Raw genomic sequence first — 59,775 nt, forward strand, 5'->3', positions numbered from 1 at the left:
ACCGCCATCATCATCATTACCATTAACAATATAATTATCGTCAATCATCGTCACCATCATCACCACCAACTACCATCATCCCTTGCCATTGGCCTGCATATGCAAGCATTATCTTTTTTTGAAGTATGTTTTTGAGATATAATTCACAATCCACACAGTTCAGCCTTTTAAAGATATTCACAGGGTTGTATAACCATCACCACTAACTCTAGGAAATTTTCATCACCCCCCAAAGGAAACCTATGAGCAGTCATTCCCAATTTCCCTTCCCTCTGGCCCCTGCAACCACAGATATACTTTCTTCCTTTATGGATTTACCTGTCCCAGACATTTAATATAAATGTGTCCATAAAATACGTGACCTTTTGTGTCTGACTGCTTTCATTCAGCATGATGTTTTCCAGGTTCATTCATGTTGTAAGTGGTATCAGCACTTCATTCTTTTTCATGGCTGAATAACATTCCATTGTATGGATATACCATATTTTATCCATTCCTCCATTGATGGAAGCATCATCTCTTTTAATTTATTTTATTTTATTTATTTACTTATTTATTTCATTTTGAGATGGACTCTTGTTCTGTTGCCCAGGCTGGAGTGTGCAGTGGAGCAATCTTGGCTCACTGTAACCTCCGCTCCCAGGTTCAAACTATTCTTCAGCCTCAGCCTCCCAAGTAGCTGGGATTATAGTAACCTGCCACCACACCCAGCTAATTTTTGTATATATAGTAGAGACAGGGTTTCACCATGTTGGCCAGGTTGGTCTCAAGCTCCTGACCTAAAGTGATCCACCTGCCTGGGCCTCCCAAAGTGCTGGGATTACAGGCATGAGCCATTGCACCCGGCTGTGTCATCTCTCTTTTTTTTTTTTTGAGACAGAGTCTTGCTCTATCATCCAGGCTAGAGTGCAGTGGCACCATTTTGGCTCACTGCAACCTCTGCTTCCCGGGCTCAAGCCATTCTCCTGCCTCAGACTCCCGAGTAGCTGGGATTACAGGTATGCACCACTACACCCAGCTAATTTTTGTATTTTGAGTAGAGACAGGGTTTTGCCATGTTGGCCAGGCTGGTCTTGAACTCCAGACCTCATAATCCACCTGCCTCAGCCTCCCAAGGTGCTGGGATTACAGGCGTGAGCCACCGTGCCCAGTCCGCAACATCTTTTAATCCTCGCAATTATCCTGGAAGTGTGTGCTTTCAGAATTCTATTTTACAGATGAGGAAACTGAGGCCTAAAGAGCCAGGCTACACAGCATGCATGACCTTTATCCAGAGGGCAATGAGAACTCTGGAAGGACTCCCAGCAGGATGAGAACTGACCTTTGGAGTGCACCTCCAGTAAGGTGCCCCCTCCTAGGTAGGCTCTAGGCCTGTGCTGGCCAAGAAGGACAGAAGCTGCTAGTAGCTTGTGGCCACTAAACACCTGATATGTGGCCAGTGCAACTAAGGAAAAGAGTTGTTCATTTCATTTAAGTTCAATTCATTTAAACTTAAGGTGAAAAACTGAAGCAGTGTAAAATATTTTCCATTAAACACAACGTTGGCTGGGCGCGGTGGCTCATGCCTGTAATCCCAGCACTTTGGGAGGCCAAGGTGGGCAGATCACTTGAGGTCAGGAGTTCGAGACCAGCCTGACCAACATGGTGAAACCCCATCTCTACTAAAAATACAAAATTAGCTGGGCGTGGTGGCGTGCGTCTGTAATCCCAGCTACTAGGGAGGCTGAGGCAGGAGAATCATTTGAACCCGGGAGGTGGAGGTTGCAGTGAGCCGAGATTGCGCCATTACACTCCAGCCTGAGCAAAAAGAGCGAAACTCCATCTCACACACACACAAAAAGAAAACCAAAAAAAGAAAAACACACGCAACGTTGTTGCTCTGGCGCACTCCACAATACCCCTGAAAACTCAGCATGTTGCGATGTGCTTCATTTGTAAAATGCACACACTAGGTTTTGAAGACTTAGCATGACAAAAAATACAGTGTCTCATTAATAGTCCATATTAATTACACATTGAAATTATAATAGTTTGGACATATTGGGTTACATATTTATTTATTTTAGTTTATTTTATTTCATTTTTGAGACAGAGTCTCACTCTGTCGCCCAGGCTGGAGTGCAGTGGCAGTTGGCTCACTGCGACATACGTCTCTCGGGTTCAAGCAATTTTTATGCCTCAACCTACCGAGTAGCCGGGATTACAGGCATGCCCCACCATGCCTGGCTAATTTTCTGGTATTTTTAGTAGAGACCGGGTGTCACCATGTTGGCCAGGCTGGTCTTGAGCTCCTGGCTTCAAGTGATCCACCTGTCTCGGCCTCCCAAAATGTTGAGATTATAGGCATGAGTCACCATGCCCGGCCAAATGTTATTTAATTAAAGAAAGAAAAAAGAACAGGCATGCATGGACTGGAAAACACAAAGACTCCTCTCATTCAATCTGTAAGCAAGGCCTGTCAGCTCTACCTTCAAAATGTACCCAGGAGAGACCTGTCCCCTTTACGCCAGGGTTTCTCCGCCTGGGCACGGTTGGTATCTGGGGGCAGATCACTCTGGGTTGGGAGGCCCATCCTGTGCATTGCAGGATATGGAGCAGCATCCCTGGCCTCTACCCAGTAGATGCCAATAGTCCCTCTCTCCCAGCTGCGACAACTAAAAATGTCTCCAGACATTTGTCTAAATGTCCTGTGGAGGACACAATTGTCCCTGTTTGAGAACCACTGCTCCCTACCACAACCTTGATCTCTTGCCTAGGTTATCACCATAACCCCCCAGCTCACCGCCCACCTTCCACCCACCCTCGCCGCATTCACCCTCTTCTCTGTGCAGCAGTTGGGGGCAGGGATCACAGTATGGCTGCCGTCATTTTTGGAAAGAAAGCCAAAGTCATCACTGCAGCCCACACATCTCCCTTAAAAAAGTTACGCTTATTCAGCGCTAAAAAGAAATGAGCTATCAAGCCAAGAAAAGACATGGAAGAACCTTAAAAGCAGATTACTAAGCCAAAGAAGCCAGTCTGAAAAGGCTGCAGATTGCATGGTTCCAAGCATATGACATTCTGGAAAAGGCAAAACTATGGAGACAGTAAAAAACTCAGGGGTGGGATGACTAGCGGGAGCACAGAGGATTTGTAGGGCAGCGAGATTCCTCTGTAGAATACTACAGTATGGATCCATGTCATGATACAGTTGTCCAAACCCATAGTACATACAGCATCAAGAGTGCGCCCCAGTGTCAACTATGGACTCTGGGTGACACTGAGGTGTCCATGTAGGTTCATCGATTGTAATAAATGTGCCACTCTGGTAGACTGTAACAAGGAACCACTTTGGAGTGGCTCCACAGAGAGCGAGCGAGTCCATCCCCTCCTGTCCTGGGAAGGGCAGTGGCACCACCGCCTCGGGCAGCAGGAGCTGAGGGGACGTACCCTGCAAATGGCTCCCAGCACGGAACTCCAGTAATGGTACTGGACAGCCACACAATGGCATACCCTGCAGCCACCAAAAAAAAGGACAGATGCCACTGAATGGTATACTTTAACATTTTCATGTGAATTTTACCCCCGAGCAAAAAAAAAAGAATGGCATCCAAGCTCCCAGAGCTCTTGCCCTGCATCGTGCACAACTTTCGCTGGGGAAGCCGACCACCACGTGGTGAGGCCGCTCACGCAGCCCGAGCTTCCTGCCAACTGCCAGCAAAACTCTGCTAGCCCCGGCGCGAGCCATGGTGGAAGCCCATCTCTAGCACCCCTTCCTCAGAGGGGGATTGTGAGGGATCAATGAGGTGCAGTGCACAGGGCTTAGTGCAATGAGACCTTCAGGGAACGAGGCCCGGCTGACGGCTGACCACAACCTCATGCAACCTCATGAAACCTCATGAAGACGCAAAGCCAGAAGCCGCCCTCCTCAGCAGGGGCCACTGCTGCATTCCTCACCCGCAGAAAGGGGAAAGATAAGCTACTGTTGCTTAAGAAAAAAGGACAGAGGCAGGTCAAGGTGCGCCACAGTCAGGATGGCCTGTGCCAGCCGTGCACATCTGAGGAAACGAGATTAATCCGTGTGTCTGTGTGCACACATACCACACACGACACACTCCACATAAGCACACACCACACACCCCGTATACACACACCACATACACACATCCCACACACGCCATGCACATCCACACACCACACATACGCACCACACATACACACCTCATATGCACCCCACATACCCCACACATATACATACATCCCCCCAGCACACACATCCCACACACGTACACATGCAACACACACACCACACACACCTCCACATATATACCACACACCACACAACCCATGTACACGCTACACTAACACACGACACGCCAAACACCCCACATACACACCATACACACCCTACACACGCGCCACACCCCCACTACACACGCACATCACACACACACCACACACACCCACATTTGTTCTTACAGATTTATTAAAATCTCTGGAAGCAGAAACAGGTATAACAGTGGTTTTCTCTGGAATGGGGACCAGGTTTGGGGACAGGGACCGTTTGCTATGTACTCTTTTGTACCTGGTGAACGATGTGACTGTCTCACAGATTTTTAAAAATATGTAATGACTTTTTTTTTTTTTTTTAGACAGGGTCTCACTCTGTCACCCAGGCTGGAGTGCAGTGGCACGATCTCAGCTGACTGCAGCCTCCGCCTCCCAGGCTCAGATGATCCTCCCTCCTCAGCCTCCCAGGTAGGTGGGACCAGGTGTGAACCACCAAGATGACCTAAAGACTTCTTTTTTAATGCAAGCTATTAGAAGAAAACTCTGCCAGCCCCTCTCTACCCTGCTCTGGCCCTCAGGGACACCATGTCCTTCTCTCTGCCCTTTGTGGCCGAGCTGCCCCATGTCTGTCTGTCCCTGTCACCCTAGTTTTGGCTGTGACTTTCCAAGTGCTCCTTTCCTCGCCTCATCAGAATGCTTCCTTCTTCCGGAATCTCCTCCTACCCAAACCCTCCCTGTTCTCCTCCCAGCCTCTGCATGGCTGGGGCCACCATCTGCCAGGAACACAACACTGATTCCAGGACTCAGGATACATGGGGGTGAGGGAGAGAAAGAGGGTGTTGGACCCCCCTCACAGCCCCCATTTCAATGACCAGATAGGCTGCTGGAATTAAAAAATAGCCAACCTCAGGCCAGGCACAGTGGCTCATGCCTATAATCCCAGCACTTAGGGAGGCTGAGGTGCTCACCTGAGGTAGGGGGTTTGAGACCAGACTGGCCAACAGGGTGAAACCCCGTCTCTACTAAAAGTACAAAAAAAGTTAGCTGGGCATGGTGGCATGTGCCTGTAAACCCAGGTACTTGGGAGGCTGAGGCAGGGGAATCCCTTGAACCTGGGAGGTGGAGGTTGCAGTGAGCCGAGATTGCGCCACTGCACTCCAGCCTGGGCCACAGAGCGAGACTCCGTCTCAAAAAACAAAAAAAGAAAAAAAAAAAAGCCAACCTCGAACAGATTAAATGTAGAGTTACGATATGACCCAGCAACTCCACTGCTAGGTATACACCCAAGAGAACGGAAAACAAATGTCCATACAAACACCTGCGCAGCCATGTCCACAGGAGCACGAGAGCCCAGAGATAGAAGGAAACCAGGGACTGTCAGCAGACAGGCAGACGGAGAGGCAGGGCACGGTGGACCCACGCAACAGGACACATTCAGCCGCAGGAAGGAACACAGCACTGCCACCCGCCACCACTCGGGGACCTTGCAGCATATGAAAGGAGCCAGGCAGAAAAGGCCTCACGGTGTGGGATTCCGTTTGTACAAATGTCCCGGAGAGGGAAATCCTTAGAGGCAGTAAGTAGATTCATGTTGCAGGGGCTGCGGGAGAGGACGGACGCCGAGTGATTGCTTAACGGGTACAGAATTTCTGCTTGGGGGAGAGGATGAAAATGTTCTGAAATTTTGGCCGGGCGCAGTGGCTCATGCCTGTAATCCCAACACTTTGGGAGGCTGAGGCGGGTGGATCACCTGAGGTCAGGAGTTTGAGACCAGCCTGGCCAACAGGGTGAAACCCCGTCTCTACTAAAAATACAAAAATTAGCCGGGCACGGTGGCGGGCGCCTGTAATCCCAGCTACTTGAGAGGCTGAGGCAGAACTGCTTGAACCTGGGAGGAGGAGGTTGTAGTGAGCCGAGATCGCGCCATTGCACTCCAGCCTGGGTGACAACAGCGAGACTCTGTCTCAAAAAAAAAAAAAGAAAGAAAAGAAGAAAATGTTCTGAAATTAGATAGTGACTGCTGATAGCCATACCACCCCAAACGCGTCTGATCACATCTAAAATTAGAGAGTGATGATGGCTGCACAGCACTGAATACACTAAGAAGTACTACGTTGTTTTTCTGGTTTTTGTGTTTGTTTTCAGACAGGTCTTGCTCTGTCACGCAGGCTGGAGATGCAATCATGGCTCACTGCAGCCTCAACTTCCCAGGCTCAGGCAATCCCACCACTTCAGTCTCCTGAGTAGATGGAGGTACAGTCACGCACCACCACATCCAGCTAATTTTTTAATTTTTGTAGAGACATGGGTTTCCCTATGTTGCCCAGGCTGGTCTCAAACTCCTGGGCTCGAGCAATTCTCCCGCCTCGGCCTCCCAAAGTGTTAGGATTCCAGATGTGAGCCACCATGCCTGGCCAAGAGTACTAAGTTATACACTTTTAAAGGATGAATTATATGGCCTATGAATTACATCTCAATAAAGCTGTTAGAGAAAATAAAAGGAAACAGTCCAGTTGGGGCGCTAGTATAGCAAATGCAGGCAGGCATCCAGCACACACGAAGAGCTCCACCAGGCTGGGATCCTGGCTCTGCGTGTCCTCTCTGGACCCCCTGGCCTGATCCCTCCCGTGTGGAGGAGACACAGTGGGCCCAACTTCAGCAGGTGTGCATAAGGATTCAGCGAGTCAACACCTGGCATGGAGAAACTGCCCCACAGATGTTGGTTTTTGTCCCGTCCCTGTGCCCGACCTGGTGCCTGTGTCCCAGGCGGCAGTATTTGGGGGAGTCCTGGCCAGCTCTGCCCTATGGAGCTGCAGAAACCTGGCCGTGTCCCTCTGCCCACACCTCAGTTTCTTCCCCTGTCAAAGGAGGATGCAAACGGTCCCTACTTCACAGGCCATTAGGATAAAAAGAATTTGTGGCTGGACATGGCGGATCACACCTGTAATCTCAACACTTTCAGAGGCCAAGGCGGGAGGATCCCTTGAGGCTAGGAGTTCAAGACTAGCCTGGGTAGCAAAGCAAGTCTTGTCTCTATATAGGTTAAATTTAAAAAAATAAGAAGAAGAATTCATGTACAGCAGGGGTTCTGACCAAGGGGCTTTCTACATCTAGGGACATTTGTGCGCTGGCAGGTGCGGTGATAGTGTCTCTCCATGGCCTGGAGGCCACCCACCAGATGCTGCTCAATGTCCTGTAGTGCACAGGACGGCCCCCGAGAGAGTGAATCAGCGCCAGTGTGAACAGTGCCCAGCTGAAAAACTGCTGTGTGCAAAGCGCTCACGCTGAGGGCCGGGTGGTCTCCCCGGGAAGTGGTCACGTCTGCTGCCTGGCTAGCAGGGGGTTTGGCCGAGTGCGCCACTCACTCTGCTCGCAGCACTCAGCCGTGCAGGGGTCCAACAAGCATGGGAACAAACAAGGGAAGGAGATGCCTCTCCCTCTGCCCCAGCAGATCCCGGGGGCCCACCCGGCACCCCCCCCCCACCGCCAGCACCCCTGTCCCCAGCCCCACCCGGACACTCACAGGAGATGGCGAAGAGGGCCTTGACGCGCACTGTGTCGCAGGCGTCGCGGTCCAGCAGCCGCAGCAGCTTACGCAGGGCACCCAGGCCCAGCACCTGCTCCTGGATGGCTGCCACGTTCTGACTGCACGTGCCGATGAGCTGTGCCGCCCGCCACCGCAGCCCTGCAGCCCCCGCCTCCAGGTACCGGCCCACCAGCAGGTGCATGCCCGACAGCTGGCAGAAGTCTGTGCCACAGAGGGGAGCAGAGAGAGGCCAGATGTTAGGGACTGAACCGTGCCCCCCAAAATGCATGGGTTGATGTTCTGACCCCCAGTACCTTGGAATGTGACTGTTTTTGGAGATGGGATCTTTAAAGAGATCATTAAGGTAAAATGAGGTCCTTAGGGTGGGCCCTAATGCAATCTGACTGGCGTCCTGATAAGAAGAAGAGATGAGGACACAGACACCCACAGAGGGACAACATGGAGGGAGGACACAAAAAATGCCTTCTGCAAGCCAAGGAGAGGGGGACTCAGGAGAAACCAGCCCTGCCCACACCCTGATCTCAGACTTCTAGCCTCCAGAGCCGTGAGAAAATACATTTCTGTTTTTAAAGCCAGTAGTCTGTGGTGCTTGGCTAAGGTGGCCCTAAGCTGACCACTACAGCTGCTGAGGCCGGGAGAGCCAGGCCGGCTCCCACAGGGACGCAGCTCTCTCCAAACACCCAACCAGAGGTCCCCCCAAGGCTAGTACAACTCGATTCCATCAGCATTTGGGGCATTAGGGCCCCAGGCTCCAGACTACTAAATGCCAGGACTGATCCTGGTCTTTGTGACAATCTGAATGTCCCCAGGGTGAGCAAACCACAGCCCACCTCCTGTTTTTGTAAATAAAGTGGTATTGGAGAGCGTGGCAGTTCCTAAAAAAATGAAATACAGATTCCCCGTGACCCAGCAATTCCGCACCAAGGCACAGACCCAAAAGAACCAGAAGTAGGGACTCAGATACTTATATACTCAAGTTCATGGCAGCATCATTCATAAAAGACCCAAATGTCCTTAAAGGATAAAGGGATAAATAAAAACTGCTCTAGCCATACAACGGAGTATTACTCAGCCATAAAAAGGAATGAAGCAGCCGGGCATGGTGGCTCAAGCCTATAATCCCAGCACTTTGGGAGGCCAGGGTGGGCAGATCACTTGAGGCCAGGAGTTCGAGACCAGCCCGGGTAACATAGCAAAACAGGGTTTTTGCTATGTTATATACTAAAAATACAAAAATGCCAGGCCTGGCCAGGTGCGGTGGCTCATGACTGTAATCCCAACACTTTGGGAGGCCGAGGTGAGTGGATCACGAGGTCAGGAATTCAAGACCAGCCTGGCCAACATGGTGAAACCTCATCTCTACTAAAAATACAAAAATTAGCTGGGTATGGTGGTGGGCGCCTATAAGCCCAGCTACTCAGAAGGGCAAGGCAGGAGAATCGTTTGAACCCGGGAGGCACAGGTTGCAGTGAGCTGAGATCGCGCCGTTGCACTCTAGCCTGGGCAACAGGGTGAGACTCTGTCTCAGAAAAAAAAAAAAAAAAAATTTGCCAGGCCTGATGACATGCACCTGTAATCCCAGCTGTTTGGGAGGCTAAGGTATGAGAATCACTTAAACCCAGCAGGTGGAAGTTGCAGTGAGCTGAGATTGCACCACTGCACTCCAGCCTGGGAGACTGACTCAAAAAAAAAAAAAAAAAAAAAAAAGGAATAAAGCTCTGACACACGCCACAACATGGGCACGCCGCCTTTAGCACAATCAGCCAGACACAAAAGGTCACATGTTATAATCATCTATATGAAATGTCCAGAACAGGCAAATTCATACAGCCAAAACGCTGATTAGTGGTTGCCAGGGGACCGGGGGAGGGCCTGCCTAATGGGTGCTGGGTCTCCTTTGCAGGCAATGGAAAAGTTCTGGAAATAGAGGTGGTGTTGCACAACATTGTGAATTGACTGTAAGTGGTATAAACAGTCATATGGGAGGATGTTCCCCTCAGCCCACCTTCATCAGCACTGTGCATCTTCATTAAGACAGAGAAGATACACATATATATTTATATTTATATACACAGAGAGCGCACGAGGCCAGGGAGGAAGTGGTATCTTTGGCTTTCGTTCTCATTTGATTACTAATAAGGTGTAAAATTGCTGCTGCTGTGATGATTGGACACTCAGCACAGTGCTTAGCACACAGCAGCTGCTCAACAGATATTTCCTGAACAAGCAAAAAATGAATGAAAGAGCAAAGTCGTTAAAAGCCATCCTGCGGATTGGAGCAGGAGTTCTCTGCCCGGATAAGACGGGGAAACACTGGGGAAAAGTGGCGGCTGCACTGCGGGTCTTCCCGGGGTGCTGAATGCGCTCACAGAGGAGGGCTTCCCAAACTCCGTCCAGCCCCTGTCCAAAATGAAGACACCTGACTCCCAGGCCTGACACGTTACGTTTACCCAGTGCCTGGTGTTGTGCGGGCCTGGGGGTTTCTCTCGGCCCAGCCTGCGTACAAGAGGAAGTAATCAGGACCTGCCCAAACCAGACTGCCATGTAGCAGCATAGCCTGAACTATGAACCAAGGAAGTGACACCCCAAATCCACACCCTCAATTGCTGCACCACCCAACCCCTCCAGATGGAAGTGAGCTCTCCTCAAACCTTCTGTGAGCTCTGCTGCTTGGAGTAAAACAGCATTTACCTCCCCGTCTGCGAGGCCCACCCCAACGCTGTTTCCTGCGCCTGGCCCCTCACTCACTCTACTCTGCCTCAAGGGCCTGGCTGCTGTTCCTGAACACACCAGGCACACTCTGGCCTCAGGGCCTTTGCACTGGCTGTTCCTGCTGTCTGGAATGCTTTTCCCAGAGATCATCCCACAACTCTCACCTCACTTCAGGTCTCTGATCAAACGTCGCCCCGGGGAGGCCTTCTCTGCTACCCCACCCATGCCACTTTCCCTCTTGTACTCTGGGGAGTGGCAGTGGACACCCAGAGAACTAGGAGAGAAACAGCCATCTCAGAGCTGATCAGGGAAGTGGGGGACTCCACATGCCATGAGGGTGAGGCGGAGCCTTGCTCCTTATGGCAATGGAGGCGAACAGGCTGATGGTGAGAGGGCAGCAGGGAGGCTGACGGTGTGAGCCCCAAGAGTAGGGGCAAGAGCTGAGAGGCAGCAGGACATGTACAGAGGGGCAGGACGTCCTGGCGGGGGAAGCGGGCTACCTGCGGCATTGTCCATGTTCTCACACAGGTCGGCCAGCAGCTCCAGGGCCCCCTCTCGCTCTTGCTGGTCGGCCGCCTGCTCGGCCTCCCCAGCAGTGGGGGGCATGGGCTGTGACAGCACTCGGAGGCAGCTCTTCATCTGCTCCACCTCCTCCCGCTGGCCTCGGAAGGCAGCCGACATGGCCTCCTGCAGCCACTGACGCCTCTGGAGACCAAGGCGAGGAGGAAAGAAGGAGATCCATCAGTCATTCATTACAAAGGAACAGCCATTAATAAAGACAGCCAACAACTGAGGGCTGATGTTCCTTCAGTCAACAAATATCGTCTGGGAGCTGTGGCTCATCCCTGTAATCCCAGCACTTTGGGAGGCCGAGGTGGGTAGACTGCCTGAGCTCAGGAGTTTGAGACCAGCCTGGGCAACATGGTGAAACCCCGTCTCTACTAAAAATACAAAAATTAGCCAGGCCTGGTGGCGTGCACCTGTAATCCCAGCTACTCGGGAGGCTGCAGCAAAGGGAATCACTTGAACCTGAGAGACAGAGGTTGCAGTGAGCCAAGATCAGGCCACTGCACTCCAGCCTGGGCAACACAGTGAGACTATCTCGAAGAAAAAGGAGATGAGAGCTAATAAGTGACTGCTGGAATTTTTTGGGGTGAGGGAGGGGAGCAGAGGTCTCCTTAGTCACAGTTCTAAGTAAATTTGAGTGAGCTATTTAATGTTTCTGTGCCTGTTTCATGCCTCACTGTTGTAAAGGTTCAATGACATCATATATGTAAGTGGGTTAGCATAATGCTCTGTATACAGTAATTGTCTATTAAACATTATATATAATAGCTATCGCTATGAATCTGCAAAACAACTCTATGAGGTATATATCATTGTTATCCCCACTTCGCAGATGAGAAAGTTGAGTCACAGAAAGGTTGAGACTTACCCAAGGTCACACAGTCAGCAATTGGCAAAGCCTGAAATCAAACCCAAGCAGTCTAGGCTGGGCGTGCTGGCTCACATCTGTAATCTCAGCACTTTGGGAGGCCGAGGCAGGTGGATCACTTGATGCCAGGAGTTCGAGACCAGCCTGGCCAATGTAGTGAAACCCCTTCTCTACTAAAAATACGAAAATTAGCCAGGCATGGTGGCCCATGCCTCTAATCCCAGCTACTGGGGAGGCTGAGGCATGAGAATTGCTTGAACCGGGAAGTCAGAGGTTGCAGTGAGCCAAGACTGTGCCTCTGCACTCCAGCCGAGACTGTGTCCCCCAACCCCAACCCCGCCCCCACCAAAAAAAAAAAAAAAAAGCAGTCTGACTACAGAGCCTGTGCTCTTCATGAAAACACACTGCTGCCTTCAGAAGCACTGTCTGTATGCTGGGCACTGTGTGCAGCCCTACTTAAAGTAGCACCTCAGAACTACCCTATATGGTAGTTATTATTATTATCAATTTGTAAATGAAGAACTTGAGATTCAGAAAGATGAAGTAATATACCCAAGGTCACACAGCTGGAAATGCTGAATCCAGGTTAGTCTGGCTCTGGAGAGGATATGTCCCCTCAGACTCTCTTGAGATCTGACCTTCAGTCAACGATGACCCCATCTAGCACAAATTATAGCCCACAATGCCTCCACACCTGGTTTTCTGCCTCCCACCCAAGAAGACCCTAGTCTTCTTGTGACTCCCCAAGTCACACTTCCCAAGGCAACTCTATCTGTCCCCAGGCCCCTCACCCCAGCTTCTTGGGTCCCCATCCTTTACCTCCTCACTCATCGGTTCTGGAGGAGGGTCTGGCTCTTCAGAGCCCGCGGTGATGGCCATCTGCAGCAAGCCTTGGAGGTTGCGTGGGGGCCGGGAATTGCCCGAGCCCCCAGCCGAGGAGCCGCCGCCGCCGCCGCCGCCCCCTGAAGAGCAACCCTGGGAGGCCGGGGGCAGCGCCAGGGGCAGGCGGCTCCCCCTTGAGCCTTCGTCTGACATGGGCCGTTTGTGAAGAAGGGAAGAATGTGTTAGAGGGAGAAGGCGGTCACCGCTGAAGCAGCTCTGGCGTCCTGATGGGTCGATTCTTGAGGGTCTGCTGAGAAGGCGGCGTTTTAGGGGAGCTCGGCGACCCCCCATGACCCCAAACCACTCTGCCCCCAGCCCACTTAACCACAGCCCCTTTTCCTTCCTTCATACCCACAGGACCCTTCCCCAAAGTCATAAGCCTCTCCTTTCTCCCTAGCAACAGGCCCCACCCACTCGCCCTGGCAACAACCCCCCTTCCCCATCTCCACTGCGTGCGTCCCGTCTCCTAGCAACCTCACTGCCCCGCCTCCGTAGCAACAAGCCCGCCCTTTGGTCTCCTTAACAACAAGTCTTCTCCCTCCTCTCCGAAGAGGGGCGCCGGAATAAGGCGGATCTCACCTCCCCGGGTCCTCAAGCCGCCGCCGCTCCTACAGACAAAGTCGTCCGCACCTGACTCTGCTGGGCGCCGCCATCTTAACCGGAAATACGCACGGTTTCACCCGGAAGTGCCAGGCGTACCCACCCAACTTCGTGCCGTGGTTGCGGCTGAAGCTGCTCGCCCGACTCTTATCCCCTTCTCACCTGGCGGGATACTGCACTCGGCCCCGCCCCTCCCATCCGGGCCCCGCCTCCAAGCTGGGACGCCCCTTCGTGCGGGCCCCGCCCCTTCACGCTCAAGTAGCTGGTCAAAGCCCTGCCCCTGGCCCAGTTTTCGCACCTCAGCGAGTCCCGCCTCCGATACTTTTGCAAGCTCCACCCCTCTTCTAACGTGTGCCCCACCCCCAGGTCTGACCCCGCCCACCCTACGATTCCCGCCCCTGCTCTAGGCCTTCCAGACTCTCCCAGTTGGGCCCCGGCCCCTTTACAGGCCCCTCCCACTCATTGCTGTCAGTCATCCTTAGAGGGTTTGGGACCTCGCCCCAACTAATCTGACTTTCGCCTGCACCGGGGCCACCAACCCCATCTACAGGAGCCCTGGGGTCGCAACCGTAATGGCTGGCCTGTGAGCCTTATGCCCCCCGCAACCCCTCTCTCGGCCTCAGTTTCTCCATCTGTCAAATGGAGCTGCGGCGTGGATCCCTCTCATCACCCAGCCTCTCCCTCATGGACTCTTCCCCATGTCCTGCCAGGTGGAGAGGAGAGGATTCGTGAGGCCTAGAGCCGGAAAGCAAAGTGCCCCAGAGCCCAGCAAGATTCAGAGCGCCAGAGGAGCCAGCTTGGTGGGGAGGCCCGAGCCCTCTGTGCTCCAGAAGTGGGGTTTAGGCCTGGGCACGTGCTGGTGCGGGCCGATCTGCAGAGGTGTTGGCCCTGGGCTGGGCTTAAAGAAACTCCCGTGTTGATCCTGGATAGGAGGCGTTTTCCTCCAGGAAAAGGTTGTGCTCAACGCAAAACGGGCACACAGTCACAAACGTATCAATCACCTGCGGGGCGTGGTTGTGCAGGGGGATATTTTGGGCAGAAACAGGAAGACCAAACAGATAGGTTGTATGTGTATGTGTGTGTGTGTGTGTGTGTGTGTGTGTGTGTGTGTGGTGTTTCTAGCACTGTGCTGTGAGATGCATCTGGGCCTGTGGATGTGCTATTATATTAGTTTCCTATTGCTGCTGTTAACAAATTACTAAGAATGTGGTGGCTTAAAACAGCACACATTTATTATCTTGCAGTTATGGAAGGCAGAAATCCAAAATGGGTTTCACGGGGCTGAAATCAAACTGTCAGCAGGATTGCATCACTTCTGGAGGCTCTCGGGGAGAATGTTTTTCTTGCCTTTTCCAGCTTCTAGAGGCCACACTCATTATTTGACAGGTGGCCCCATCACCCCAAGTTCTGCTTCCACCTTCCCATCTCCATCACTGACTGCTCCTCCTGCCTCCTTCTCACAAATACTCTTGTGATTCCATCGAGCTCACCCAAATAACTGGGATAATCTCCCTATCTCAGTCACATGGGCAAAGTCCCTTCCGCCATGCAAGGTAACTTATGCACAGATCCTGGGAATTAGGACACGGACATCTATGTACAAGTCTATCAGTTTATAATACATGGCCGGGGGCAGTGGCTCAGGTCTATAATCTCAGTACTTTGGGAGGCCAAGGTGGGAGGATCACTTGAACCCAAGAGCTCGAGACCAGCCTGGGCAACATAGTGTGTCCCCAGCCCTACAAAAAAATACAAGAATTAGACATGTGTGATGGCACCTGCTTATATCACAGCTAGGCAGGAGGCTGAGGCAGGAGGATCACTTGAGCCCAGGAGGTCGAGGCTGCAGGGAACTATGACTGCCCTGAGGCAGGAGGATCACTTGAGCCCAGGAGGTCGAGGCTGCAGGGAACTATGACTGCCCTACTGCACCCCAGCCTAGGCAACAGGGGGAAGACCCTGTCTCAAAAAACAAAACAAAACAAAACAAAAAAAAAGAGGGTGATCATATAATTTTTCATCTATAGCAAGACACTTGAGAGCAAAAAGGGACTCATTAATAGTTACAGAACCAGGCCAGGTGTGGTAGCTCACTCCTGTAATCCCAGCACTTTGGGAAGCTGAGGTGGGCAAATCACAAGGTCAGGAGTTCGAGACCAGCCTGACCAACATGGTGAAACCCCATCTCTACTAAAAATACAAAAATTAGCCAGGCATGGTGGCGGGTGCCTGTAATCCCAGCTACTCGGGAGGCTGAGGCAGGAGAATCGCTTGAACCCAGGATGTGGAGGTTGTAGTGAGCTGAGATTGTGCCACTGCACTCCAGCCTGGGAGACAGAGCAAGATTCCGTCTCAAAAAAAAAAAAAAAAAGGCTACAGAACCAGCCTGGCCAACAGGGTGAAACTCCATCTCTACTAAAAATACAAAAAAAGCCGGACGCCTAAAATTGTACCCTGCTCAACAGGCCCCTCTTAACCCCCTTCCCTGCTGTAGTCACCTCCTCAGCACGGACATGATTATCTAACACACCATACATTTTGCCTATTGACCTTGTTGATCATCTGTTTCATCCACCAGCATGGAAGCTCCACAGGACAGGCCTTTTTGCTGATTTAGGTCACTGCCACGTTCTTACCAACAGGAACAGTGCCTGGCTGAGATTTGGCACTCATTAAAGATGTGTGGACTCAAGGTGTTGAATGGGGGACTGGGAAATCTCACAGGAGCCAATAGGCTCCTGTGTGCACTTTATTTTATTTTATTTTTGTTAGAGACAGGGCCTCACTCTGTTGCTCAGGCTGGAGTGCAGTGGTGCAAACGTAGCTCACTGCAGCCTCGAACTCACTGACTCAAGCCTCAGCCTCCCAAGTAGCTGGGACTACAGGCACATGCCACCATGCCCGGCTAATTTTTAAAAAAATTTTTGTAGGGATGGGGTCTCACTGTGTTGCCCAGGCTGATCTTCCCACCTCCGTCTCCCAAAGTATTGGGATTACAGGCATGAGCCACCTTGCCCAGCCCTGGGTGTGCTTTACAGGGGACTTGAGAATTAAATGGGTGTCTAACACTTGCGGGTACATGACATAGAGGGATCTACGGTTTATGCGGAAAGCTAATGGGGGCAGGCGGGTTACTCACAGGCAGAGCACACACTTGTGGACCTGCTACAGTGGGGATGTATGGGCTGTACTGGGGTCCACATGAAGATATAAAGGACCCTATGACGAGCACAGAGAATATATGGGGGTCTAAAAACATAACACAGGGAAACTGAGGGGGTTCTGGAAGCTTCTCTGTAAAGTAAAGAGAATCCTAAATCACTCTGGGCTGTGGGTAGATATGGGGCCTTGACATTGGTGGGGACACAGACTTACCCTTACCCTGAATGGGTGGCCTTAGGGGGCTGGGGAAACAGACATGAATTTTGGGTCAGCAACTCCAAGAATTCTTTCCCCTCTCTGTCTCTGTCTCCCTCCATATGTCCCCACCTCTCCCCAGCACGTGTCCCTCCACCTGTGTGTACCCCCTGGCCCTCTCTACAGCTCCATCTGCGCCCCCTCTCCCCCACCTCTCTGGTTGGTCTTCCTCTCTCTGTCTCTCTGAATCTCTGACTCTCTCCATCCCTCTGTCGGCTTCCAGCAGCTTTCTCTCCCTCTCCCTGTCTGTTTTCCCGGCTTGCCATTCCTTCCTTCTCTTCTGTCCCTGTCCATCTCTGCCCTTCCTCCCTCTCTGCCTCAGCCTGTCTCTGGTGGTCTCCATCCCTCTTGCGTCTCTGCCTGTCTCCCGTCTCTGTGTCAGCCAGCATCTCTCTTTGTGTATCTCCATCTCTGCCCCATCTGTTGGGTCCTCTCTCTCTCTCTCTCCATCCTTCCCTCCATCCTCTCTCCTGCATCCTCCCACCTCCTCTCCATCCCTCCAGCTGGAGGCCCGCCCCCTGCCCCCCCCTCGCTCCCCCTCCCCCCTCCGAAAGGGTTAACTTTGGGGAAGGGCCCGGAGTCCCCGGATGGTGATGTCAGCGTGCCGGAGAGAAAGGACGAGGTGGCGGGGGGAGGCGGAGAGGAGGAGGAGGCGGAGGAGAGAGGGCGCGTGGGGGGGCGGGGGGGACCTCGGCCTGCAGCATCCGCCGGCCCGCACCTCAGACCCCCCCGGCGGGGGGAGGCGCAGGAAGCGGGGGGCCGGCCAGAAACGGGCTGGGGAGGGGGGGCCCCGCAGCCCCCCTGGGCCATGCTGACTCCCGGGGCCTGACCCCCCCGGGCCAGCCCCCCCTCCCCAAGCTCCGCGGCCCGCCGACTGGGGGGGGCCAGCCCAGCCCCCTGGGGACCCCCGGAGAGGTGGGGGGCAGCCGGGGGGGCCGGGACGGAGCGGTCGCCGGCCCCCACCGGAGAGACGGGGCGACCGGCCGCAGGGGGGGCGGCCGGGGGACCGGTCGGGCCGGGACCAAGGGCACCATGTCGTCCGGGGCCAAGGAGGGAGGTGGGGGCTCTCCCGCCTACCACCTCCCCCACCCCCACCCCCACCCACCCCAGCACGCCCAATATGTGGGCCCCTATCGGCTGGAGAAGACGCTGGGCAAAGGACAGACAGGTGAGCCTAGCAGAAGGGGACACTTGGGGCGGGGAGCAGGGTGGAGGTGGCGGCAGAGGCGGGACTCAGGGTATTCAAATGGCAGGGGCTGGCTGCCCAGACCCCTGGGCCCCTCATAGAGAAGGGACTTGGGATTCAGACTCCTGGGTCCCTGGATGGAGGGGGTGGGGGGTGCAGACTCAGGTCCTGGAGGAGAGGGGCTGGGGGCCTGGACTCCTGGGTCTGAGGGAGGAGGGGCTGGGCACTGGACTCCTAGGTCTGAGGGAGGAGGGCCTGGGGGCCTGGACTCCTGGGTCTGAGGGAGGAGGGCCTGGGGGTCTGGACTCCTGGGTTTCAGGGAGGAGGGGCTGTGCTTGGACTCCGGAGTCTGAGGGAGGAGGGGCTGGTGGCCTGCACTCCTGGGTCTGAAGGAGAAGGGCTTGGGGGCCTGGACTCCAGGGTCTGAGGGAGGAGGGGCTGGGGGTCTGGACTTCTGGGTCTGAGGGAGGAGGGGACTAGGGTCCTGGACTTTTGGGTTTGAGGGAGGAGGGACTGCGGTCCTGGACTTTCAGGTCTGAGGGAGGAGGGCCTGGGGGCCTGGACTCCGGAGTATGAAGGAAGAGGGTCTGGGGTCTAGACTCCTGGGTCTAAGGGAGGAGGGGCAGGGGTGCTGAACTCCTGGGTCTGAAGGAGGAGGGGCTGGGGGCCTGGACTCCTGAGTCTGAGGGAGGAGGGCGGTCAGAACCTTGAGTGTTGGGACAGGGAGTTTGGGGCCCCAGTGCTCCAGTCCCCATAGGGGCAGAGGCTGGAGGGGCTCCAGGGCCAGGGAGGGGATGGAGGCGGCCTGCGGAGTGGGGCCGGGCTGGGACCTGAGGTTCTTGCTGCAGTACAGCTGCAGACTGGGGTGCAGTGCATCGATCCTGGGAAACCTCTTCCCTCCCCACTGTCCTCTGGCCTCCAGCTCTCCAGGCAGCAGGTTGGGGTGACAGGGGCCGTGGGGCCTAGGACATTCTCCCCTTCTCTGGCATGCTGGCTCAGAGTGGGAAACAGGATGGAGGGTGGGAAGGTGGGCTGCAGCAGGCGCGTCTCCTGGAGCGGCTGTGGAAAAGGCGTTCATCCTCTGCTGTTGCTGAACGCTGGCCACCGGCCGCGGCCTCCTTCCTGCCGGATGGATGGTGGGTGGAGGTGACATGGGAGCTGAACGCCCAGAGTCTCTATGAAGCTCAGGGCCAGAGCTGGCAGGAGTGGGGACCGACTGGGCCGTAACTGGGAGCTGAGACCCTAGGGAAAAGGAGAGGGTCAAAGCCCCAGATCCTGAGTGGTAAGAGTGTGAAGGTGTTGCTGACCTGAATTCCTGAGTTACAGGAGAAGAAGGGGTCAGACCTGGACTGGGTCTGAGGGAGGAGGGGCTGGGCCTGGAGTGCTGGGTCTGAAGGAAGAGGGGTTGGGGGCCTGGAGTGCTGGGTCTGAGGGAGGAGGAGGCTGGAGGTCTGGAGTGCTGGGTCTGAGGGAGGAGGGGCTGGGGGCCTGGAGTGCTGGGTCTGAAGGAGGAGGGGCTGGGGACCTGGAGTGCTGGGTCTGAGGGAGGAGGAACTGGGGGTCTGGAGTGCTGAGTCTAAGGGAGGAGAGGCTAGGGGTCTGGAGTGCTGGGTCTGAAGGAGGAGGGGATGGGCCTGGACTCCTGGGTCTGAGGGAGGAGGGGCTGGGGGCCTGGAGTGCTGGGTCTGAAGGAGGAGGGGCTGGGGACCTGGAGTGCTGGGTCTGAGGGAGGAGGAACTGGGGGTCTGGAGTGCTGAGTCTAAGGGAGGAGGGGCTAGGGGTCTGGAGTGCTGGGTCTGAGGGAGCAGGAGCTGGGCCTGGACTCCTGGGTCTGAAGGAGGAGGGGCTGGGGGCCTGGAGTGCTGGGTCTGAGGGAGGAGGGGCTGGGGGTCTGGAGTGCTGGGTCTGAGGGAGGAGGGGCTGGGGGCCTGGAGTGCTGGGTCTGAGGGAGGAGGGACTGGGGGTCTGGAGTGCTGGGTCTGAGGGAGGAGGGGCTGGGGACCTGGAGTGCTGGGTCTGAAGGAGGAGGGGATGGGCCTGGACTCCTGGGTCTGAGGGAGGAGGGGCTGGGGGTCTGGAGTGCTGGGTCTGAGGGAGGAGGGGCTGGGGGTCTGGAGTGCTGGGTCTGAGGGAGGAGGGTCTGGGGGCCTGGAGTGCTGGGTCTGAGGGAGGAGGGGCTGGGGGCCTGGAGTGCTGGGTCTGAGGGAGGAGGAGCTGGGCCTGTAGTGCTGGGTCTGAAGGAGGAGGGGCTGGGGACCTGGAGTGCTGGGTCTGAGGGAGGAGGGACTGGGGGTCTGGAGTGCTGGGTCTGAGGGAGGAGGGGCTGGGGACCTGGAGTGCTGGGTCTGAAGGAGGAGGGGATGGGCCTGGACTCCTGGGTCTGAGGGAGGAGGGGCTGGGGGTCTGGAGTGCTGGGTCTGAGGGAGGAGGGGCTGGGGGTCTGGAGTGCTGGGTCTGAGGGAGGAGGGGCTGGGGGCCTGGAGTGCTGGGTCTGAGGGAGGAGGGGCTGGGGACCTGGAGTGCTGGGTCTGAGGGAGGAGGGGCTGGGGACCTGGAGTGCTGGGTCTGAGGGAGGAGGGGATGGGCCTGGACTCCTGGGTCTGAGGGAGGAGGGGCTAGGGGCCTGGAGTGCTGGGTCTGAGGGAGGAGGGGGCTGGGGGTCTGGAGTGCTGGGTCTGAGGGAGGAGGGGCTGGGGGTCTGGAGTGCTGGGTCTGAGGGAGGAGGGGCTGGAGGCCTGGAGTGCTGGGTCTGAGGGAGGAAGGGGCTGGGGGTGCTGGATTCCTGGGTCTGAGGGAGGAGGGGCTGGGGTCTGGACTCCTGGGTCTGAGGGAGGATGGAATGGGGGCCTAGACTCCTGGGTCTGAGGGAGGAGGGGCTGGGGGTCTGGACGCCTGGGCCTGCAGCTTTAGGGGCTAGTCAGGGCTAGGTCTGTGGCTTTGGGGGCTCAGGTCCTGGAGTCGAGGGTCCTGAGGAGAGGTGTGGGCTAGGAGACCGGACATACCCTTGGTGTCTGTGTGCTGTCTGTTAGGGCTGCCATGAAGAGAAGACCCAGGAAGGCAGTTGAAGCTGGCGGTTCAGGAGAAGGTGGAGGGTGATCTGGGGAGGGGCAAATGTGAGACTATATTCACTGGGAGGGGATTCAGGAGGAGGTGGAGGGTGGTCTGGGGAGGGGCAAATGTGAGACTATATTCATTGGGAGTCATAGGGTCTCCAAAAGACTGAAAAGCAGAGAATACAAGGAAGTGATGGAGAGAGACAGAGAAAGTGGGGGTGCGGGGTCTTGGAGGAGACAGACTCGGGGAGACACGGTGAGGAAAGAATGCGTGGCAGGCGGGCTCCCCAGGACGGAGAGGGTGAGGGCCAGGGGTTGGCTGGCAGAGGAGAGGGGCACCTGGCTGGATGGACAGTCAGGAGGAACGGACTGGCAGGAGGGAGGGGAAGGGTGGTTTTGTGGGAGTGTGGGCTGTCAGCCCCAGGAGTTCAGGTCTGATGTGTTCAGGCCATTGTTAAACAGCCAGCCCAGGAGGAAGGAGCAAACAGGGTGGCCAAGGGGGGACATAGGCGCTGGGGACGAAGGGGACCCGGCGGAACACCCCACATTTTCACCCTGCTCCCCCAGGGCTGGTTAAACTCGGAGTCCACTGCATCACGGGTCAGAAGGTCGCCATCAAGATCGTGAACCGGGAGAAGCTGTCGGAGTCGGTGCTGATGAAGGTGTGTGCGCCTGATGCAGTGTGCCTGCGGGTTGGGGGGGCCTCCGGGGCTGAGGGCAGGGACGGGGCCGTGCTGACCTCTTTTCCCGTGTCCCCACCCCTCTTGACCCTCAGGTGGAGCGGGAGATCGCCATCCTGAAGCTCATCGAACACCCACATGTCCTTAAGCTCCACGACGTCTACGAGAACAAGAAATATTTGTAGGTATTTATAGACACCCAGCCCTAACCCATCCTCCCTCTCCAGGTTACCAGGGTGGGACTTCTCCAGAAACAGGGCCTAGGGGGGCCTGGGGGACCTGCAGCTCTCCAGGCTGGACCGCTGAAGGCCCAGTTCCTTGCCTGTTGCACAGGGAAGCCCCTGACACACAGGGAACCCCACTGTTGTCACGCTGTGTTGGGCCTGAGGCCAAGGGCAACCATCCTCCTACCGTGTCCCCAGCTCCAGCTCCTCGCCCTGTGGCACTGCATGGAATGCGCTCTGCTAGACAAGCAGGGTGCCCTCAACCAGACCCAATCTGCTATGGGCAGATGCCTCCTGTTTGTAAGGCAAGGGGCCTAGCAAAGCCCAAAGGATCTTCCCAAACCCCAACTCTGGAGCACTGGAGAGCCCCCCTCCTCCCCCGGCATAACTTCGGGTGCCGTGGCTGGACACCCCAACAATGGGCCGCCTTAGGAGGTCTGAGTCACTATCTCAAAGTCAATTACCCACCAGGAAGGATGGGGGTGGGGGTCCAGCTGTCCAGACTCCAGAGAATGGGCCTCTTTGTCCAAACTCTGGTGACCCAAAGGACAGCTGGGCTGGGAAGCCGGAGAGGGGACAGCCCTCGTGCTCCCCCCCGGCACCCAGTCCCCCGGATGAACTGACATCAGGTCCGTCGATGCTGGCGCAGGTTTCACCACACAGGAAGCTGTCTGCCCGGCGCTCATGGGACCTGCTCTCAGGCTTTCCCAGGTGTGGTGGTAGGGAGGGGCTATTGTCCGGACCGGTGCATGGTCGCTCCCACTCCACTCTTGGCGTAGGGAGGCAGGGCCATGGGAGTTTATGCTTCGGGCAGGAATCCCAGCCATCTAAGAGCTCATAGAAATTGAGCTTTTGGGGCCAGGCGCGGTGGCTCATGCCTGTAATCTCAACACTTTGGGAGGCCAAGATGGGCGGATTTCTTGAAGAGTTCGAGACCAGCCTGAGCAACATGGCAAAACCCCGTCTCTACAAAAAATACAAAAATTAGCTGAGTGTGGTGGTACACCTGTAGTCCTACCTACTTGGGAGGCTGAGGTGGGAGAATTGCTTGAACCTGGGAGGCAGAGGCTGCAGTGAGCCAAGATCGTGCCACTGCATTCCAGCATGGGCGACAGAGCAAGACTCTGTCTCAAAAAAAAAAAAAAAAACTCCAAACAACAACAACAACAAAAAAATGGTTGATGGAAACTGGAACCCCGTGTCCCAGAGGCTTATGGGAAGTGGGTTTTGGGGTTTTTTTGTTGTTTTGTTTTTTTGAGACAGAGTTTTGCTCTTGTTGCCCAGGCTGGAGTGCAATGGCTCGATCTCGGCTCACCACAACCTCCACCTCTTGGGTTCAAGTGATTCTCCTGCGTCAGCCTCCCGAGTGGCTGGGATTACAGGCACGCACCACCACGCCCAGCTAATTTTGTATTTTTAGTAGAGACGGGGTTTCACCATGTTGGTCAGGCTGGTCTCGAACTCCTGATCTCAAGTGATCCACCCACTTCGGCCTCCCAAAGTGCTGGGATTACAGGCATAAGCCACCACGTCTGGCCAGAAGTGGGGGTTTTTAACTTCTAGGCACTGATGGGAGTTGTCGTCTATTGCCTCACAGAAGCTGGCTTGGACTGGTGCAACCTTGCAATCGTTAATACTCGAAAATGAATTCAAATTTGAGTTTCCTCACCCCAGAGGGAATTAGAGGCTTGGCTTTCTAGGGGCTAATAGGAGTAGGGGTATCTTCACTTCCCAGGGTCCTATAAGAATTGGGATCTTTGACCTTCAGGTGCTAATAGAGTCGCCTTATCTCCTGAAACCATTATGAGTCAAAGTGTTGGTTCCCCTCTGAAGCTGACATGGGAGGCTCTACTGCCCAGGGCTAATGGGACTTGAGTTTGGTTTCCTAGAGGCTGGTGGAAACTGGAGTCACTTCCTCCCAGGGAGTGATGGGAACTGGAGTCTCTTCCTCCCAGGAATTGATGGGAACTGGAGTCTCTTCCTCCCAGGGACCCATGGGAATTGGAGTCTCTTTCTCCCAAGGATCATGGGAATTGGAGTTCTCTGCCACCAGGAGCCAGTAGAAGTGGGAGACCAGGCCCTTTGGTCCTCCACATGCCCCTTCCAGCCCTCTGCCCCCTCTATATCCTTTAGGTACCTGGTTCTGGAGCACGTCTCGGGGGGTGAGCTATTCGACTACCTGGTAAAGAAGGGGAGACTGACGCCCAAGGAGGCCCGAAAGTTCTTCCGCCAGATTGTGTCTGCGCTGGACTTCTGCCACAGCTACTCCATCTGGTGAGTGGGCAGCTTGAGGGGGAGGAGGGGCTGAGGGCTGCCCAGCAGACCGGCCCTTGGGGGCATGTGGAGGGCTGAGCAAAAGCCATGTGGTCGGCCCCCAAACCTTTATCCCATTGAGACATAACTCATACACCAGAAAATTCCTCCTTTTAGAGTGTGTAATTCAGTGGTTTTTGATATATTTGCAGTGGTATACATCTGCCACTGTGGAATTTTAGAACATTTTCTCACCCTGTACCCATTAAGTAAGCAGTCACTCCCCATTCCCCTCCTGCCCCCAGCCCCCGGCAACCTATGTTCTGTCTGTATGGATTTACCTATTCTAGACGTTTTATATAAATGGAATCATACGATACATGGCCCTTTTTGTATTGTTTTGTTTTGTTTTTGAGATGGAGTTTTGCTCTTGTTGCCCAGCAGGAGTGCAATGGTGTGATCTTGGCTCACTACAACCTCTGCCTCCCAGGTTCAATTGATTCTCCTGCCTCAGCCTCCGGAGTAGCTGGGATTACAGGTGCACACCACTACTCCTGGCTAATTTTGTATTTTTTTAGTGAAGTCGGGGTTTCACCATGTTGGCCAGGCTGGTCTCGAACTCTTGACCTCAGGTGATCTGCCCGCCTAGGCCTCCCAAAGTGCTAGGATTACAGGCGTGAGCCACTACTCCCGGCCTCTTTGCCCATCTTTAATTCAGTTATTTTTTAAAATTTGATTTAGTCTTTTTATTATTGATTTGTAACAATTTTTTATTCTAGGAACAAGAGATTACTCTAGGAACAAAATTATTCCTAAAAATTATTCTGTATGATGACAGCAAGAACGAGGGGGAAAATTTAACAAAGAAAAAAAGAATTGTTTATTCTAGACGCAAGTCTTTCATCAGTATACATTTTTAAATTATTTTCTCCAAGTCTGTGCCATGTTTTTACATTTTTATAACAGTCTTGTGAAAAGCAAAAGATTTTTCATTTTGATAAATTCCAGTTTGTTGATTTTTTTATTTTACACCTCATGCTTTTTCTTTTTCTTTTTTTTTTTTTTTTTTTTTTTGAGACAGAGTCTTGCTCTGTCACCCAGGCTGGAGTGCAGTGGCGCGATCTCGGCTCACTGCAAGCTCCGCCTCCCGGGTTCACGCCATTCTCCTGCCTCAGCCTCCCGAGTAGCTGGGACTACAGGCGCCCGCCACCACGCCCGGCTAATTTTTTGTATTTTTAGTAGAGACGGGGTTTCACCATGTTAGCCAGGATGGTCTCAATCTCCTGACCTCGTAATCCGTCCGCCTCGGCCTCCCAACGTGCTGGGATTACAGGCATGAGCCACCGCGCCCGGCCTACACCTCATGCTTTTTCTGTCCTATTTAAGAAACTTTTGCCCAACTCAAGGTCACTAAGGTCTTCTTGTATATCTTCTAGAAGTTGTATGGTTTTAGCTCTTGCATTTAGGTCTGGCATCCATTTCAAGTTAATTTTTGTATATGGTGTGAAGTAAGGGTTATTTATTTATTCATTTATTTTTAGTTTAGTTTAGTTATTGAGACAGGGTCTTGCTATGTTGCCCAGGCTTGTCTCAAACTCCTGGGCTCAAGGCATGAGCCACTGCGCCTGGCCTATGTGTCCACTTTTAAAGATTTTTTTTTTGGCTGGGCATGGTAGCACATGCCTGTAATCCCAGCACTTTGGGAGGCCAAGGCGGGCAGATCACCTGAGCTCAGGAGTTCGAGACCAGCCTGGGCAACAAAGTGAGATCCCCCCATCTCTCCAAAAAATAAAAATAATTAGCTGGATGTGGTGGCGTGTGCCTGTGGTCCCAGCTACTTGGGAAGCTGTGGTAGGAGGATTGCTTGAGCCCAGGAGGTTGAGGCTGCAGTGAGGCAACAGAGTGAGACCCTGTCTCAAAAAAAAAGAAAAGTTATTATTTTTTCCATTGAATTGACTTTAGCCTCCAAATCAGATATTAAATGTGCAACGTTTTTATAACTGTTAAGGTACAAAATGAATGCCTTCATCTTTTAGCCTCCTTCATTTGCGCATCTCTCTCACTAAGATGTGTTTTGGAGATGGGGTGGGGATCACGGTAGAGGGACTCAGACTTGGGGTAAAGCTTGTTGATAAAAAGGCCACCTACTTAAATTTTCGGTTTTTGTCTTTTTTTATTTTTTGAGACGGAGTCTCGCTGTCACCCAGGCTGGAGTGCAATGGCACGATCTCAGCTCACTGCAACCTCCACCTCCCAGGTTCGAGCGATTCTCCTGTCTCAACCTTCCGAGTACCCGGGACTACAGGCACCCGCCACCATGCCCGGCTAATTTTTTGTATTTTTAGTAGAGATGGGGTTTCACCATGTTGGCCAGGCTGGTCTCGAACTCCTGACCTCAGGTGATCCACCCACCTCGGCCTCCTGAAGTACTGGGATGACAGGCGTGAGCCACCATGCCCGGCCCTGTTTAAATTTTCCACACCTTCCCATTGACAAGATTGTCAAAACCCTGATATTGAAACCCTGGCCTCTAGGGGGAGATATTCAACGTATTTAACAAGTATGACCCAGTTAATGGCCAGGCCAAATGGAAACTGCAGAATCCTACACTCCCTCTCTCCCGAGACACCAACCCTTAAACCTTGAGGAGTTTGGTTCAGTGGTGGGAAGGTCCCAAGACAGGAACCAAGGATTTTAAGAACCAGCTGCATATCAGCTTTACCTCAAAATAGCTCACTTTGTACATATTCAAATACTTACAGATAAACTAATATGACATCTGGGATGTCCTACAAACTAATTTGGGTTGGGGAGGAGTATGTAAGGGACAGAGATGAGATCAGATTGGCCCTCAGCTGATCATGGATGAAGCTGGGCGATGGGTAAGTGAGGCTTCCTCTTACTTTCTCTCCAGTTTTGGGCACGTTTGTGATTGTCTATTATAAAAAGTTTCCAGGCCGGGCGCGGTGGCTCACGCCTGTAATCCCAGCATTTTGGGAGGCCGAGGCAGGTGGATTACCTGATGTGAAGAGTTCGAGACCAGCCTGGCCAACATGGTGAAACCCTGTCTCTACTGAAAATACAAAAATTAGCTGGGCGTGGTGGCTCATGCCTGTAATCCCAGCACTTCTTGAACCTGGGAGGTTGTGGTGAGCCGAGATCACGCCATTGCACTCCAGCCTAGGCAACAGAGCGAGACTTCGTCTCAAAAAAAATAAGAATACAAAAATTAGCTGGGTGTGGTGGCACATGCCTGCAATCCCAGCTACTCAGGAGGCTGAAACAGGAGAATCACTTGAACCCAGGATGCGGAGGTTGCAGTGAGCCGAGATCATGCCACTGCACTTCAGCCTGGGTGATAGAATGAGACTCCATCTCAATAAATAAATAAATAAATAAATAAATAAGGCTGGGCGCTGTGGTTCACACCTGTAATCCCAGCACTTTGAGAGGCCAAGGCGGGCGGATCACGAGGTCAGGAGCTCAAGACCAGCCTGGCCAGCATAATGAAACCCCATCTCTACTAAAAATACAAAAATTAGCCGGGCGTGGTGGTGCGGCCTGTAGTCCCAGCTACTCGGGAGGCTGAGGCAGGAGAATCACTTGGACCCAGGAGACAGAGGTTGCAGTGAGCCGAGATCATGCCACTGCAATCCAGCCTGGGAGACAGAACGAGATTCCATCTCAAAAATAATAATAATAATAATAAATACATACATACATACAATAAAAAATTAAAAATTTTTAAAAAGACCAAAATTAATGAATGATAATAAATGGTCTCTCATCTCCTAAAAATCCAAAAAGTATGCAGAAGTGTTCCACTGTGAGAGCCAGTCAGTGGGGCCTGGGCCTCCTGGGAGGAAGGAAGAGGCCTGAGTCCCACCTGGCTGTCTCAGCCACAGAGACCTAAAGCCCGAGAACCTGCTTTTGGATGAGAAAAACAACATCCGCATTGCAGACTTCGGCATGGCGTCCCTGCAGGTGGGGGACAGCCTCCTGGAGACCAGCTGCGGGTGAGTGGGGACTGGGCTCCCGAGACCCTGGGCAGGGGTTTAGAAGCTGGCTGGAGGCTCACATCAGCTCTCTCCCTCAGGTCCCCCCATTATGCGTGTCCAGAGGTGATTAAGGTGAGTGAGGGGCGGATAGAGGGGAAAGGGGTGGAGGCAGCAGTGAGGAGCGATGAAGTCACAACTGGCCTTCCCTTCCAGGGGGAAAAATATGATGGCCGCCGGGCAGACATGTGGAGCTGTGGAGTCATCCTCTTCGCCCTGCTCGTGGTAAGGCGCCCTCACCTCTCCTGTCATTTCTAGATCAATCCCACCTGGTGGGAGCATAGGACAGTACCTTCCATCCTCAGGTCATCTCCTGAATTTATTTATGAATTTTATTTATTTATTTATTTTGAGACAGAGTCTTGCCCTGTCACCTAGGCTGGAGTGCAGTGGCGTGATCTCAGCTCACTGCAACCTCTGCCTCGCAGCTTCAAGCAATTCTCCTGCCTCAGCCTCCCAAGTAGCTGGGATTGCAGGCGCCCACCACCACTTCCAGATAATTTTTGAATTTTTAGTAGAGACAGGGTTTCGCCATATTGGCCAGGCTGGTCTCCAACTCCTGACCTCAGGTGATCCACCCGCCTCTGCCTCCCAAAGTGCTGGGATTCCAGGTGTGAGCCACTGAACCCGGCCTATTTATTTATGTATTTTGAGACAGAGTCTTGCTCTGTTGCCCAGGCTGGAGTGCAGTGGTGCAGTCTTGGCTCACTGCAACCTACGCCTCCCGGGTTCAAGCTATTCTCCTGCCTCAGCTTCCCGATTAGCTGGGACTACAGGTACCTGCCACCACGCTTGGCTAATTTTTGTATCTTTAGTAGAGACGGGGTTTCACCATGTTGGCCAGGTTGGTTTCGAACTCCTGGCCTCAAGTGATCCACCCTCCTCGGCCTCCCGGAATGCTGGGATTACAAGTATGAGCCACCGTGCCCGGCAGCTGAATTTATTTTATTTTTATTTTTATTTTTATTTTTTGAGAGAGGATCTCTCTCTGTCGCCCAGGCTGGAGTGCAGTGGCGCCATCACAGCTCACTGCAGTCTCAATCTCCCAGGCTCAAGCAGTCCTCTCACCTCAGCCTCCCGAGCAGCTGGGATTATAGGCGCTTGCCAACACGCCCAGCTAATTTTTGTATTTTTCACAGAGACAGGGTTTCGCCTTGTTTCCCTGGTCGGTCTCAAACTCCTGGGCTCAAGTGATCTGCCCACCTCAGTCTCCCAAAGTGTTGCGATTACATGCGTGAGGCCACCGAACCCAGCCCATCTCTCAAATATTTCACTGGTAATGGGAAAGATACTACATTAACCAACAGACCAAGATCCTGGAGTTCCCCCACTCTGTGCGGAGCTAACCTTTTCATTCACAGAACTGTGGGTTAAAAAGATAAAAGAACTATGGGATAGTCTCCAGGAAGAACCCCAGAAAGAAACAAGTCATCCAGGAGCACCTGGAGGGCTTGATACAATGACTGTTTACCAGCTGATTCTAGGGCATTGCGATACTGTAATAACAAGTATAACCAGGCCGGGCGCGGAGGCTCACACCTGTAATCCCAGCACTTCAGGAGGCCGAGCGGAGGCAGATCACCTGGGGCCAGAAGTTTGAGACCAGCCTGGCCAACATGGTGAAACCCCATCTCTACTAGAAATACAAAAACTAGCCGGGCTTGGTGGCGCCTGCCTGTAGTCCCAGCTACTCAGGAGGCTGAGGCAGGAGAATCGCTTGAACCCAGGAGGTGGAGTTTGCAATGAGTTGAGATCGCGTCACTGCACTCCAGCCTGGGCAACAGAGTGAGACCCTATCTAAAAATATATATATATAGCCAGATCGTAGGCTATCAGCCCTGCTCCTACCACAGGGCCTTTCTGCCTGGGACACTCTGCTATCCATTAGCCTTGTTGCTCACCTAGTTCATATCTAGACTTCTTCAAGCTCTCTGCTCAGTTGTCACATTTCCAGGAAGCTTCCCCTGCCCCCGCTCTTCCCCCCGACTCCTGTAAGGTCAGACCCCCCTGTGGTAGGCTCCCTTCTTCCTGGTAACGATCAGAGTTGTCGCTATGCATTTTGTTGCCTAATTCGTTGAGTGGCATCTCCCTTCCTTTCTGTATCATCAACTCCCTGAGGTCAGGGCCGATGTCTGGGGCATTTGTCTTTGTGTGTTTTATTTCATTTTGCTGGCTTGCCTTTGCAAACCTAAAGTTGACACATGTAAGTCCCCAGTGAACACCTGTAGTGAGAATAAATCAGCAGTTGTCCGGGCGCAATGACTCACGCCAGTAATCCCAGCACTTTGGGAGGCCAAGGTGGGAGGATTGCTTGAGCCCAGGAGTTCAAGACCAGCCTGGGCAACATAGCAAGCAAGACCCCATCTCAAAAGAAAGTTAAGAAATTAGCCAGGCATGGCCAGGCGCGGTGGCCCACGCCTGTAATCACAGCACTTTGGGAGGCCGAGGCGGGCGGATCACGAGGTCAGGAGATCGAGACCATCCTGGCTAACGTGGTGAAACCCCGTCTCTACTAAAAATACAAAAAAATTAGCCGGGAGTGGTGGCGGGCGCCTGTAGTCCCAGCTACTCGGGAGGCTGAGGCAGGAGAATGGTGTGAACCCAGGAGGCGGAGCTTGCAGTGAGCCGAGATCATGCCACTGCACTCCAGCCTGGGTGACAGAGCGAGACTCCATCTCAAAAAAAAAGAAAAAAAAAATTAGCCAGGCATGGTAGCACATGCCTGTAGTCCCAGTTACTCAGGAGGCTGAGGTGGGAAGATTGCTTGAGCCCTGGAGGTCAAGGCTTTAGTGAGCCATGATCATGCCACCAAACTCCAGCCTGGATGACAGAGTGACACCTCGTCTCAAAAATAAATAAATAAATAAATAATAAGTGGAAAAGAAAAAGAATACATAAGTTTTTTTGTTTGTTTGTTTGTTTGTTTTTGAGACGGATTCTTGCTCTGTCACACATGATGGAGTGTAGTGGCGCCATCTCGGCTCACTGCAACCTCCACCTCCTGGATTCAAGCGATTCTCCTGCCTCAGCCTCCCAAGTAGCAGGGACTACAGGCATGTGCCACCACGCCTGGCTAATTTTTGTATTTTTAGTAGACATGGGGTTTCACCATTTTGGCCAGGCTGGTCTCGAACTCGACCTCCGCCCGCCTCTTCCTCCCAGAGTGCTGGGATTACAGGTGCGAGCCACCGCGCCCAGCCATAAGCAGTTTTTTTAATGTCAGACACTGTTCCGATCATGTTATTTCACACAATTCCCTCAGCAGTCCCAGAGAGGGGAAGTGACTGGCCCACGGGCATGCAGCTGATAAGCCACAGGCCTGGGGTCAGTCCTTGGTCTCTTAACCACCAGGCTACATAACGGATACTAAGGGCAATGAGGCCAGCTCCAAGCTGCCTTCCTGGGGCTCACCACTCCATGGGGAGAGCAGCCGAGGTGCTCTGGAGACCAGCTAAGAATGTTCAGAACTCAGCCCTTCTTCACTTGGTGGCTAAAAAGCCTGGTTCTGGAGCCCATCCAGCCGAGTTCCAATCCCTGCTCCCTCTCCCTGAGCTAGCCAGTCACCTTCCCTCAGTGTCCTCATCTGCACCATGGGAATACACATCATACCTATCATTGTAAGGGTTTTGTTTTCATTTTTATTTTATTTATTTATTTTTTCATTTTGAGATGGAGTTTCGCTCTTGTCGCCCAGGCTGGAGTGCAATGGTGCGATCTTGGCTCACTGAAACCTCCGCCTCCCAGGTTCAAGATTCTCCTGCCTCAGCCTCCCAAGTAGCTGGGACTACAGGCACCTGCCACCACGCCTGGCTAATTTTTTTGTATTTTTAGTAGAGATGGGGTTTCTCCATGTTGGCCGGGCTGGTCTCGAACTCCTGACCTCAGGTGATCCACCCGCCTCAGCTTCCCAGAGTTCTGGGATTACAGGCGTGAGCCACTGCCCCCAGCCCACTGTGAGGGTTTAAATTAAATGCTGCACGTGAAGCCCCTGGCACAATGCTTGATGATTATTATTAGTAGTTTATTCTTTTTTTTTGTTTCTTCTTTTTTTTTTTTTTTTTTGAGATGAAGTCTTATTCTTGCTCTGTAGCCCAGGCTGGAGTGCAATGGCTTGATCTTGTTCACAGCAACCTCCACCTCCTGGGTTCAAGTTATTTCTGGCTAATTTTTGTATTTTTAGTAGAGATGGGGTTTCACCATGTTGGCCAGGCTGGTCTTGAACTCCTGACCTCAAGTGATCTGCCCACCTCAGCCCTCCAAAGTGCTGGGATTACAGGCATGAGCCACCGCACCTGGCCTAGTAGTTTATTCTTGTTCCAATAGTTCCTCATCATTTGCAGATTCCATATTTGCAAATTTGCCTACCTGTCAAAATGTATCTGTAACCCAAAATAGCCCTGGAGGTGCTTTCACAGTCATTGGCAGACATGCCCAGAGCAGGGGAAACCTGAGCCGCCCACCCAAGGTGCAGGTTCCCAGCTGAGGTCAAACAAAGTGACCCTGTTTCAGCTCTCATCCTGTAAACAATCCCCCTTTCACCACCTATTTTGTGCCACCTATTTTGTGTTTTTCACATTTTTGTGTTGTTGGTGGCAATTTCGTTGTTTAAAATGGCCATGAAGCCAAGTGCTTCTGAAGTGCCGTCTGGTGTTCCTAAGCGCGGGAGGCTGTGATGTCCCTTCTGGAGAAAGCCCCTCTGATGGGCGTGCTTTGTTCAGGAATGACTTGTAGTGCTGCTGGCCGTGAGTTCCGCGTCAATGACACAGTACAGATGAAAGGTGTCTTTAAGCTGGGTGCGGTGGCTCACGCCTGTAATCCCAGCACTTTAGGAGGCTGAGGCGGGCAGATCACGAAGTCAGGAGTTCGAGACCAGCCTGGCCAATCAGGAGGCTGAGGCAGGAGAATCGCTTGAACCCGGGAGGCGGAGGTTGCAGTGAGCCGAGGTCGTGCCACTGCACTCCGGGCTACAGTGCTAGACTCCGTCTCAATAAAAAAAGAAAAGTGTCTTTAAACAGAAACACATACAAACAAGGTTATGTAATGACTGGTTGACAAAAATGTGACGAGAGGGTCAAAGGAAGCTTACTAACTATAGTTCCTCCAGTAGCCGTGACTCGTTCACTAGTTGAGAGTTTGCAGTGACTTTATAGAACAGAACTCTCAAGAATAACAAGAATCAACTGTATTGTTGTTATAATTTGTTTTGGTTTTTTTTTTTTTTTTTTTGGTTTTTTTTTTTTTTTGAGATGGAGACTTTCTCTGTCGCCTAGGATGGAGTGCAGTGGTGTGATCTCGGCTCACTGCAGCCTCCGCCTCCTGGGTTCAAGTAATTCTCCTGCCTCAGCCACCCGAGTAGCTGGGATTACAGGCGCCCGCCACTTTGCCCGGCTAAATTTTGTGTTTTTAGTAGAGATGGGGTTTCACCACGTTGGCCAGGCTGGTGTCAAACTACTGAACTCAAGTGATCCTCGCCCCTTGGCCTCCCAAAGTGCTAGGATTACAGATGTCAGCCACCGTGCCCAGCCTGTTGTTATAATATTTAATCCATACCGTACCCTTCCTGGCAGGATCATTATGTCCGTTTCACAGAGGAGAGGAAACTGAGGCTCTGTGCTTGAGCATCAGGCAACCAGAAATCAAACCCAGGCTTCCGCACCCTAAGATCGGCATTCAGAGGTGCCTTCTCTGTATCTCCCCATTCTCCGTCCACAGGCCTCAGATACCAGGGGCAACTGGGAGCTTGCAACACCCGGAAAAGCCCTCAAAGGCTCACACCATCACCTCCCATGAGTCTTTGTCCATGGGGGGTCACCTTGGCTCCCCTCCAACCCTTGCCCTGGTGATCGGAAGCATTCCCTCCCGTCCCGTATGATACGTTCGCTTGTTTGTTTCCTGTCCCCTCTGGAATGCAACTTCTCTTCTCATTCCACCACCTTTGCTGATGACTTGAGTGTCGAGTGTGTGTCAGGCAGTGTCCCAGGCCAACTCCAGGAGGGCAGGGATGCGATTTTGTCCCCTGCTTCATGGCTGGTGGCTACGTCAGAATGCAGGATGTGGTGGGGTCTATGGTCAACGCCTCACAGCAGCCAGCCTGTAACAGTCCTGACTGTGGGCCCGGCACTGTCATGTACTAGGTCAGTTCATTCTGATGCAGTCCGTGAGGTGGGTGCTGTGATGACCCATTGCCATTTTCAGAGCAGTGACTTGCCTGAGGTCATGCAGGTATAAGCCCCAGAGCAAGGATTCAAAGCAAGGCAGGGGACCAGGTGCGGTGGCTTACACCTGTAATCCCAGCACTTTGGGAGGCTGAGGCGGGCAGATCACCTGAGGTCAGGACTTCAAGACCAGCCTGGCCAACGTGGTGAAACCCCATCTCTGCTAAAAATACAAAAATTAGGCTGGGTGTGATGGCTCACGCCTGTAATCCCAGCACTTTGGGAGGCTGAGGCAGGTGGATCACTTGAGGTTGGGCATTCGAGACCAGCCTGGCCAACATGGTGAAACCCCGTCTCTATTAAAAATACAAAAATTAGCCAGGCGTAGTGGCATATGCCTGTAATCCCAGCTACTCGGGAGGTTGAGGCAGGAGGATCGCTTGAACCTGGGAGAGGCAGAGGTTGCAGTCAGCCAAGAACACCTCATTGCACATCAGCCTGGGCGACAAGAACGAAACTCCATCTCAAAAAAGAAAGAAAGAAAGAAAGAAAGAAAAAGAAAAGAAAAGAAAAGGTGTCAGCAGGGCCCTGCTTCCTCTGGAGGCTCTAGGGAAGGATCCTTCCTTGCCTCTCCTAGCTTCTGGTGTCCTTGGCATTCCTTCAGTTGCAGCTGTATCACTCCCATCTCTGCCTCCATCATCACATGACTGTTCTCTGTGTCTGCGTCCTCCTCTCCTCTTATAAGGACACCAGTCATTGATTTAGGGCTCAGCCTCATTCAGGTCTCTGCTCCCATTGCACCTCCTGGGAGAAGCCTCACTCAGTCGCTCGTCATTGTATAGCTATTTGTTTGGAGCTGTGCAAGGGCAGAGGCCTGTTTTGTTCACTGCTGGATCCCTGACCTGTAACGGATGCTCACCTTTTGTTGAATGAGTGAATGAGAGACAACCGTTTCGAAACTGCTGTGGGGGGAAAGCTGTCTAAAAGGAACAGCCTCCACGCTGCAATTCTAGCTTCGTAAGCGGGGCTCCAAGCTGCTCCTTGCCAAGTGCCTGCTGTGCCACGGACGAGCTAGGGGCCTTGGGCAAATTGCTGAGCCTCTCTCTGCCTCAGTTTCCCAGCCCGTAAGGTGGAGATCACCGTAGTTCCCCACCTCCAGTGCTTGTGGTGAGGGTGAAATGTGCTAATGAGGGGTCCTGGTTATCTCTTGCCCAGGGGGCTCTGCCCTTTGATGACGACAACCTCCGTCAGCTGCTGGAGAAGGTGAAACGGGGCGTCTTCCACATGCCCCACTTCATTCCTCCAGACTGCCAGAGCCTCCTGAGGGGAATGATCGAAGTGGAGCCCGAAAAAAGGCTCAGTGTGAGTTGTGGGGGGGACCGGCGGAGGGGGGAACAGTGGCCGATGAAGACAGAACCCCCTAGAAAAGTCATGGGGATGGGTTTCCAGAACCTGCTCGTCAGTCCCCAGGGTGACTGGGATCGCCAGCTGAGCGGCAGCCCAAGGTCCGGCACAGCTGCCGCTCCAAACTGGGGAGGAGGCTACGCAAGATTGGGGCGGGGAGCTCCAGGCAGCGGGAGGGCGCAGGAATAAGGAGACGAACAGGATGCCACTGCGCATGCGGCAAAGTAATGCGGCCGGTCCGGGGTACACGGAGACCGCGCGTGCGCGGGGCGATGCACTCAGTCGCCACTAGAGGGCGATGTAATATGTCATCCTGCCCCCGGTGGGGTGGGCGGGGAGATGATCAGGGACCCCAAAACCACCCCAGTCTTTCATTGCGCGCCTACATGTGCCTACGACCTCACTTCTGCTTCTCTACGACTCACCACCCTCACAGCTGGAGCAAATTCAGAAACATCCTTGGTACCTGTGAGTATGGGGTAACTGGACTCTTGGGTCCCTGGCGGAAATAGGGGAGGGGCCAAAGCAGTAGAAGCGGCTGGGAGGGGTGGGATGCCAGGGTTCCTGAGAGGCAACGGGCTAGGGACTCGGACTTATGGGTCCTGGGGGAAGAGGACACAGCTAGAGAAGGAGTCTAGGGGTCAGAGGCAGGAGGGGCTAAGCTAGGAGTCCAGGACTCCCAGGTTTGAGAGAAAAAGGGACTGGGGGCCTGGACTCCTGGATCCGAGGGAGGAGGGGCTGGGGGCCTGGACTTCTGGGTCTGAAGAAGGAGGGGCCGGGGGCCTGGACCCCTCGGTCGGAGGGAAAAGGGGCTGGAGGTCTGGACTCCTGGGTCTGAGATGGGGGGCGAGGTCTGGGGCGTCTGGATTCCTGGGTATGAGAGAGAAGGGGCCGGGGCCTGGACTCGGATTTCGGGGTCCGGGATCCTTGAGTCTAGAATGAAGAATGCTGAATCTCAGAAGCCCGGTTCCCAATAATGTTTCTCCACTTCCCCAGAGGCGGGAAACACGAGCCAGACCCGTGCCTGGAGCCAGCCCCTGGCCGCCGGGTAGCCATGCGGAGCCTGCCATCCAACGGAGAGCTGGACCCCGACGTCCTAGAGAGCATGGCATCACTAGGCTGCTTCAGGGACCGCGAGAGGCTGCATCGCGAGCTGCGCAGTGAGGAGTAAGACCCCAAGACCCCTGCACCCGTGTACCCACGTGGGGCGAGCTGCAGCAGCTCCCTGCGCACATGCAGAGTGCTGGGCGAGGCACCTTGGCCTCTCATGGGGCATGGTTTGAAGCTCCCGCCTGGGAGTGATGGAACCAGCGGAGAAAACGGCCCAGAAACACGCTGAGAAAGTATTAATAGATGCTGCGACATAGTACTTACATATACATAGTACTTACAAATAGTTCTTGCCTGGATGTTAGGTGTTACAATGTTATTATAATTGAGTGAAACACAGCTGAGATGTACCCTAAACCAGAGAAACTGACCATACTGATACCTAGAAAAAATGGAACCATGGGCAGAAATACAGGGAGCAGAGGAGACCTCCTCTGAGCATTGATGTTGGACCTCAGCCCTCTGCTACCTCTTTCCACCTTTCCCACCCCCTGCCTTAGGGAGAACCAAGAAAAGATGATATATTATCTGCTTTTGGATCGGAAGGAGCGGTATCCCAGCTGTGAGGACCAGGACCTGCCTCCCCGGAATGATGTTGGTGAGAAGGCAGGGCTAGGAGACCAGACACCTGGGTCTCGAGATTGGAAGAGGCTGGCCACGGGAACCCCAGATTCCCAAGGAAAGAAGGGGCTGCAGGCTCTGAGCTTCCAGCTTTAGACTGCTTGACTTGCTCTTTGACATTTATCAAAACCCCTCTCCACTCTAGGCCTGTTTCCCCATGTGTGCAGTTTCTGAGGCAGTTGTACACAGCTGGGTGAAACCATCTCTTGATTGGATTGAAACTGTTGTCCCTCAGACCCTCCCCGGAAGCGTGTGGATTCCCCCATGCTGAGCCGTCACGGGAAGCGGCGACCAGAGCGGAAGTCCATGGAAGTCCTGAGCATCACCGATGCCGGGGGTGGTGGCTCCCCTGTACCCACCCGACGGGCCTTGGAGATGGCCCAGCACAGCCAGAGGTGGGAGCCCCTGTCCCTCCAGGAGGATCCACAATCCCTGGGTCTAGGAGTTCAAGATTCTAACCCCAGCTCTACCTCAAATGTGCTGTGTCCTTGGGACAATTCACCTCCCCTCTCTGGGCCTCATTTCCTCACCTGGAAGGACTGTAGAAGTGAGGGAACATCTGTGGTTTTTGAAACCCTCCCATCTGATTTTTTTTTTTTTTTTTAATCTATCCTGGAAACAGATCCCGTAGCGTCAGTGGAGCCTCCACGGGTCTGTCCTCCAGCCCTCTAAGCAGCCCAAGGGTAAGGCCAGGTCCCCAGCGGGATTTAAGAAGGAGAAAGGGGTGGAGACATGGAGCAAAGATTGAGTAGCAGAAACTACAATTCCTGTGCAGTCTTGAGACTTGTTCTTTGTCCCTGGAGGGCCAAAGACCCAAGGCCTCCAAAGTATTTTGGTCCATTGGCCATTTCTACCTCCTTAGGATTGCATGCCTGAAGAGATTTTACAAAAGTTAGTTGAGTGCCTGCTGTGTACTAGTCTCTGCACCGGCTGGGTTTTCAGCCCACAGCATGATAGAAAGTCTTTGCTATCCTTGCACTGGGGCCTGGGAAGGAGGATACTTGGACTACAAGTTGCAGCACGCACCGGGCCAGCGTCCGTGAGTGTGCGTGTGAGTGGGGCTCCTAGAGCCTCCTGGGAGTTGTAGTCCACTCGCTCATCTCAGTCTCCTGTCCTCTGCAGAGTCCGGTCTTTTCCTTTTCACCGGAGCCGGGGGCTGGAGATGAGGCTCGAGGCGGGGGCTCCCCGACTTCCAAAACGCAGACGCTGCCTTCTCGGGGCCCCAGGGGTGGGGGCGCCGGGGAGCAGCCCCCGCCCCCCAGTGCCCGCTCCACACCCCTGCCCGGCCCCCCAGGCTCCCCGCGCTCCTCTGGCGGGACCCCCTTGCACTCGCCTCTGCACACGCCCCGGGCCAGTCCCACCGGGACCCCGGGGACAACACCACCCCCCAGCCCCGGCGGTGGCGTCGGGGGAGCCGCCTGGAGGAGTCGTCTCAACTCCATCCGCAACAGCTTCCTGGGCTCCCCTCGCTTTCACCGGCGCAAGATGCAGGGTATGGGGGCATGAACTGCCGAGTCCTAATGTGGGGAGAGGGCTAGGGGCTAAAAATCTGGTCCCAGGGATGTCCGTCTGGTGTGTCTAGAGAGGAAGGGACTGGGGGCCTGGATTCCCACGTTCTAGAGAAGAGGGGGTTTGAAGCAGAGGTGCACCTGTTGGGGAGAGAGATGGGGCCTCTAGCTCTGGAGGAGGACCCCGATTGAAGGGCACGCGCCTTTGGGGCTCTGGATTACCTCCCATTGGCCCGTGGTTTGTGAGCCCCGCCCAGGAGGGATGGCTTGGCCGAGGCTGCAACCCAAGGCTCTGGAACCCTGGGAGGGGGCGAGTGCAGGCCTGTGTGCTGGCAACTGGGACGATGCACAGGTGTTGACCACGTTCTCTGCCTTCCCCCTACCAGTCCCTACCGCTGAGGAGATGTCCAGCTTGACGCCAGAGTCCTCCCCGGAGTGAGTCTCACAGGGAAGGAAAGAGTGGGGATGCAGGGGATTCATGCCCTCGGCGCCTTCCTAACCCTCCTCCAACCACCCCCTCCCACTCAGGCTGGCAAAACGCTCCTGGTTCGGGAACTTCATCTCCTTGGACAAAGAAGAACAAATATTCCTCGTGCTAAAGGACAAACCTCTCAGCAGCATCAAAGCAGACATCGTCCATGCCTTTCTGTCGGTGAGGGGCCTGGGTGCCCATCGAGCCTGGCCCCCGCAGAACTACAAGTCCCAGCAGCCCCTGGGGTAACCACCTTAGTATAGGCCTGGCTTCCTCCTGGGGCTCATGGGATTTGTAGTTTTATGGCCAGAGTTGGTTAGAAGTCGGTAGGCAGGAAAGATTTATCGTGGCCAGAGGCCTGGAATTGGGGAGATAGGATCCTGAATTGCAATGTCCTCAAGGATTGGTGAGTTCCCATTCCCCTACTGCGAGGTTTGAAACTAGCCGAAGAAACTTCCCAGGCAATGTTAAGGCTGCCCCATTGCTGGTCTGTGGTTTTATGCCTAGGGGCCGATGGGACTTAGAGTTTCTGTGACAGATATGGCTATGGGAAGCATTTGTAAAGGGAGCAAGGAGTGTTTCATGTGGTCTTGGAGTCTGAGGCTGTCACCTAGCTATCAGAGTCCTCATGATGTTAGGGGGATGTCCAACCATTCCTCCCTTACTCGCTGATAGGATAGAGAAAGCTACAAGTCCTTGCAGGCAGTGGGGCCTCCCAATGCATTTCCTGTCCTTCTTTCCCTCCAGTGGCTCATGGGACTTGTAGTTTCTTGGCCAGAGCTGGTCGTGGGGCTGGGTATCCGTTCCCTGGGCTCACCCCTTCCTGTGTTCCTACCTCGCTCAGATCCCCAGCCTGAGTCACAGCGTGCTGTCACAGACCAGCTTCAGGGCCGAGTACAAGGCCAGTGGCGGCCCCTCCGTCTTCCAAAAGCCCGTCCGCTTCCAGGTGGACATCAGCTCCTCTGAGGGTCCAGAGCCCTCCCCGCGACGGGACGGCAGCGGAGGTGGTGGCATCTACTCCGTCACCTTCACTCTCATCTCGGGTGAGTCTCTTGGCTAGGCTGCCTGCAGCCCAGTGCTGGGACTGTTCACGACAGCTGAGATAGTGTAGGGGCCCAGGAGTGCAGCAGCAGGAGGAGGAAATGGTGTTCAGCTGGTGCTGACTCTCTGTGCTCCTCCTGCCCACACAGACTGCCCCACAAGCCCATCCTCTATTTCCCCACTCTCATCAGCATTTCCCTGGCATTTACAGTGTAAATAATGAATGCATTATCTCCTTGAAGCTTCCAAGCAGCCTACTGAGGTGTTAGTAATCACCCATTTTACAGAGGAGAAAACTGAGTCATAGGGAGGTCAATGGACTTGGCCAGAGTCACACAATACACTGTCGCAGAGCTGCAGCCCAACCCAGGCCTCCCAACTTCAGAGGAGAGAGCCCAGCTCTTCCTATTACTTTAAGATGGTAGAGCCAAAGGGTGAAGACACAGCACACTGCTGTCTAATATCAGTCTGCCCAGAGCAGACATCACCAACTGATGGCAGTGCTTATTCCTGCTAAGCTCAGTGGCAGCCTCAGGAACTTTAACTCCAGGCAGCCATGACCAGTTGAGACTTGGCACAAGAAAGGAAAACCACTAAAATACCTTGCTTCCAGTTCTGCTTTCTGTTCGGTCCCTCCGTCCTGATAGTGAGCGTTTGGATAGGGAGGGATATCGCCGATCTCTTTGTCACCAATATTAATATGTCACAGGTGGGAGAGGGGCTTGCCCCAAGGATTTCTAAACCAAACGGCTGTGGAACTGTGGGTGTTCCGTCACCAAAACCAATTATGACTCTTTATTTTTCTGTCCCCCTTAAAGACTAACATGAAGGCTGGGCACGGTGGCTCACGCCTGTAATCCCAGCACTTTGGGAGGCCAAGGCGAGCAGGTCAGAAGTTCAAGACCAGCCTGGCCAACATGGTGAAACCCGTCTCTACTAAAAATACCAAAATAAGCCTGGCGTGGTGGTGGGCTCCTGTAATCCCAGCTACTCAGGAGGCTGAGGCAGGAGAATCGCTTGAACTCAGGAGGCAGAGGTTGCAGTGAGCCAAGATTGTGCCACTGCACTCCAGCCTGAGCGACAGAGCGAGACTCTGTCTCAAAAAAAAAAAAAAAAAAAAGGCTAATATGCAGACCTTTCTCAATTTTAAGACTTTTTCTGAGGCCAGGCATGATGGCTGACTCCTGTAATCCCAGAACTTTGGGAAGCCAAGGTGGGAGGATTGCTTGAGCCCAGGAGTTTGAGACCAGCCTGGGCAACATAATGGACCTCATCTCTACAAAACAAACAAAAAAATTTATTTATATATATATATATATATACACACACACACACACACACACACACACAAAATTAAAAAAAAAAAAAAGCCCAGCACGGTGGCATGCACCTGTAGTCCCAGCTACTCCAGAGTGACGTGGGAGGATCACCTGATTCCAGGAGGTTGAGGCTGCAGTGAGCCGTGATCACGCCACTGCACTCCAGCCTGAGTGACAGAATGAGACCTTGTCTCAAAAGAAAAAAGAAAAAGAAAAGACTTTCTCCGATTTATTTTTCTTTTTTGTTGTTGTTGTTGTTTGGTTTTTTTTTTTGAGACAGAGTCTTGCTCTGTCGTCCAGGCTGGAGTGCAATGGCGTGATCTGGGTTCACTGCAACCTCTGCCTCCTGGGTTCGAGAGATTCTCTTAGCCTCCCGAGTAGCTGGGATTACAGGCATGCGTCACCATGCCCAGCTAATTTTTGTATTTTTAGTAGAGACAGGGTTTTGCCATGTTGGCCAGGCTGGTCTCGAACTCCTGAGCAACCTCAAGTGATCTGCCCACATCGGCATTCCAGAGTGTTGGGATTACAGGCATGAGCCCCTGTGCCTGGCTCCAACTTATTTTTCTTACATTTCTGGTCCTTCATGGCCTCCGCTAGAAACTAACAGCAAGCAATAGTATCTATTTGAATAGAAACCAACACCTGTTATTTTAAGTTGAAGGTATGTGAGTTTGACCATGATCCTTAAATAGCAGCACAGACCCATTTGCAAACCGTGGATTGATGTGGCCCCAGCGGAGCAGGGGAGACGGAGATGCAGGGGGAGTGTTGTGTGCTTGGTGGAGGGACTGGGTTCTGCAGGCTGGGACGGCCTTCCCGGTCCTGGACCCCCAGTCAGTGTTTTTCTGCCCGCCTGTGCCTCCAGGTCCCAGCCGTCGGTTCAAGCGAGTGGTGGAGACCATCCAGGCACAGCTCCTGAGCACTCATGACCAGCCCTCCGTTCAGGCCCTGGCAGGTGGGTGGTGGGGCCGTGGGTGGCGGGGGCCGTGGGTGGCGGGGGGCGTGGGTGGCGGGGGGTGTGGGTGGCGGGGGCCGTGGGTGGCGGGGGGCGTGGGTGGCGGGGGCCGTGGGTGGCGGGGGGCGTGGGTGGCGGGGGGCGTGGGTGGCGGGGGCCGTGGGTGGCGGGGGCGGTGGGTGGCGGGCAGAGGTCCAGCATGAGCAGGTGCTCTGGGGTTTGGTTTGCAGAGGACGCCCAGCTGGTGGGCTCCTTCACCATTGTCGTAGCTGAGGTCTTATCTGCAGAGTTGTGAGCAGGTTCCCCGAGAGGCTGGGGCCTGAGGAGGGTCTCCCTAGCAACCTGAGGACTGGCTCCCAGGAGTCCCTAAGAAGATGACAGGCTCTGTGTTGGGGGTCAGGGAACATCCTGCCAACAGAGGTTCTGGACCTCTGTCCAGGAGGACGGTGACCCACCGTCCTGGTTTGCTTGGGACTGAAGGGTGTTTCTGGGATGCAGGGCTTTGAGTCTAAACCCAGGACAAATTGGTCACCATCTTTGCAGGTCTCACAAGTCACCTCACCCTGGGGCTAGGGCCTAATGGTCCCTAGCAACCAGAATTCTAAGCTGAGTTCATGGGAATGTGCAAGATCTTGCTCTGGGGAATCCGCCCTTCCCGGGCTCCCAGTCCTGGTCATCAAAGACTCAAATTCTCTAGCAATCAGGAGAGCAGAGGGTTTGTTGCAAAGGTGTCTTAGTTCATTCAGGCTACTATAAGAAAATACCATACACTGGGCAACTTACAAATAACAGAAATTTATTGCTGACAATTCTGGAGGCTGGGAAGTCCAAGATCAAGCTGCCAGCAGCGTTGGTGCCTGGTGAGAGCTGCTTCCTGGGTCACAGACAGCACGTTGGTGCTGTGTCTTCACATGGCAGAAGGGGCAAGGGAACTCTCTGGGGCCTCTTTCCTAAGGACACTAATCCCATTCATGAAGGCCCCACCCTCATGACCTCATCACCTCCTAACATAACCTCCTAATACCATCACCTTGGGATTGGGTTTCTGCACATGAATTTGGGAGGATGCAGTGTTCAGTAGAGAGCATAAGGGGCACTTGCCCAAGCAACCAGAGGTAGCCAGAATTCTCAAGGGAAGAGAGCGCCTGCCCTGGAAATCAGCCCTCATTCCTGAGACACAGGGTCACAGGGGACACAGTGAAACAGGGTACTGGGCCCCATTGCAGGGCACGTGGACAGCCGTCTGCTCTGAGGGGAGTCAGGCAGCATCAGCCCCACAGGACCCATGCCCCTTCCTGGACCCCTGGACCCCATTGAAAGGAAACAGCCCAGCGTTGGGCCAGGAGCCAGGGCAGCTTTGGCCTTGTCACCAGAAACTCTGAGTCCCAGGGTCAGGTCTTTTGCTCTGGAGCCGTGGTTCTCAACTAGGGGAGCTGGTTTCACCCCGTGTTTGTTTTCTATGGCCGCCATCAACAAATGACACAGCCTTGGTGGCTGAAACAACACAAGTGATTTTCGTACAGTCCTGGAGGTCAGAAGTCCCACATGGTCTCTGCAGGCTAACAGGGTGCCTGGAGGGCTGCACCTGGAGGCTCTCTGGCAGAGACTGTTTCCTTGTGTGTTCCAGTTCCTAGGCGCTCTGGTTAAGGCCCGTTCCTCCATCTTCAAAGCCAGTGACGCCATATATCCCTCTGGCTGACCTTAGCTGGGAAAAGGTGACTCAGTGGGACCTGCACAGATACTCCAAGATAATCCCCCAACTCGTGGTCCCTCACCTTCCCCACAGCACAGGATCTCTTCTGCTGCATCAAGAAACATAGTCACAAGTTCTCGGTATTTGCATGTGGACATCTTTGGAGGGGGCCGTTATTCAGCCTAGCACAACCCCCTAGGGACATTTAGTAATGTCTGGAGACATTTTTCCTCCCCTCAACTGGGGAAAACAGGGGGATGCCAATGGCCTCTTGTAGGTGGAGGCCAGGGATGCTGCAAAACACCCAATTCACAGAACAGCCCCCCACGACCGCTGGGTCCCAAGTGGCAGTCGTGCTGAGGTGCAGAAACCCTCTTTTCTCATGGTTGCTAGGGGCAACCGGAAAGCAGATTAGGTCCACTGGACCCTGTTGCCAAGGAAAGCTGGCCTCAGCAACCAGGGGTCTCAACACGGGCACACCCTCGAAGATGTAGGACTGACAGGCACCCCGGGGGGCTCAGCCACCGTCTCATAAAGGAGAATGGAGTGGGGGGTGCAGGCCTCCGAGTCACCGTGGTTGCTGTGACAAGCCCCCCAGTTTTGTTTTTTTTTTTTTGAGACAGAATCTCGCTCTGGCGGCCAGGCTGGAGTGCAGTGGCGCGATCTCAGCTCACTGCAACTTCCACCTCCCGGGTTTCAAATGATTCTCCCGCCTCAGCCTCTCGAGTAGCTGGGATTACAGGTGCGTGCCACCACACCCGGCTAATTTTTGTATTGTTAGTAGAGATGGGGTTTCACCATGTTGGCCAGGCTGGTCTCAAACTCCTGACCTCAAGTGATCTGCCTGCCTCGGCCTCCCAAAATGCTGGGATTACAGGCATGAGCCACTGCGCCCGGCCCACTCAGTTTCTCTTAAAAGAAAAACGAGGTCTCTGCCACGGGACCTCAGGTAACATCCTAGGCCCCATGGAAATTGCTGGAGACCACCCAGCAACCAGTGTTTCCACCTCAGTCCCCAAGAGGAGGTGGCCTCAGGACCCAGGAGAGAGTGACCTGAGTCAGGCTGGCCCAGCATGAGGGGCCTGAGACACCCCCCCTCCACCAGTAGGCTCCCTTGAGCCCAGTTCCATGGAACATTTCTCCCTAACAACCAGGGTAGGAGAGAGTCGGGGGGGCCCTCTTGCTGTGAACGTTGAGCACCGTCCTGGCAGGCTGTTTCCTAGCGAACAGTATCATAACCAGAATCTGAGAGTCTCCTAAAGTCAGGCCCGGCCCAGGCCCCCTTGGACTAACCTGGCCCCAGGGTTGCAGGGGGCATAGGGTGCAGCCCCCGTCCTAGGGGAGCCAGGCCTTGTCACTTGGGGTGTGTCCTCCAAGTAACCAATTCAAGGCCAGGTGGTGGACGGACTGGGCCTTATCAGGGATTGGAGCTAGAGCCTCGGGGTTACTGAGACCGACTGATGAGGAGACTCTGCCCCCATCCCCTGGTAATGGGAACCCCAACCCTGGGCTGCGGAACCCACGAAAAACCTCTTCCTCCCTTGCAGACGAGAAGAACGGGGCCCAGACCCGGCCTGCTGGTGCCCCACCCCGAAGCCTGCAGCCCCCACCTGGCCGCCCAGACCCAGAGCTGAGCAGCTCTCCCCGCCGAGGCCCCCCCAAGGACAAGAAGCTCCTGGCCACCAACGGGACCCCTCTGCCCTGACCCCACGGGGCCGGGGAGGGAGGGGACCCCCCCTCCACCCCCCTTCCCTGCCCCCCAACTGTGAATCTGTAAATAAGGCCCAAGGAACATGTCGGGAGGGGGGTGGACACAAAAACCGGCCTTGCCCTGCAGGGATGGGGCTCCGCAGGCCGTGCCCAACTGGGGGTGGTTCTAGGGGAACAGGGGGCGGGGGAGCTGTTTCTATTTTATTTATTGATTAATTTATTATTTTATTTATTGATCAATCTCTCTGCGGGGTGGGGTGGGGGAGGGTCGGGAGCTGGTTGGGGTGGCTTAGCAGATCCGGACAGGGCCCTCTGTCCCTGTGTCATCCCCAGCCCCCTCTTCCCGGGCCCCTCCTCCCCTGGTCCTCCCCCCACGACCTTCTGTACGGATTTGCTCTCCGGAAGGAATTCTGGTTTCGCGTGATCCTGCCTGCGTCCGTGTCTCTGATTCCGCCGGCGGCAAAAAAAAAAAAAAAAAAAAAGATAATAATAATAAATAGCCTTGATCAGGGACAGCTGGCTGGCCTTGGCCTCTCGATTCCTGGGTGCCCAGTTGCAGGGGCAGGGCCCGAAGGCGGGAACGGGGATGCCGGCTGCCACCAGCTGTTCAGAGGCCCTCCGCGCCGGCACACAGGTCCTCTGGCTACAGGTCAGTCAGCGGCAGCCCCAGCTGGTTGGAGAGATCCCCAGCGGCTCATCTTGCTGGGTGCGGGGCACTGGGATTGGCCCCATCTTTCCTGCTTCACTGGTGAGGGCAAGGCCCGGGTCAGGGTGCCTGCTACAGCTGGACCGGCAGGGAGATGGGGGAGGCTGGCGGGGGGCTGAGGCTGGGCCACGGCTGAACACACAGGGTGCAGCTCTCCAGGGCGGAGAAGTCAACGGCGAAGAGACCGAAGAGCGCGAACAGCAGCATGGCCACGACCCACTCGCAGGCCGCAGAGACGCTACGCAGCGAGCAGGCGTGGAGGACGATCACTGCCCCAGGGTCAAGGGCCACACTGCTACCGTGACAGACGCGGAGCCCGGCCTGGTCTCTGTGCCGCCTCGCGCTGGGCGGAGGCCGTCTCTGGGTGTCCCCATCCTCAGCTCTCCCCTTCCCCCGTAGCTCCTCACAGACGGGGCCTCGCCTTGGTCTCCGATGCTCTCCAGCCGGTCTCCATCTCAAGCTGCTTGCACATGCTTTCCTTTGCGTGCACCCCCGTTACTGTTGCATTCCTAATATCCCGAAATGTTTCCGTCTCCCTTCCCTGACCCAGGGAAGGGCCTGGTTGCCTCCCTACTTGTCCAGGACATCCAGCTGCCATTGCTCCTGCCTGTAAACATGCATGGTTTCCTAAATACGCCTCCCTCCCTGCCGCCAGCCTCGGACTGTGTTTTGCAACTTTCTCCTGAACATCCACCCCGCTACCCATGGCCTACAGGCCCTTCCTGCTCACTCCCAGAGCCTAATCTCTTCCCTGTAAAATCTGTTTCTCTGAGTGTCCCCTCCTCCACGACAACTCCACCATCCACTCATGTGCCCCAGCAGACACTCCCCCGGCCCTCTCTTCATCCTTCTTGGACAGCTGGTCACCCCAAGTCTTGTCCTATCTGCCTTACCCATCTCTCTCCAGCCCTCTCCTCATGTCTTGTGCCTTTCTCTCCTGGTCTGTCCCGTCCCTCCTCTGGTTCTCGCACCCCACTAGCTCCTTAAGACCTTTTTCTGCTCTGCCAGCCCCTGCAGACTCCAGGCTCCAGCCTAGTAGAGACAGCTCTTGTTTTCTGGAACTTCTCTCACTGGAGCTGCTTACCACCTCACCCCTCCCAGACAGCTTATTCCATTCATTCAGGGATTTCTAAGGGGGCTGAGAAGTGGTGGCTCACGCCTACAATCCCAGCACTTTGGGAGGCCAAGGTGGGAGGATTGCCTGAGGCTAGGAGTTCGATACCAGTCTGGGCAACAGAGCGAGACCTGGTCTTTTTTTTTTTAAACAGAGTCTCACTGTGTCCCAGGCTGGAATGCAGTGGCGTGATCTCGGCTCACTGCAACCTCTGCCTCCCAGGTTCAAGCGATTCTTGTGCCTCAGCCTCCTGAGCAGCTGGGACTACAGGCGTGTGCCACCACACCTGGCTAATTTTTGTATTTTTAGTAGAGATAGAGTTTCACCGTGTTGGCCAGACAGGTCTTGAACTCCTGATCTCATGTCATCCGCCCTCCTCAGTCTCCCAAAGCGCTGGGATTATGGGCGTGAGCCACAATGCCTGACCGTAAACTTCCTATGGCTCTCTATCACCCCCAGGCAGAAACCCAAGCCTCTGATCCCTTATTTTAGAGAATCCTCAGCCCTGGCCCTGCCAGCAGCCTCACTCCTCCCTCGGCTGGTCTTTCTGCTCGGTGTGTGTACCTGCAGTGTGCCCTCAACCTCCCAGCCCACGAGCAGCTCCTTCTGCAAGGCCAGGCTCAGAATCCGGCCAGGCTCAAGCCCGTCTTTACAGACGTCCATCCCTTAATGACACTCAGCTAGCTGTCTTTATGGTTCCCTCCCCCACCTACCCCACCCAAGAGACTACTGAGTCCCACAGAATGAAGGCCCCTGTGGCTAAACTGATCATCAGGGCTAGTTCAGAAGATCTGGGGCTGGATCTGATCACCATCAGGGCCCCTGCAAAGGAGACCTGATGGTCTCATACCCCAAGTCACTATAGGCCGGGCTGAGGGGCCAGCCCTCTCAACTATTTTGTGAAGATACACTTTGTCACTCCAGGAAATACAATCACTATTTCCATTTTGCTGAGAAAATTTCCAAGAAACGGATGCACTTAATACAACCAACACAGGGCCTTAGCTGGTTTCTCTGTACTCTCTTCTGAATGCCTGCACACTCTGGGCCTCCCCACAAATGAGAAAGACCCCCCAAGGCTGGGTTTTCAGCCCCTCCTTTCTCTCACTCTACACTCTACCTATCAGAATTAATCACTGTAGGCTGGGCACAGTGGCCCACACCTGTAATCCCAGCATTTTGGGAGGCCGAGGCGGGCAGATCACCTGAGGTCAGGAGTTCGAGACCAGCCTGCCCAGCATGGTGAAACCCCATCTCTACTAAAAACACAAAAATTAGCCAGGTGTGGTGGTGCATGCCTGTAGTCCCAGCTACTTGGGAGGCTGAGGCACAAGAATTGCTTGAAACTGGGAGGTGGGGGTTGCAGTGAGCCAAGATCATGCCACTGCACTACAGCCTGGGTGACAGAGTGAGACTCCATCTCAAAAAATAATAATAACAAAATAATAATAATAATAGGTCGGGTGTGGTGGCTCATGCCTGTAATCCCAGAACTTTGGGAGGCCAAGGCAGGTGGATCATGAGGTCAGGAGTTCGAGACCAGCCTGGCCAATATGATGAAACCCCGTCTCTACTAAAAATACAAAAGGCCAGGCACGGTGGCTCACGCCTGTAATCCCAGCACTTTGGGAGGCCAAAGTGGGCGCATCACAAGGTCAAGAGATCGAGACCATCCTGGCTAACATGGTGAAACCCTGTCCCTACTAAAAATACAAAAAATTAGTTGGGCATGGTGGCTGGTGCCTGTAGTCCCAGCTACTCGGGAGGCTGAGGCAGGAGAGTGGCGTGAACCCGGGAGGCGGAGCTTGCAGTGAGCCGAGATCGCGCCACTGCACTCCAGCCTGGGCAACAGAGCAAGACTCTGTCTCAAAAATAAATAAATAAAAATAATCATGATGATAAAAGCAAATCCATTTTATGGATATGGAAACTGAAGCCTCAGAGAGTGACCTGACCCATCTAGAAGTACGCTGTGCTGGTGGAAAGTGCCTGGGTTCTGGGGATGGCTCAGAAATAAGTTGGAATTGAGTCCAGCGTCACGTGGTGTGCTAGTAAATGTTTAACAACTGGCTCTGGTTGGTGGCATCTGCCAATTACAGTGGTATAAATACTCCCATGATGGCTATTTCAAGCTACTCACATGATATCACAGGACATGGAGTTCGGACGAGCAGTTCACAGAATGCCTCTCAGAGCCTGCGCAAGCCACCTGCAGCCTATCACCAGCTCCACTGCAGAACCTCACACGCATCCTGGCCGAAAGACTTTTCCTGTCTGAACCCGTCTTCACTCGTAACCACCACCATGATTCCTGGCACAGAGCAGGTGCCCTCAAGGGACTGTTCTTAGTATATCATTCTTCCAGCGTCTATTGGTCACTCGCTATGTGCCAGGCACAGATCTAAGCACCGTATGCCTATTATCCTATCCACTCCACAACCCTGAGGTCAGCCCTGTCGTTATCCACATTTGAGGGATGACGAAACCATTGACACCGAGAAGTAACAGCCCGCGGAAGCTTCCCCCAGCTGCTGTGTGGAGGACAGGGGCTTCCAACCTGGGCAACCTGACCCCGAAGTCGGCATTCTCGACGACAAAGCCATAATCCTGTGCAAAGAGTGAGGCCCAGAGAAAGGAAAAGACGTCCCCAGTGACAGACAGCCAGGCAGGAAGACCAACTCCAGTGAAGAGCCACCTCCAAGCCCTACCCCGGATACAAGAAGGATACTGGCCACAATGAGGATGGTGCAGACGCTGCAGAGGCCCAGGCGGAGGGGCCCAATCCAGGCAGCCCCGGGCTGGGGCAGCCTCTTCAGCCTCCACAGGAGGAGCTGCAGCCAGAAGTAGACGTTACCCAAGATGAAGGCAAGGAAAGCCCCTGCCAAGTGCGTAGGCCGCTGGTTCTTTTCCTGGGAGGAGAAGAGAGAAGTTGGGAGGGAGACTCTGGGAAGGAGGGTAAGGGGCACCAGAGGGGCCAGGGCCCTTCACCAATGCAGTAGACAGTGGTCACCAACTTTCCATACCCAGTGATGGGCTTATTAAGCACATCAGCTATTGTCAGCTCCACGAGAGCAGGCATTGAAATCTGTTGTTCACTGCTGTGGCCTCAATTCCTAGAACAGTGATGGGCACATAGTAGATGCTCAGTAAATATGAGTGGGATAAATCTTGCATTCTCAAGGCGGGGGACAGACATTTCCCCAAAAATTGGTCTTACAGGTGAAAAATTCTTAAATATTACAATTGTATGTGACTCATGGATACATAGCACATATTCCATTAAAATTTTAAAATACTTAAAATTTCGGCCTGGTGCGGTGGCTCACATCTGTAATCCCAGCTCTTTGGAAGGTGAAGCAGGCAGATCACTTTGAGCTCAGGAGTTCAAGACCCACCTGAGCAACATGGCAAAACCTCGTCTCTACAAAAAATACAAATATTGCCGGGCATAGTGGCTCACACCTGTAATCTCAGCACTTTGGGAGGCCAAGGCGGGTAGATCACTTGAGGTCAGGAGTTCGAGACCAGCCTGGCCAACATGGTGAAACCCTGTCTCTACTAAAAATACAAAAAATTAGCTAGGCGTGGTGGCGGGCACCTGTAATCCCAGCTACTTGGGAGGCTGAGGCAGGAGAATCACTTGAACCCAGGAGGCAGAGGTTGCAGTGAGCCAAGATCGCACCATTGCACTCCAGCCTGGGCAACAAGAGTGAGACTCCATCTCAAGAAAAAAAAAATACAAATATTAGCCGGTCATGGTGGCTCAGGCCTGTAATCCCAGCTACTCAGGAGGCTGAGGCTGGAGGATTACTTAAGCCCAGGAAGCAGAGGTTGTAGTGAGCTGAGATGGCACCATTGCACACCAGCCTGGGCAACGGAGCAAGATCCCATCTCAAAAATAAATAAACAAATAATAAATAAATAAAATAAATACTTAAAATTTCATGGGAAGAGGGGATAACCAGGGGGAAATGTCTAAAAATATTGCTTAGAGGAGCAAGATAATAATAATAGGTTGAGGGCTGGGCACAGTGGCTCATGCCTGTAATCCCAACACTTAGGGAGGCCAAGGTGGGCAGATCACTTGAGGTCAGGAGTTTGAGACCAGCGTGGCCAACATGGTGAAACCTTATCTCTACTAAAAATGCAAAAAGTAGCCGGGCGTGGTGGTGAGCGCCTGTAATCCCAGCTACTCTGGAAGCTGAAGTTAGGAGAATCACTTGAACCCGGGAGATGGAGGTTGCAGTAAGCCAAGATCTCACCACTGCACTCCAGCCTGGGCCACAGAGCAAGACTCTGTCTCAAATAAATAAATAGTTGTGGAGCACTTTGGGAGGCTGAGGTGGGTGGCTCATTTGAGGTCAGGAGTTCAAGACCAGCCTGGCCAATATGGTGAAATCCCATCTCTACTAAAAATACAAAAAAAATTTAGCCAGGCCTGGTGGCAGGTGCCTGTAGTCTCAGCTATTTGGTAGGTTGAGGCAGGAGAATCGCTTGAACCCGGCAGGCGGAGGTTGCGGTGAGCCAAGATCGCACTACTGCACTCCAGCCTGGGTGACAGAGCAAGACTCCATCTCCGATATATGTATATATATAAATATATTCTCTGTGGTCCATGGGCAATGAGTGACCTAGCTAGAGTCTTTATGGAGATGGAATGAAGTCATGTACAAAATGGAAAGCCTGCTGCCAATGGCTGCCAAATGCTCAATCAATGTGCCTAACATGAATAATGAGTAAATCTCAGTCATTTCTTTTTGGAGACAAGGTCTCACTCTGTTCACCAGGCTGGAGTGCAGTGGCACAATCACAGCTCACTGCAGCCTTGACCTCCTGGGCTCAAGCAATCCTCCATCTTCCCACCTCAGCCTCCTGCATAGCTGGGACTACAGGTTCACGCCACCATGCCTGGCTAATTCTTTATTTTTTGTAGAGACAGAGTCTTGCTATGTTGTCCAGGCTGGTCTTGAACTCCTGGGCTCAAGCCTCAGCCTCCAAAGTCCTGGGATTACAGGCATGAACCACTGTGCCCAGCCTCACTAATTTCTTTTCTTTTCTTTTTTGAGACTGAGTCTCGCTCTTGCAGCCCAGGCTGGAGTGCAATGGCATGGTCTCGGCTCAATGCAACCTCCGCCTCCCAGGTTCAAGCGATTCTCCTGCCTCAGTCTCCTGAGTAGCTGGGCTTACAGGCACCTGCCACCACCCCTAGCTAATTTTTTGTATTTTTAGTAGAGATGGGGTTTTACCATGTTGGCCAGGCTGGTCTCCAACTCCTGACCTCAGGTGATCCACCTACCTTGGCTTCCCAAAGTGCTGGGATTACAGCCGTGAGCCACAGAGGCTGGCCAGTAATTTCATCTTCTTCTTCTTCTTCTTTTTTTTTTTTTTTTTTTGAGAGAAGTCTCACTCTTATCCCCCAGGTTTGAGTGCAATGGCTCAATCTCGGCTCACTGCAACCTCCACCTCCCAGGTTCAAATGATTCTCCTGCCTCTGCCTCCCAAGTAGCTGGGATTAAGTCGCCTGCCACCACGCCCGGCTAATTTTTCTGTATTTTAGGAGAGACGGGGTTTCACCATGTTGGTTGGCCAGGCTGGTCTCAAACTCCTCACCTCAGGCGATCCGCCTGCCTCTGCCTCCCAAAGTGCTGGGATTACAGGCATGAGCCACTGCGCCTGGACCAGTAATTTCATCATTAAATAAGCTGGGGAGAGGGGCTGGCAGAAAATTATCCCAACGTCCTGGAAGTCAACGAAGTCCTACATACAAACAGCCTCGCTCGTAGTGCCCCACTCAGAGAGCAAAGGAATCCAGCCGGTCCAAGGCCACTGGCCAAAGAAAAATACAAGTCCCAGGAGGGCCAGGCTGGAACCAGCCCCCGAGACAATAAGCCTATGGCCACGGGCATGCTGGGAGTTGTAGTTCCAGACGCCGGCCGGGACAGACCCTGGGCGCCAACTGGGTCTCACCTGGAAATTGCCTACCACGGAGGTGCCCAGGGCACAGAGAAGACCCGTCCATAGGATCAGCTGGTTAGGCCACCTTCCGACGCCCCAGTCCCGGAGCTGGTGGTAACGGACAATGCAGATCCACGCGGCTGGGAGTAGAGGGGAGAAGGAAGTGGGACGGAGACCCACCCCGAACTCCTGGGGCCCAGGGAGGGAAGCGAGGGGAGCAAGGTGAGGGAGAAAGTGGCAAACTCCAGGATTTGGGGGAAAGAGGGGCCTGGGGCATGGACTCCTGGGTTTGAGAAAGGAGCGGTTTCGGAACTCGCTTGGCTGGGCTGGGGAGCACTGAACCAAAGGGTTGGGCAATATTTACCCAGAGCGGCTCCCATATTGAGCACCTGGCTGAAGATGCAGCTCTGAGGGGGGAAGGATCCGCAGATGCTGGGGAAGACAAAGGGGTCATCCTGGGCAATCCAAGCTAGGGCCTCCACTTTCCTGCAGCGGCGATACCCCCAAATCCCTACCCTCGGGCAGAATTACCTGATGTAGGGAAAGCCTTTACTGAGGTCCACAGTCCTGTTGGTCACTGCAATGGCAAAACTACGGAGGAAATCAGAGTGAGTGGGCGACTCTCGCCAACAACTTTTCCTTCTGTTAACCAAACAAACAAGGACTTCTAGCCCCCTCCACCCTCAGACCAGGAGTCCAGGCCCCCAGCCCCTCCTCCCTCAGACCCAGGAGTCCAGGCCTCCAGCTCCTCCTCCCTCAGATCCAGGGATCCAGGCCCCCAACCCCTTCCTCCCTCAGACCCAGAAATCCAGGCCCCAGCTCCCTCCACCCTCAGACCCAGGAGTCCATCATGCCTCTGACACTCACACGATCCAGACGCCAGAGATAGCCCAGACAGCTAGGAAGACAGGCATCAGCGACAGGTAGCCCCACATGCCGGGCTCTGCAGGTGAAGGAGCGGGGCTGAGGCTGGACACCTGTCTCTCACACCTGAAGAACCAGCCCTCAAGGAGGGCCCAGGTGCATGAGACTGTGGCCCCAACCACTAGGCCCCGCTTGGCTCTCAGGCAGAAGTCACCGGTAGGGGTCTGATCTAATTGGCCAGCTCTCCATTTCCAGGCAATTTCCCCACCTATCCCGCAGTGTTCAACCCTATCTCACGCATTCTCCTGCTTGAGGAATTTCTCCCTGTCCTCCCAGCCCCTCCTTGCACCTCCCAGCCTCCAGGACCTCCTGGAGATGCTCACCTCTCCAAGATCCCTGGGGCTGTCAGTCCTGGGACTGGGGCTGGGTGAGCTTAGGGAAGAAGGGCTGGCATTCGGGATGGGGCTCAGACAGGCCAAGGCAGAGGCAAAGTCCCAGCTGGAGCGCTGGAGGGCTGCCTGGGGTCTTGGGTCTGACCAACACTTCCTGAGGGGCTCTCTACCTCCAAACCGCCGTGTCCTCCCTCCTCAGAACCTAGCAGGCAGCACCTTAGCTTCAGGGGCCCCTAACTTCCTTCCTCCAGCTTTGTGGGTTCAACGTCCAAAGTCTCAGCCCTTCCCTCCCCAGGAACCAGGAATCTGAGCCTCCAGCTCTCTCCAGCCTGGAAGACCCAGAATTCCGGGGCCCCAGTTCCTCCTAGAATACAGATATTCTTCTCCAGCTCCTGATGTCCAACCTCCCAGCTCTTACCTACTCGGGTACCCAAGAGTGAGGGCCTCAGGTCCGCCTGCTCTCTGGGTGCAGCTTCTGTTTTTGGGCTGGGAGATATGGAGCACTGACAACCCTGCCTCCTCCCCTCCACTCTCCTGCCTCTCACCCTTCTCCTTTTCACTGCTGGAGTTCCCCAGGCAGGCTGAGCATGGGTGGGAAGGGAGCTTTCAGCGATGACATCTCCATCCGAAAATTCCCCCAGCCAGACAAAGACTGCTCCTGCCGCCTGACCCTTTTCCTTCTCTCTCCCAACAGCCATCTTCAGCTTCTGACCTCCTCCTGGCTTGGTATTTAGGGATTTGGAGTCATGGCCTCTTCCTTCTTCCCAGGACCCAGGAGTCCAGTCCCTCAGCCCCTCCTCCCTCAGACCCAGGGTCAGACCTCTAGGCCCTCCTTCCTTAGACTCCGGAGTCCCTCCTGCCTCTGACACTCACGAGGTCCAGACCCCAAGATAGCCCAGCCAGCAGGGACAGGGACAGGTAAGCCTCACATGCTGGGCTCTGCAGGAGAATGAGAGGGGCTGAAGCTGGGCCCCTCTCGCTTTCCTCTTTCTCTCTCCTCCCCTTCACACCTGAAGAACCAGCCCCTTGGGGAGGGCCCAGGTGCATGAGATTGTGGCCGCGGCCTCTGGGCCCCCATTGGCTCTCAGGCAGACGTCACGGGTGGGGGTCTGATCTAATCGGCCAGCTGTCCTCCACTCCAAGCAATCTCTCCACCTGTTTCAGTGTTCAGTCCTAGCTCACACGTTCTCCTGCTTGGGGAGTTTCTCCCTGCCCTCCCAGCCCCTCCGTGCACCTCCCAGCCTCCAGGGCCTCCCCAGGATGCTCACCTCTCCAAGCTTCCTGGGGCTCTCAGTCCTGGAGCTGGGGCTGGGTGAGCTCAGGGAAGAAGGGCTGGCATTCGGGGTGGGGCTCAGGCAGACATCCTGCAGAGGCAAAGTCCAGGCTGCAGGACTGCCTGGGTCCTTTGGTCTGACTGCCACTTCCTAACGGCTCTCTATCCCCAAACCACCGTGTCCTGTCTCCTTAGAACCTCACAGGCAGCACCGTAGCTTTGGGGGACCCTAATTTCCTTCCTCCAGCTTTGTGTATTCAACATCCAAACTCTCAGCCCTATCCTCCCCTGGACTCAGATCTGAGCCTCCACCCTTGGGGACCCAGGAGTCCAAGCTCCAACTCCTTCCTCCTTCCCCAAAATGCAGGAGTCCAGGCCCCCAGAACTCTTCCCTTAGACACAGAAGTCCCAGCCACCTCCTCTCTCAGTATGCCACCTCGTGTCTTTTAATGGACATAAAATCCACATAACATTAGCCATTTTAAAGTGTACGACTCGGCCAGGCGCGGCAGCTCACGCCTGTAATCCCAGCAGTTTGGGAGACCAAGGTGGGCAGATCATCTGGAGTCAGGTGTTTGAGACTAGCCTGGCCAACATGGTGAAACCCCATCTCTACTAAAAATGCAAAAATTAGCTGGGTGTGGTGGCGGGAGCCTGTAATCCCAGCTACTCCGGAGGCTGAGGCAGGAGAATCCCTTGAACCTGGGAAGCAGAAGTTGCAGTCAGTCCAGATCATGCCATTGGACTCCAGCCTGGGTGACAAGAGCAAAACTCTGTCTCAGAAAAAAGAAAAAAAAAATGTGCGACTCAGCGACATTAGTGCACTCCCAATGTTACGCAACCATCGCCTCTTTCTTTTTTTTTTTTTTTTTTTGAGACAGAGTCTCCCTCTGTCACCCAGATTGGAGTTCAGTGGCGCAATTTCGGCTCACTGCAACCTCTGCTTCCCGGGTTCAAGTGATTCTCCTGCCTCAGCCTCCTAAGGAGCTGGGATTACAGGCCGGCGCCACCATGCCTGGCTAATTTTTGTATTTTTAGTAGAGATGGGGTTTCACCATGTTGGCCAGGCTGGTCTCGAACTCCCAACCTCAGGTGATCCACCCGCCTCAGGCTCCCAAAGTGCTGGGATTACAGGCGTGAGACACTGCGCCCAACCTTTTTTTTTTTTTTTTTCTGAAACAGAGTCTCCCTCTGTTGCCCAGGCTGGAGTGCAGTGGCACAATCTTGGCTCACTGGGACCTCCTCCTCCCGGGTTCAAGTGATTCTCATGCCTCAGCCTCCCAAGTAGCTGGGATTACAGGTGCCCGCCACTATGCCTGGCTAATTTTTGCATTTTTTGATAAAGACAGAGTTTCACCATGTTGGCCAGGCTGGCCTCAAAATGCTGACCTCAAGTGATCCCCCTGCCTCAGCCTCCCAAAGTGCTGGGATTACAGGCGGAAGCCATCGCGCCCAACCCGTCTGGTGTATTTTATGCTCAGTGTAATGTTTTTGAGATTCATCCATGTTGTGGCATGTATTAGTGTTTCATTCCTTTATTTTTTATTTTTATTTTTAAACAGCCAGGGTCGGCTGGGCAAGGTGGCTGACGCCTGTAGTCCCAGCACTTTGGGAGGCTGAGGCAGGTGGATCACCTGAGGTCAGGAGATCGAGACCAGCCTGGTCAACATGGTGAAAACCTGTCTCTACTAAAAATACAAAAAAAATTAGCTGGGTGGCCGGGCACGGTGGCTCACGCCTGCAATCCCAGCACTTTGGGAGGCCAAGGCAAGCAGATCATGAGATCAGGAGTTTGAGACCAGCCTGGCCAACATAGTGAAACCCCGTCTCTACTAAAAATACAAAAATTAGCCTGGTTTGGTGGCGGGCACCTGTAATCCCAGCTACTCGGGAGGCTGAGGCAGGAGAATCGCTTGAACCCAGGAGGCGGAGGTTGCAGTGAGCCGAGATCGCACCACTGCATTCCAGCCTGGGCGACAGAGTGAGACTCTGTCTCCAAAAATAAATAAAATAAAATAAATAAATAAAATAAAAAATAAATCCTGTCCCAGTGGGGCTGATAGAGAGCAAAGCTCTCCAAGTCCTCCTCACCCCTTCTGCTGCCAAATGCCTCTCCTCTGGGTCTCGTCTTCCTCCTTTCGCTTCTTTTTCCAGAGGTCTCCGTTTGCCCAGACATGAATCTGAGCCACCCCCTGCCCTCAGGGGGATCCCCGTCTGTGGGCAACACAGATGATCAGCAGGTGACAGCTCCTCTAAAGGAAGTCACACAAAGCTATGAGGGAGCCCAGGGGAGGGAGGGGTCCATGCTACCTGCTCCTCCGTCGGCCCTCAACACTGATCTCCTGCCCTGCCCTGTCCTGTGTTTGCCACCTGGCTGATTCCCACTTCTCTTCCAAAAACATAATAATAATAAAGACGAGAAAGCCCAGGTGATCCTAAGGAAGACTTGTCCCCGCTCTGAGCCTCCATACCCAACTCGGTGTCCTGGCACAAAGATGAGTTTGGCTCACTGGTGTCCCCACGGTGCTTATGTGACCTGCTTGGGCCCTCCCTGGGAGGACAGGGGACAGGGCTCCAGCCTGCCGGGCTACTTTCAAGTTGGGAATTAGGCCCCACTCACCGGCCACGGGTAGGTTGGGTGTCTGGAGCCTGAAGGATCCTTCCAGAAGCTAGGGCTGCTGGCCTGGCTCAGCCAAGGGGAAGAGGCTGTGCTTTTCCTCTGAGAAAGATGACGTTGCACTTTCATATTGAGGAAACCGCTTGTGGTTGGTGGTGGGGACTGGTTTTTATTTTTATTTTTATTTTTTATTTTTGAGACGGAGTTTCGCTCTTGTTGCCCAGGCTGGAGTGCAATGGCGCGATCTCAGCTGACCGCAACCTCTGCCCCCGGGTTCAAGCGATTCTCCTGCTCAGCCTCCCAAGTAGCTGGAATTACAGTCATGCACCACCACACCCGGCTAATTTTGTATTTTTTAAGTAGAAACAGGGTTTCTCCATGTCGGTCAGGCTAGTCCCAAACTCCTGACATCCGGTGTTCCACCCGCCTCAGCCTCCCAAGTGCTAGGATTACAGGCGTGAGCCACCGCGGCCGGCCTATTTTTATTTTTATATCCCTAGATGTCTATGTCCCCTGCCTGGAAGTTTCCCCAGAGAGGGGATGTAGACGT

At 54.0% G+C, this 59,775-nt stretch overlaps 3 protein-coding genes across 18 annotated transcripts in view; 1 reads left to right on the forward strand and 2 right to left on the reverse strand.

The window, feature by feature from the left end:
- Positions 1–13,791, reverse strand: part of HSPBP1 (HSPA (Hsp70) binding protein 1) — a 19,917-nt gene extending 6,126 nt beyond the window's left edge. The window contains exons 1-5 of one of the 6 annotated variants that reach the window (XM_016936866.3): positions 13,608–13,791; positions 13,425–13,498; positions 12,783–13,092; positions 11,029–11,233; positions 7,793–8,017 (exon numbers count right to left, since the gene is read on the reverse strand). In XM_016936866.3, the coding sequence (XP_016792355.1) occupies positions 7,793–8,017; positions 11,029–11,233; positions 12,783–12,998 (646 nt within the window). In that variant the 5' untranslated portion in view covers positions 12,999–13,092; positions 13,425–13,498; positions 13,608–13,791. The other 5 variants (XM_016936865.3, XM_016936864.4, XM_016936867.4 and 2 more) reach the window with 5 other exon arrangements.
- Positions 13,792–17,547: 3,756 nt separating this feature from the next.
- BRSK1 (BR serine/threonine kinase 1) lies at positions 17,548–46,728 on the forward strand. Of its 2 annotated transcripts, XM_016936870.3 has the most exons (19): positions 17,548–18,030; positions 21,669–21,763; positions 21,877–21,962; positions 24,139–24,279; positions 28,158–28,274; positions 28,355–28,388; positions 28,470–28,538; positions 35,684–35,830; positions 36,309–36,340; positions 36,869–37,039; positions 37,483–37,580; positions 37,839–37,998; positions 38,226–38,286; positions 38,726–39,095; positions 39,498–39,546; positions 39,640–39,763; positions 40,428–40,626; positions 42,812–42,901; positions 46,142–46,728. In XM_016936870.3, the coding sequence occupies exons 1-19, from the start codon at positions 17,895–17,897 to the stop codon at positions 46,297–46,299; spliced, it is 2,337 nt and encodes a 778-aa protein (XP_016792359.1). In that variant the 5' UTR covers positions 17,548–17,894; the 3' UTR covers positions 46,300–46,728. The 2 variants fall into 2 exon arrangements, with proteins under 2 accessions (XP_016792359.1, XP_016792360.1); XM_016936871.3 differs by lacking the exon at positions 17,548–18,030 and having other exon boundaries at positions 21,674–21,763; positions 21,877–21,966.
- Positions 46,729–46,808: 80 nt separating this feature from the next.
- On the reverse strand, positions 46,809–59,327 carry TMEM150B (transmembrane protein 150B). 10 transcript variants are annotated; one of them, XM_063800859.1, is made up of 9 exons: positions 59,229–59,327; positions 58,700–58,822; positions 56,604–56,699; positions 54,947–55,022; positions 54,611–54,670; positions 54,444–54,511; positions 54,092–54,219; positions 50,853–51,033; positions 46,809–47,279 (listed from the first exon to the last, which is right to left on the reverse strand). In XM_063800859.1, exons 4-9 carry the CDS (start codon positions 55,012–55,014, stop codon positions 47,083–47,085), a joined length of 702 nt encoding a protein of 233 aa, XP_063656929.1. In that variant the 5' UTR covers positions 55,015–55,022; positions 56,604–56,699; positions 58,700–58,822; positions 59,229–59,327; the 3' UTR covers positions 46,809–47,082. The 10 variants fall into 10 exon arrangements, 9 of the variants coding, with proteins under 9 accessions (XP_063656929.1, XP_016792363.2, XP_063656923.1 ...); XM_063800854.1 differs by adding an exon at positions 55,754–55,821 and having other exon boundaries at positions 47,155–51,033; XM_016936874.4 differs by lacking the exon at positions 58,700–58,822 and having other exon boundaries at positions 59,229–59,306.
- Between the last annotated feature and the right edge of the window lie 448 nt (positions 59,328–59,775).

Source organism: Pan troglodytes, chromosome 20 (genome assembly GCF_028858775.2).
Source record: "Pan troglodytes isolate AG18354 chromosome 20, NHGRI_mPanTro3-v2.0_pri, whole genome shotgun sequence".
NCBI lineage: Eukaryota > Metazoa > Chordata > Mammalia > Primates > Hominidae > Pan > Pan troglodytes.

What these genes read in the sequence shown, in the direction of transcription:
- TMEM150B (XM_063800852.1), bottom strand. Translation starts at nt 56,033, where the DNA reads ATGGCTGTTGGGAGAGAGAAGGAAAAGGGTCAGGCGGCAGGAGCAGTC. An exon ending in ACTCTTGGGTACCCGAGTAG is followed by an intron (nt 55,023 to 55,753) that starts GTAAGAGCTGGG and finishes CTTCACCTGCAG; the next exon opens with AGCCCGGCATGTGGGGCTAC. An exon ending in AAAGGCTTTCCCTACATCAG is followed by an intron (nt 54,512 to 54,610) that starts GTAATTCTGCCC and finishes TGTCTTCCCCAG; the next exon opens with CATCTGCGGATCCTTCCCCC.
- BRSK1 (XM_016936870.3), top strand. Translation starts at nt 17,895, where the DNA reads ATGTCGTCCGGGGCCAAGGAGGGAGGTGGGGGCTCTCCCGCCTACCAC. An exon ending in TCCTCTTCGCCCTGCTCGTG is followed by an intron (nt 28,539 to 35,683) that starts GTAAGGCGCCCT and finishes TCTCTTGCCCAG; the next exon opens with GGGGCTCTGCCCTTTGATGA. An exon ending in TCACCGGCGCAAGATGCAGG is followed by an intron (nt 39,096 to 39,497) that starts GTATGGGGGCAT and finishes TCCCCCTACCAG; the next exon opens with TCCCTACCGCTGAGGAGATG.